This window comes from Macrotis lagotis, chromosome 3 (genome assembly GCF_037893015.1).
Source record: "Macrotis lagotis isolate mMagLag1 chromosome 3, bilby.v1.9.chrom.fasta, whole genome shotgun sequence".
Taxonomy (NCBI): domain Eukaryota; kingdom Metazoa; phylum Chordata; class Mammalia; order Peramelemorphia; family Peramelidae; genus Macrotis; species Macrotis lagotis.
The window spans coordinates 201910157-201982245 of record NC_133660.1 but is presented as its reverse complement, the minus strand read 5'-3'; the positions used below and the strand labels follow the sequence as shown (position 1 = coordinate 201982245).

Genomic DNA, 72089 nt, shown 5'->3' with positions numbered 1-72089 from the left:
TCGACACTAGCAGTATAACCCTGAGAAAGTCATTTAACTTCTGTCTACTTTAGTTTCCTCTTCTATAAAATGAGGATAATAATAGCACCACCTTACAGGATTGTTATGAGGATCAAAAGAGATTATATATATATATATATATATATATATATATATATATAGTACTAGCACAGATTAGATACTATATAAATATTAACTATTATCATTATTTTTATTAGAACCACTTAAGTGTTATATACTTCAGCTGCTCATCTGCAAAATGGGGATAATAAGACTCCAATTACCTAGCTCAGAGACTTGTTTGGAGGAAAACACTTTGTAAATTGGAAAGTTATATATCTATATATAATTATGAATTAACATTGTAATTATTAAGACTATAATATTTCATCCTTTGGGTCATAAGAATATTCTTTTGTAAAATGAACTAGATTAATTTTTTAGTGTGTCCTGTACCTCTTGGGCTATCTAGGGAATCTTGTTGACCCTTTTTCAGAATAAAGTTTTAAATGATTAAAATAAAACCCACAATTACAAAAGGAATCTATTATACTGAAGCAGTTATCAAAATATTTTTCTCATCCAGTAATTGAGCCTTCAAATTTATTCATGGACTCCAAGGGTTAAGAATCTCTGAATTACAAGATTGCTATAATTGTCTCTGATTTTTGATGATTCTTAAGTCAGTAGACAGGAGTAATCTGACATGTGACCTATGCATTGAAGTATGAGTAGGATTTGGCTACCAGAATGAAAGAAAAAAATGCATTTTAGGTTGGAAATGCATTATACAAAGACAGAGATGGAAAGATCAAGATGTGTTTATAGGGTGATATTCTTCCATTTCAATCTATCTTTTTGAAATTTTTTTGCTAAACAAATTATTTTTCCCAAAACATAGGTCTGACCATATCACTTTCCTAATGAAGAGACATCATATCTCCCTCTTTCCTCTAGGAAAAAAAATAATTTCTTATATTTGGCATTTAAAACCCTTCACAGTCTCATTCTGTCTTATAGTTACAGGCTAATTACATTTTACTCAGCTCACTCATTCTATATTCCAGTGAAAATTACCTACATGCTGCTCTTTATATATGGCATTCCATTTCCTATCTTCAGCGTTTTGAAAAGTCTATCCCATACCTGTGATGTTTCTCCTTCTCTCTAAGGTCTCTTTGCAATACTAATTATTTTCAAGGCTTAGTTCATGTGTCACTTACCAGAAGCAGACTTTCGTGTTTTTCTCATTTGTTAGTACTCTTCAGTCTTTCCTGGCTATTTAGTTTGTGTGTGTGTGTGTGTGTGGGGGTTTCCTATGGTAACTGTAAGTTTCTTGAGGACAGGAACTATTTCATTTTTGTCTTTATGTCTCCAATACATTATTGAGTTCTTTCTGCTCCTCAGTGGGTAGTTAATAAATTGAAATAATTTAAGTATCATAGAATGTCAATACTGTAAGAGACTGGAGATTTTCTCTTCACTATTTCCTTTCAATCTAGTGCTGCTTCTATCACATCATAATTTAGCTAGCTTTTCACTATTTATTTTGTTGCTTAGTAAATACTGCACTGATTGATTTTTCCTCTTTGCTTTTGCTCCTTTCTCCATTCCCATTACTTTCTTGGTTGTGGAAAAACAGCATTAGTCACCATTTTCCTTCTTGGAATACATAGAATTCATTGTCATTAGATTTGAAAAGTTTCAGGTGGGAAAACTATTTATGAGCCAACATGGAACTGGACTGCCATCAATATGAAAGAAGCAGGAATGTAACAGCTACTTTCTAAATTATGTACCAACTCAAAGCATCTTTGCAAAGTATAAACTGACTCTTTGGAAAACTTTTCTATTTTCTAATTGGTTAACTTATTACTATATTGATTTAGACTGAGACTATGTGTATCATGCCATGCTCATTTGGGGTAAAGGGTTGGAGATGAGTTTGTAGTGTGATGAAGAGAGCATACAGGTACCTGGAAAGACTACTAATTTGGAATCTCTTCCTTAGCCAGGTTTGAGACAACTCTACTTTGGATGCATGATGAAAGTCAGGTGTCATAAAAGCAATCTAATGTATTTCAATATTAAAATCCTCTTGAGTAAAGTATTCTCATGCAAAAAAATTCATGAATGATATTTTAACATGAAGCTTAGTGAATTCAATGAATTTTGTGCTGAGTGACTGTAGTATTCAGTATTTGTGAATACTGCAATGTACCATATGAATGTCAAATATTTATAAATATTTATGGCTAATAAAAATGATATAACTGGATAGTTTTGTAAACTTGGGAGAAAGCATTTTGTGCACCTCTCACTAAATCAATTTTGAGTAACTTGGCACTGTTATCTGCATCTTTAAGGTATCAATTTACACTTGTGTTATAATGCAATCTCACCCAAATTCTAGGATCTATAATTTGTTACAGTGCTTCAGAAGAATAAAAGGTGGAAAGAAAAGTCAAAAAGCAAAATGGAAGTTATGTCTCCATTTGAATATTCATCAGTGACTATTCATTAATATCTGCATTCTACCTAAGTGGACCAGATTCTTCAAAAATCCATCCAATGAATTTTCTTACAGGTATAAAGTGTGTTGTTTATGAAAGGGGTGATAAAAATAATTTAAAGAGAGAAAGAGGAAGAGAGGGAGGAAGAGAGAAAGAAAAAAGAGAAGAAAGGAAGAAAAGAAGAAAGAAAGATAAAGATGAAGAGAGAAAGAAAAAAGAAGCCAGAGTGGGTAGAGACTATTTTCAGAAACTACACATTTATTATTTTATGTTGCATCTTGTCAGCAAATCAATCTCATATAAATCAATTTATCTTTCTTTTGACTAGAAAGTCAGGGGCAGCTAGGTGGCACAGTGGATAGAGCACCAGCCCTGGTGTCAGGAGTACTTGAGTTCAAATCTGGCCTCAGACACTTAATAATTGTCTAGCTGTGTGGCCTTGGGAAGCCACTTAACCCCATTGCTTAAATAAAAAATTAAAAAAAAGAAAGTCAGAAACTGATCGATGACCAAGCCCCATTTTAGAAGTAGTAAAAGTACTTTTTAAAGTTGGTTCTTTAATGGCAATAAAATGAAGTGATATCGGTAACTGAAATCAGCAGATCATCTTCCACATTAAGTTGTTTTCATCAACTTACTCTCTAATACCTAGAAACCTATTTTGGCCTCTAATCAAGTAGACAGGAACACTATCAGCTATGATCTTAGCAGAAAGTTCGTCTCTTCCTGGATTGCTGTGGTCATGTCCTTGCCATGATTGTTACTCTCAGTTTTCAAGGTGGAAGGGACTCCCACAAGCTGAGGAAAGGTAATTTCCTAGACATCCATGACTAGGATCTCCTGACTTGCCATTTAGTCAGAGAGAGCCTCTTTAAGGGCCATGGGGACGACTCTAATTGCAGCAAGTACCTTATGCCCACAGCCTAACTACTCTCAGAGATCTCAATCTTTCACTTATCCTCTTTCACCAAGATTCTCTCCCACTAGCAATAGGATGGCAGATCCAAATGAACTTGATGGCCTATCAACTGGGAAGTGGAGAATAACTCCAAGGGCTGTGTTTAAGTGATTGTATATTATGTCAGTGGTCCTTTAACCACAGATGGTCCATTGGTAGATATGTAAAACAAACAAAAATAGAAATGCTTGTGTTTCTGGTAAAAATAGTCATTTATTTAAATATTTATTTAAATACATTGTTTTATTAACAGAATAACAAAAACAACATCTGACTTTATCTTACCTGGGAAGATGATTTTGTGCATATGCATATGAGTGATGAGAAGTGGGAGGGAGTGTGGTAATTGCTCCAGGAGGATCTTTGGTGGTAGCAAGTAGTCCACAGACTGATGAAGTGTGAGAACCACCAGATTAAATGGGTTTATTGGCTCTCTATCTGAAGCTATCCACAAGCTAGATAATGCTATAATAAGTGCATTTAATTCCCTCTTAATCAGACACATAGTACTCCGGGAAAGTGGGCAGGAGGTAATGTCTGCCAGAATCTGCCACAAGAGTGGACGAAGGGAAGAAGTTTTCCCTGAAGAAGTAATTAGGGAAGGCAAGTACCTAGTGCAGTAGAGCAGAAAGCCCTAATTTAAAAGTGAATGTTTTTACTGGGTTTGATGGTTCAGAAGTTTCATGGTTGACTGCAGGCAAGGTAGTTAAAATCTTACAGCCACTTGATTGAAATATCAGTTTTTGCTTTGAAATCTCAGAAAATGAGGAACTAAGATAAACATAAACTTAGAAAATGTTTTTAGGGGAATAGGGATGATTAAAGGAAATTCACAGCCCTTAACTTCAACATCACCCAATCAAATCTCAGCTTGCATGATTCACAGGATTTTATAGCTGAAAGGGACCTCAAAGATCATTTAGTTCAACATTCTCATTTTACAGATGAAGGAACTGAGGCCTGGATCAGTGAAGTGTGTCAAGGAAACAACCAGATATTTTTTAGAACTGGTTCTAGTACTTAAATTTATCTACACGTAATCTGGTGTTCTTTCTATTGCACTACAATGGTACTGATTTGAAATGTTCTTTTATGACTTCTATCTAACAAATGGATTTGTGACATAGTATTTACTTCAAGTGATTATTTTTGCCACAGTTTCTCTAATACTTGTCATCATTTCTAGATTATCCATTTATGGAAACTTGAACCCAAATAAAATCCAGTTTCCTAATAATCTTTTAAGAGTCTTGCTCAATGAAAGTTGAAATACAGCAGTGTTAGTTAAAAATAGTTTGATTTGCAGCTTTAGGTTATTTATGTAGATTAAACAAAACAGTTCTAATTTTCAAAACTTAGCTGACATGTTTAGATCATCTGATATTCAATAGGCACGAGTTAATTGCTCAGTTCCAGAATTATCAATGAAGAGAGGCAAAGTAGTGCAGAAAGAACACTAAGATTGTGCCACACTCATGGAAGATGGCAAACAACACAAGCTTTGAGAGTATAGATATGTTGTTACACTGGAGTTGATAAAGATGTGATAGCTTTGATAAGCAGTAAAAGTCAAAATAGAATGGCATTCAAGAACTCAGTCAAGTAAGGGCAGACCAAAGGTGAAACTTTTTCTTCATAAGAGTTTGTGGCAATAGTAGTTGCTAATCAGTAAATTGATAACCGCTGATACAAGCACATAGGGTATGTGTGTTGTTTTTCTTTGTTGCCATATAGATTATGTGCATCCACATTGGTCTGTTTGGATGTGGCTTGCAGGAAGGCATGAATGGATCATCATTAGTCCTCTCCCCACCCTTCTCCAAGGGAGACTTTGATTCCTCCCAGGAGGGGAAACAGGAGGTTGGTGCCCAAAGTTCTTCTCATAAAGGGGGAGAATTGGACTAGAATTATGTGTATCTATCCATCCCCCTCAATATTATTAGTGGAGGGGAAATAATTTTTATGTTCAAGTTGATTTTTCTCTTTTAATAGGGAAATAAGGTTTTTATCTATACAAGTCTTGATTCCCTGCCCAACAAATGCCAATGCTACGAAGAATTAAAAAAGTAAATAGCAAATTTATTCATGTATACAGATCAATAACAAAAAAGAAATCAGAGAAAGTATACAAAGAGGAATGAGAATATACCTGACTATAATACAGGGAGTGAATGAGTTTTCTTACTGGGAAAGAGATATATCAGAGCAGAGAGAGAGATGAGAGATGAGAGAGAGAGAGAGAGAGAGAGAGAGAGAGAGAGAGAGAGAGACATAGAGACAGATAGATAGACACAGAGAGAGATACTTCATTCCAGAGTCCTTTTCCCTTGGAAAATAGTTTGGAATTGACGCTTTCTCAAAGTTGGAAGTCAAAAGGTGAAAATTTCTTCTCTCAAAAGTTCTTGGCAACTTTCCTCCTGGTACAGGTAAATGACATTGAATAATCAATTTTTATCAATGAAGAGAGTCTTATACAAATAGGGAGTTTTGCTTTACACAGAAATTGATATTTGTTAGGTGTTTATTATTGTTGTTTGTCCTTTGTTCTCAAAGAAGATCATAATGTAAAGGAGATAATGCCAAGACAAGCTCATGAATTGGATTTAAGTGTTGGGGGGGATGTACTAATCACCAGTCTGACTTTCTCCTCCAGAACCATCTGGATCCAGTAGTCAGACAGGAATTACTCTGGTGTTGACTCTGGATGGGAGGCAGTCAGGCTTAAGTGATTTGCTCAGGGTCACACAGCTAGTAAGTATTCAATGTCTGAGGCAGGATTCAACTCAGCTCTGGTTTTAGAGTTGGTGTTCCATCTACTACATCACTTAGTTGCCTCAAAAGGTAATGCAAAAATCATAATCCTCTATATTGCTTATGAAGAAATTTAGGCTAGGAAATATGATTTGCCCATAGCTTGTTAGTATCCAAGGTATCTTAAATAAGGTATCTAGAAACCTCATACTCTCACTGCTGTATAATTATTTTTCAACAAAAATGAATTTATTTTCTTATTATATTTTCCTTATTATTGTCATTAGTATTATATTAAGAGCATTGCACCTGGAATTTTATGAGTAGCCTAGTTCTAACACTGTCTAACAGCACCATTCTGACTAATGGTACTATTAATGGCAGGGAAATATTAACCCTTACATTACATTCCTTGCTTTGAGTTCTGGAAAATATAATGCACTCTGTAAGTGTGAATTTTCTTGTTCAATTGTTTCAGTCTTTCTGACTCCATTTGGGTTTTTGACAGTTATATTAGAATGATTTGCCATTTCTTTCTCCTGCTTATTTTACAGAGGAAGAAACTGAGGCAAACAGGATTAAATGATTTACCCAGGACAGCACAACTAGTAAGTATCTGAGACTGGATTTGAACTCAGGAAGATGTCTTCCTGTCTCCAAGTCAAGTACTTTCTTCACTGCGCCACCAAGCTAATCACCTAAATATGAACTACAAAATACAAAAATAAATGAATGCAAATATCTCTTAAATGGATTCCCTCCATGTCAGCTTCATCCCAGAATCTCTTTTCCCCTTTAGGGACCTCTTCCTGACAAGAGTCTGGAACTGCATGTACAAAGTACAAAACAGACCCATCAAAATAAATTATAATGGCATATACATCAAAGGCTGACTAAAAAAATCTATTTAAATTTGGGTAGAAGAGACCTCAGTCCTCCTTATTTGCATTTATTGAACATTCCTATAATTTTGAGAATAAAGCAGATTCATACTTAGTTGGACCACCCCATGTCTGATAAATGAAAGTGCTTTCCAAACAAATATAAAAGACAGTCCCTGACCTCAAGGAGTTTACAATCTAATGGAAAAAGAGCATAAAAGGAAGCTGAAAAGGGAAAGAGAGCAAGGTCAAGTCAGTACTGAGTTCAACTTGGCTTGGAAGTTCTGGGAGAATCCATCCAATCAGAAGGAGAGACCATAAGGATAGAGGATACTTAGCTATGTAAATTCTAAGTCTAGAGAGATGCTTCAGGATGAAGTTGGAAAAGAGGTTAAATGACTTGTTCAGGGTCACGCAATTAGTAAGATTCTGAGGCAGGATTCAAGTTCAGATTTTTCTTACTCTTAGTTCATTAAATCCATTGTGTCACCCAAATGTCTCAGAGGCCTATAGAAAAGCACATGGGGATACAAAAAAGTGCTGATGTTGGAATGGGGGTTAGGGGACAGGGACATAAAAGACAAATATTGCTAACTTCTTAATTCTCTCTAGCCTGCTTTGCATTTAGCTTTGGTCATGGTCAAGGTCAAGCTGGGGAAGATCATGTTCTGTCTAGCACAAAAATCTACATCTTCCAGGAGAAAAAAATGTGCCTGTTTCTGTTCTTTTTTAATATATTTTATTTTCACTTCATCCTCTTTGTGTTCACTTGCTTGTTGCCATGACAGCTGTTGCAGACCTGCGCTACTCACCCTTGATCACCTGTTAACCCTGTAACGTTTTCTGGAGGTTTGTGCCCTTGATCACCAACCATACAGGCAATTAGTCCATGGAGGGTTGGTATCTTTGTCTTGTCTGAGCGTGAACTGGCCTGCTGTGTCCCGCCCTCCCTGACCTCTCATTATGTGTGTGGTTTCCTGTCAGGAGCAGAGGTCAATTAACTGAGAGAGATGTTAACTTGGCAAGCATAACCATATTGGTTTCATTCTGTGATGAATCAGTTAGATATAATTTTGAAGACCTTGTACAATATACACCAGGTATGATTGGAGGCTATAAAAGCTGGATATTATTTTATAGCTTTACCATCTTACTTAGGTATGGAGAGCAGAGTCTAGATTTGTATTAATAATAGAAAGGTTTAAGTCCTTGCTCTTCTACTTATTAGTTGGGTGATCATGGATAAGTCACTTCACTTCTCGGAACCTTGTTCCTTCATAAAATGGGAATAATAAGAATCTCACAAGGTTACTGGTAGGATGAAACAAGATAATGCAAGACAGCATTTGAATTTTCTAGCTTACCCCACTATTCATTTGTAGCACTGTTTGATTTCAACTCCATTGAAAAAAATGACCCTTCACCAGATAATCCTTGGTGTCTCTCCCCGTACCCACCAATCTTTCCAGCTTCCTTTTATGTGTTGTCTCATAGATTTTAAGATCCTTGAGGGCAAGGACTGCTTTTTTCATATAACATAATATCTGGAACATAACATAATTAGAGTTTGTTTAATGTTTGTTGAACCAAAAAGTACTATATAAACTTTGAGGATTATTGGCATTTTGTTTTGTTTTTGGTGAAGGAGAATCTAGATCTAAGATTTCATTGGTGTTAGGAACTATACATGAAGATTCTTTTTAGTAATGCAGCTTGGAAATTTTTCTATATAATTAGAGAATTCTTGGGATCCTGGTTGATTAAATGACCTTATTGTAATCTCTTAGTCAGTTTGGGTCAGAGGCAGGACTTCCATGGATTCCTCCGTGTTTTGTCTTTTAGCCACTATACCATACTATATCTATCTTCATCATTATCTTTCTGACAGAAAGGCAGCAGGGGGCAGTGGACAGAAGACTGATCTTTGTGAACCATTGAAAGGACTGGGTCCAAGTTCTGATTTGGACACATTCTGATTATTTTAGGTGTTCATAGATAATTTAGTTAACATTTTAATGTCCCCGGTGACTCATTCAGATTTTAAGTTGCAGATTAGTTGACAATTTGCATCAATGAGAGAGTTTCTACATAGAGAGTTGTCTAAAAATGGGTGAAATCCTAGATTTGGGTTATCTAGACAAAAATACAAACTGAAATATCAAAAACAGTTGACACCAGTAAATGGAAATTTCTGGTAAGTTCCACTAAACTTGAAAGGTTTCTCTCAAGTCCCATTCATAGATTGTTTCTGTAATTTGAAGATCAGACTCACAAGGCTCATGTCCGGGGAGATTAGCCATGATGTAATGAATATTTTGAGGGACTGAAACTCATGAAGACTCATAATATGAAGGATACTGGTAATCCGCAACCAGGAGGGAGTACTTTCACCAATGAAATTACAGATCCTTGAAGTGTTAAAGTGTGATCTTAAAAGAATTTCAAAGTAATTTCTTGTCTAATGACATAATGGTAATAAAAACTCAGATTCCTCTTTTCTATCATATCATCCCTGTTATCCATAATCTTCTAATTCATCAACTCCTTTGTCTCCAACTCATCATCAATATGATGCTTATTAAGTATCTGCTTTATTTTGGAAACTGAACTGGAAACAGTGATGCAAAGAGATATTAGAAATGGCCCCTGCCCTTTATGGGATTACTATCCAACTGTGAAGACAGGATGTCCCCAAAGAAAGATTAAAAATATAAACTAGTATTCCTGATATCATGGAGCCTAGACTCTGACCTCTCATTCTTCTTCTGCCTCCCCACCTCCTCCTCATCTAAACTTGAACTCCACCTGTAGGATGCTGTGTTCTGATGGTCTGCTTTCAGTTGCCTCTCCCACTTTCTTCTCCAGCTCTTCTTTATGGGATAGAATGCAAGCTCCTTGAGGGTAGGAACTGTCTTCTTTTTTCCTTATATTTGTACTCCCAGTGTTCAGCATAGTGTCTTACTTTTTACTTAATTTTTAAGTACTTAGGTTTTACTTAGTAAACATTCTATGGAGCTATGCATGCATGGCTATATGTATGTATGTATGTGTATATATGTATGTATGTGTGTATGTATCTATTTATATATCTAAGTGCCAAATGCATGCTACAGAAAATAAATGCTATAGACCTTCAGAAAAGGGGTTGATTATTTAATCTGGGAGTAATCAGGGAAAACTTCCTGGAGTTGGACAGAGGGAATTCAATGAGACTTTAACTTAGTATTATAACAAAGTGAGGAACTAGCTAAGCCAAATGAAAAAAAACTCACTTTCATACAAAACTAATGGTGGGAAGATGGGAGTAGGAATTCACTTAGCATGCTATGAGAGCAAAGAAAACTCTGATATGACAGGGACATATCTCTCTAAAGATAATAAAGATGGATTTAAGAACTTATCATTTACAGAGAATGATAGACTTTCAGAGTTTCAGTCATAGAGTATAACCTAAACTTGAGTAGGAAGCTCCTTTAAATTATCCTTGTCAAATAGCCATTTTCTTCTTGAAGACCTCCTGTGATGGAAACATATTCCTTCCTAAGGTAACTTGTTCCATTTCTGAATGATTGTAATTGTTGAAAAAATTTCCTTCTTACTATATTAAAACTATCCCTCTTTCCGATTCTAGCCAATTGTTCCTAGCCCTGTCTTCTGGGCCAAGGAAGGCCAATTCTTCTTCCATTTAACAATCCTTAAAATTCTTTATGTTAACTATCACAACACCTCCCTTCTCTACTCTCCCCATTCCCAACGCAGCTCTTCTCCAGATTAAACATCTCCAAGTAAGGTAATTCATGGGATCCTCCTATGGCATGTATTCAAGGTCAATCATCATCTAGTCATCATTGTAAAGGCCACCCTCTACAATAAGCCCTCTGCATTATTGCTTCTTATGTATTTTGAGTCTTTTCGTCTCAGGAGGAAAGAAGTATATGGACCTCTGATGATGCCCTGAGACTTGTGCCCAATGTCATACATTTGTGAGACAGAAGATTGGTACTTTGATAAACCCCCTGCAGCTAAGTAATGTAATGGATAGAGTAATTCAGGCACTTTCTAACCATGTGATCCTGAACAAATCACTTAATCCAGTTTGCCTCAGTTCCTCATCTGGAAAATTAACTGGAGCAAGCAAGAAAAAAATACTCCAGGATCTTTGCCAAGAAAATTCCAAATGGGGTCATGAAGAGTCAGACACAACTGGAACAACTTAAAAACAACAGCAAAATCCAGTATGGCCACAGTTTAGGTAAGAATTGAACCTAGTATTTGAACTATAATTTGCCACAGTAGTCATCATTGTTAAACTCACTGTGATGATTACAATAACAGCAGCTAACATTTCTATATAATTCTAAAAGGTTTACAAACTGCATTCCTCATTATTCTTGTCTGTATCCAATTCATGCAACTCTGGTAATTTGAGCTCAGAATTGAAATAAAGTGAGATGCTTAAACACCATTTAATATCTAACAAAGAAAGCTTAATCAACAATCTTGCCTAAGAGACTTACTAGTTGTGATCCAGGGCATGTCACATAACCACTCCCTTTCCATCTCATTTTCCTTTGTAAAATAAAGATGTAATAATAATACCCACCCTATAGAGTTGTTGTGATGATCACTTTAATTAACATATGTGCAGAGTGCTTTGGATACCTTAAAGCACTATTTAAATAATAGTACTACTACTACTACTACTTTGCCATCCTCCTCCTCCACCTACCATTCCTTTTACTCATATGTAAAGCAAATTCAGTAATTTTGTCATCAACATCTTTGGCACTGTCAAATGGTTCAATATCATAACTGATATGATTTTATCACTGGAAAATATGCTCAAGAAAAGGTGGCAAAAGTTACTTTATTGCCACATCTAATAAAGAATCATGAGATTTTTCCACTTGACTTTTGGCTGAAAATCTTCCATATGTTCTATCTCATTAGAATGTAAACTCTTATGCACAAAGGGCAATAAAACCATGTGTACCTTTTGACCCAACAATACCATTACTAGGTCTTTATTCCAGAGAGATAAAAAACAAAAAGGAAAAGGGCCTCTAATACAAAGCATAGAAAGCTTTTTTAGAGGTAAGAAAGAATTGGAATTGAAGAGGTGTCCATCAATTGGAGAATGACTGACCAAGTTGCGGTATGATTGTGATGGAATACATATTTTGCTATAAGAATACTTCTTATGCTATAAGAAATTTTGAGCAGGATGCTCTTGGAAAAAATCTGGAAAGGTTTACATGAACTGATGGAAAGTAAAGTGAAAAGAGCCAAGAAAACAATATACATAGTAATGGCAACATTGTGTGATGATCAACTATAATAACCTTAAATCTTTTAAGCAATAGAGTGTTTCAAGACAATTTCCAAGGATGAGAAATGCTATCCAGCTCCAAAGAAAGAACTGATAGAGTCTGAAGATAGAGGCATTCTTTTTTTCCACTTATTTTTTATTTTTGTCTGTTTTTCACAACATGACTGACATGGAAATATGTTTCAATGATTCCATATGTATGACATGGGTAAAATTGTTTCTCTTTTCAATGAGGAGGTAGGGGAGCAAGAGAGGGAGAGAATTAGAACTTAAAATTTTAAGAAATAAATGTGAAAATTTATTTTTGCATATAATATGAGAAAAAACCATATATTTAAAAATGAGCTTGTTGAAAGCAGAGATTGTCTTCTTTCTTTGATCCTCAGTGTTTACTCTTTCCATTGATTCAGCAAGGATAAGCATTGATTTAGTAGGATATGGTGCCTGCCCCCCCTCCCTGTTTCTTATCCTCCTCTCCCTCACTTTTATATATTACAATCTCATTTCTCATTTGGATGTATCACATAAGAAGATTGTGTTGAAACACAGGGCAGGAGTGAGTTATTCAGGGGACTTTTAAGCCTTCAGTGTTTGGAAATTCAGTCATCAGTGGTTTAAATCTTAGTCCCCTGAACCAATTTTCTTAAAACAACAATACCCATTTTTTCCAAATCAGTAGCAAAATTAAAGTTAGTATAAAGATGCATAAATGAATATGTATCAGACAATACAGAATGAAGGAGTTCTTCCACTGGGAGCTAGGTAACTTGGCTCAACCAAGAGAGATTAGAGATCCTAGACCTCATCGAAAGGAAAAGCCCTTAGTTTCTAGTTTAATAATCTGAGGAAAGAAGAGTCATTATCTTCTGAAAGAAACAGGACACCTGTGCTATGATATCTATGCTATTTGTCACAATTTCATAGTACATTTTATCCAGTCAGTAATAGGGTTGCCCTACTATATTCATAATAATTCTGCAAATCAAGCAATGCAAGTATTATTATACCCATTTTACATATGAATATGAGGTTCAGTGGCTTGTTCCTATTCCTGTAACTGTTAGTAACAGAGAGTGAATTTTTGATCTTTTGGAGAAGAATCTCTTCACTACATCCTGTTGCCACTTTCCCTTAAATGGTAGATCTAGGTATCCTAATTTGGCAGAGAAAGCAGGTTGAAGAGACGTATCAGGATGCAAATCCAGTTATATTTTTATTTTTCTAGTTTATACATGATAACTAAATGCATTTATACAAGGGAAATTTCTATAAGGACAGTGTGATGTAGAGGAAAGAATTTGAAACTTGATGTTTGGAGACTTATGTTGTAGTTCTGACTTTGCCAGTTGCAATCCATATCAGTAATTCAATCAATTAACATTTATTAAATGCCCACCATGTATTCTGCTTAGTACTGAAGATACAAAGAAAGGAAAATATAGACCATTTTCTTCAATAACTCATAAACTGAAGGGGGAAGGCAACCCTTAAAAGAAGTTGAAAAGGAGCAGGGAGGGAGGGTACCCAGTTGTAGAAATGATCCTGGTCCTGAGGTGGGAAAAGATGAATTGACTGCCCTATCTCTTACCCTTTTAAATGGATGATGTGGGAAGAGCTCACTAATGTCTGTCTTAGTGAGAGTGGCTAGCACTTGCCATGTTTACCTTATCAAATTACTTAAAAAGATCTATAAAATAATTGAGGTATCTATTTGATGAATGAATCTGTTCAATTCTCTTAATTTCTCTGTCTCAGTTTCTTCATCTGTAAACTGAGAACAAAAACTGTGCCAACTTTATGTTGTGAGAATCAGAAAATGTATAAAGGATCTCTAAAACTTAAAGCTTAAAACTGCCCTTAGACTTTTAGGACATCTTATATGTGAAGAGCTTTGAAAATCTTAAAGGGCTATATAAATGTTATTTAGTATAATTAATACAAAACTATACAATAGAGCTCTAAGCTGGCACACACATGCCAAGTTTGAGTCTCAGGTTTTTGCGGTGTTGGGTCACTCCATCACTGTTTCCTACCAGAAAGCAACAAGCTGTATGGATCACTGCATACAGAAATCACTTAGGTTAAGCTCAATGCAAGTGTCCACATTTTTTAAGTCTCTACATTTCACCCTCCCTCCTCCAAAAAGCGTTTTTACTCTCTTGATTTAGCATATGCTTTTGTGGTTGCTAGAGATTCAACTTATTGCTGCACTCAATTTGCCCTCACACTGTTATTTTTATCCTGCAGATTATAGTACATGTTAATTATTACGCTTCAGGTTAGAGTACCATGTAAAATACAGTGTGATTATTGTTCATCTGTATTTTTCCCTTAATGCTTAATACTATATTTTTACTGGGCACCAATAATCATCTAATTGCTGTGTGGTTGTTGAAATAAGATACAAAGTCCTAATAAAGATTACCCTAATTACAGAGAAAGGTTATTGGATCCTCTGTCTGTCCAGATTTAAGACTACAGAATTTTTAAACAAGGCAAATGAATGAGTAGGTACTGAATTCTAAATGAAACCTATAGATAGGGATCCTAGGATTCAGAGGTTTAGTATTTGCATGTATTCCTGGAATTTTCAAGTACTACAGTGGGTGTGTTCACCTCTTCTTAGTTTTTCCTTCCTGGCCATGCTCATTGGTTTGAGAGGAAGCATTCAAAAGGAAAAAAAAATCTGATAGGAAAGAACTTTGAAGAAACTATTTGTTCCCTTTGATAGAGAAGACATCTCCAATGTGGAAGAAGCAGTGGTGAGAATATTTTCACTCTTTCTTTAATGAGTTTTGTACATTTTCATGAGAAAATTCCTAAATTTTGAGGGCATTTTGTTTGGTGAAATTTTATTGATAGTGAGGATAGCAATCAATTTACATATGAAGAAGTTTGAATGTATCTTTCCCTCAATAGGCTATATAATTGTGGCCAGAATAATTCATTTGAACATAGGGAAAAGATTTCAGGAAAGATTCTATGGATAGGTAAAGTATATCAAGATCAGTGTTAAAATGTATCATTAGGCCATATCAATTAACTATTGAAAGAAAGGACGACTTAGTGACTAGAGAGTGAATCTTGGAGCCAAGAACACCTGTGTACAAATATTAGCTCTAATACATATTGGCTGATTGATTCTGATCAAGTCGTTTAACTTTAGGTTATTTTTTCTAACCTCTATGTTTCACAATAAGCATTTATTCACAATGGTAGGGAGAACTTCTTTGCTATCATTTCCTTATGCCAATGAAATTGCAGGCATGGAAAGAGAGAGGAGGGAGAGGGAGAAATAGAGGGAAAGAAGAAGAGGAGAGAGAGAGAGAGAGAGAGAGAGAGAGAGAGAGAGAGAGGTGAACCCAACTCCTTCTCCAAAATGATGGCATAATGATAAGTATACTGAACTTGGAATCAGAAAATACATTTGGCATTTAGTACCTGTGTGCTAATGGGTAAATTATTTAATAGTTTCAAGGAATTTATAATCTTATAGCTTTGAGATTGGGAAGGATAGAACATGGAAAAAATATCTAATATCTATGTTATGAAAAAGTGCATGATAAGTCTCGTGAGTGGTACACTTTAACTACCAATACCAAAGAGGAAGGAATGATTTTCAGCTCACTAGATCAGGGAAAGAGTACTTTAGGAAATAACTTTTGAGTTGGGTTATGGATCATCGAAGGACTAGGAAATTGATGGGTAAAGATAAAGGCATTTCAGGGAGAGGGAATATATAAGCAAGAAAGAATAAGTCAATCAATAAACATTTTATTAAGCCCCTGAAAACAAGCCAGGGTTCAGGCTAAGCAGGAAACAATGTCCAGGAAGCAATAAGTTTTTAGTGAGAGAAGTATGAGATAAGACTAGAAAGGGAGGTAAGGGCAAGATTGTCACAGTCTTGGAAGGCCAAGTTAAGAAGTTAAGGCATTATTTGATTGGCTCTATATTTTTTGAGTGGGGAAGTGATGGATTAAAAATTGAGTTCATTTTAATAAGCAAGACACTGTATTCAGGTCAATAGATGAGAATGAATAAAAATAGTATAATTTGGTGGTATAAACTTTCATAGAGGATCTTTGCTAAGCAATGATGATGGAACAAGGCTTTAAATTGATATTGGGTTGGCAATAATTGACTGATTCTACCTCTTCTAATGACTTAGGCATAATGCTAGCCTCCAAACCAAATCAACCTTTTGTCTGGCTCCCATGTAGGCCTTTGGGGATAGGAAAATAAGCAATTTCACTTGGAAAGTCATGAAAGGCTTTCTTGAATATTCCATTGGGGATTACAAAGCAAGGGTCCATAGAATACAAGGACTGGAAAAAGAACTAGGTTTGGTCACAGAAGACCTCTATTTGAATTCCAGTTCTGCTATTTACTATCTTTGAGGGAAATAAGTTCTTTCCTTCTCTGGATCTTGGTTTCCTCATACCTAAAATGAAAGGTTTGGTTTTTAACCTCTAAGATTCATTCCAGCTTGAAAAACCATGATCTTTCAAGACAAAGTAGAACTTCAAGGACTCAGAAAGGGGCCACACATGGTTCTATGGGGTCTCCCAAACCAGAACTATATCCATTAGTCAAATGTTGTACTCTTTTCTAACTTTATGATTGATTTTTAAATTTAAGTTTTCAAATTTCTAATTTAATTATCTGTTTTTCTCACAGTCACTTATGAAAGAAGATTGCTTAAGAATTAATGCTCTGTTTCCCCCCTCCCTATGATTTGGGGGAGTATGCTCCTGCCTGAAATTTCCATTTCAATTGGATGAGACCCAAAAAACACAATGGTGACCACTCCTGGTGATTAAAACTCCCATGATGGTTTTCAGAAGAGTAGTTCAGTGCTTTTAGTCTTAGTGCCTTTGCCACAATGTAGGGAATGTGATTCTCCAACTTCCTTAAAATTCCTCTTGCAGTCATAAACAGACATGACCTTCTTTTCCTGCTACAGAGACTATAGAGTGTTTCCTTTTAAGAGTGGCTGCATTTGAGGAGTACGTTAAGTGATTCCTGTATATATAATTTATGAGGCACTCAGAGCATTTTGCATGAAAGCACAATAGAAAAGTAAAATTGTTAATTATATTATTATTATTATTATTTTCTCCTGCTCTGCCTCAACTCATTAATTTCCTAGCGAAGACTACAGAGAACTATTTTACATGGAGATGAGAGGAAGAAGAGAAAAAAATGTGCAATGATATTGTCTCCTGAGTGACAGACTGAGGAAGTACAGGTGATCAGTTTAAAAAAACACAGCACACCCAAATCAGGAGAAGGCTGACAATTTATGCGTGAAGTTCTCTTTTCCTTAAGAAAACTATTTAATTCTTGTTATATCTACATGCACCAAACCCTCAGATTCTATGATAGAATGCATATCTTGACAGTGATGATTTGTTTTACAAAAAATAAACCTCCACAAATCACTTTAAGCATTTCTATAATTATTAACAGTAATAGGTTAAATTTATATAGCATTTTATTCTTGTAGAGCACTTTATATGCATTATCTCATTTTATCTTTACAACAATGTGGAAGGTAGATAAAGTAGCTATTATTAAGATCCTTCCCCACTTTTCTTTCCTTTTATCCTCCTCTCCTTCTCTCTTCTCCCTTTTCTTTAATTTAATTGGCATTTATTAAGCATCTTCTGTATGCTAAGCAGTGAGGACCCAACGACAGAAGAGCTAAATAGTTCCTTCCCCTAACAGCTTGCATTCTATTGGACTCAACCTTTTGAACTTGCCAAATTATAGCACTGAGAGATTCATAATGATGCAAAGATTCAAGTGTCTTTATTTTTTCCAGAAAAAAAGGTTAGAATATCTACATTCTCTTTATGAAAATTATACTAACTCTCCTAGGAATTTTAAATATGTAGGTCTACACATCCACACACATCTATGTACCATATATATATATATAAATATATATATGATATGTATGTATCACATATATAGTAATTTAATTACATTTTGCACTATGAGTGGTGTTTGATGTTCACTTCATTTCACTCCAAACACCTATATCAAGTAGTTATGACCTTAACACATTTAATTCCAGTTGAATTTATTGAGATAAAGATGGCAGTATGAATTATTATTATTAAGTATACTAAATTAGGAGTCTAACATGGGTTCTAGGACTAGCTATACCATTGACTTTTGGTGTGACCTTGAACAAATTACTTCATCTCTCGAGGCCTCAGTTTCCTCATCTATAAAAAGAGCTGGTTGGTCTGGATCACACTTAAAGTTTTCAAATCCTATGCTTTATGTCCAAAGATGAATAGTTTTAAAAAGCAATTTGCATATAAACTAAAGGTATAGGGATCCAGCTGGTTCTTTTACAGTTGTGATATTTGTGACTGTTTATGAGAGAAACATCTTGGTTGAAGTTGAAATGATAAAGTGACTGAAGGTGAGATGTAATTGCCCTCTACCCTATGAGAGGTCACCCTCTCATCCTATAGAGCAGCTGGTTCTCCTATCAGTGTTGCTCCCATTAGTGTTGTGTAACTAAATCCTTTTCAAAGAGACCTATAACCTGGTAAAATTGGAATCTGGCCTCTTAAGAATGCAACTTAATAGATTCTATGGCAACTTCTAAAGCCCAGGAATATTAGTCCTGGTGTTCTTATGTGATTGTAATAAAGGTAACTGCAGTTCTATTTGTCTGTTTTGATTCCCTATTCCCTTTCAATTGGTTATGGTATCTTCCTCCTGTGGCATCACCAAGTGCCACAGTATCCCAGGATTATTTTCTGTTATTCAAACATTCTCCCTACACTGGGGAAGTGATTAAACGATGGGATGCCACTTTTGGAGAGGAACACTCAAGAAAATATCTTAATGAAAGATATCAAAAAGAAGGTAACATTAGAAGTATGTTTTGCCTTTTACCTCAATACTAATTTAACAACCTTTGAAAAAACAATTGCCACCACAACTGTGTGAACAAGTGACTTCCCAAAAGACCCACATATACAAAAATATTTATAGCAATTCTTTTTGTATGGCAGAAAATGGAAAATGATGGCATGTTCATCAATTGGAGAAAGACTGAATGTATTATAGTATTTTAATGTAATGGAGTACTATCATTCTGTAAAAAATCATGAGTGGCTGGAATTTGAAAAAGTCTGGAAAGACTTGCATGAATTGATGCTGAGTGAAGTGAGCAGGACTGGGAGAACATGACACATGTTAATAGCAACACTGTGTGATAATCAACTACGGTGGACTTAACTCTTCTCAGTAGTTCAGTGACCAAGGACAAAATCACTTTTTGTGATGCAGTGGGGTTAAATGACTTGCCTAAGATCACAAAGCTAATAGGTATCAAGTGTCTGAGACCAAATTTGACCTCAGGTCCTTCTGACTCCAAGGCCAGTACTGGTACTCTATCTACTATACCATCTAGTTTGCTCTACCCAATAATAATTCTAAAAAAGTTATGATGGAAAATGATAACCAAATCCAGAGAAAAATCTATGGAGTCTGAATGCAGACTAAAACAAACTATTTTCAATTTTTAAAATTTGTTTTTTTTCCTTTTCTCATGTTTTTCCCCTTTAGTTCAGATTCTTCTTTCACAACATAATGTTAAACATAATGGCCTCTACCATATGAGAGGTCACCACATATATAACCTATATCAGATTCCTTGCTGTCATGGGGAGAGAGCATGGAAGGAAGGGAGGTAGAAAAATGTGAAATCAAAAAAACTTACAAAAAATATGAATGTTGAAAACTATGTCTGCATGTAATTGAAAAAAAAATTAAAAAAGAGAAGTGTCTTCCCACTGAACTTCTCTTTCATTTAGATTGGTTAGCTTTAATAATAATTTCTTTTAGAATCTGACAATATCAATTTCTTTCTTATCTTAGTCGTTACACTACTTTCAACCTATGACAATTTTTAACTATAATGTTTCAGGTTAAATACTTTCGAATGCTTGAATGTTAGAATGTTAGAAATACTTTTAAGTCCCTTGTATGTAGGTGATGGTAGTTGTGGTGGGGGTGATAATAGTAGTAATAGTAGTAGTAGTAGTAGTAGTAGTAGTAGTAGTAAAAATAGATGTAGTAATATTTGTAGTTATATTAATAATAGTAGTAGAAGTAGTTTCAGCAGCAGAAACAGTAGTAGTAGTAATAATAGTGGTAGTAGTCAGAGCTAGCATTTTTCTAGTGCTTGACAGTTTGCAAAGCACTTTACCTATATTATCTTGTGTGATCTTCTCAACAACCATAGGAAGTTGGTGTTATTTTTATCATCATTTTACCGATGAGGAAACTGTGGCTAAGAATTTATAGTGACTTTCCCAGTAAGTCTTTGAGGCAGGTTTTAAATTTAGGATTATCTGACTTTTAAGTTCTGGTACTTTATTCATTTGCTACTCAGCTGCCTCTAACAAGTCACTAAATATTTGTTGAACTGAAAACAAAAATTGGAAATCAACTTCCTTTTTAGGACAGGGGAAAGCTTGAATAGAATTTTGTCTCCCCTTGATACTTTCTCCTTTCCCCCTTCCCTTTGCCCTTAGATAACCATCATCTTGTATCTCCTAGAATTTCTGAATGGATAATTTTTCACATGGAGTAGAGGACTGGTACCAAAGCTTTTTAGAAGTAGGATCTGCTAGGAGCCTTCTCAGGGCACATGATGCTTCCCAAAGGCAAAAATATAGTCTTCAAAAATAACCATCTGACATGATTTAGCACCCACAGACAAAGCTTGGATTCTTCCCACAGAAATATAATTCTTTCCCTTCCTTCAGGCTTGGAGATAATTCCTTCAGTGCTCCTGCCGATCAAACAGACATGCTTCTCTCTGGCCTGGGTCAGGGATCCAACTGGTCACTATAGCTAATAGAGTTTGTGTTAGATGACACAGGGTGGAACAGGAGGGTGTTGATTGAGGGGGCTATTTGAGCCCTATTCCCCCTCCTTTCTTGACACCCCAGAGAGAGTGGTGGTGATTACTTTGGCTAGGTGGACTGTTGGCTGATTTCTGCTGAGAAGTCCTGATGAATGACGTCATCTACCCTTGACTTGGGAGCTGAGCTCAAGGCAGATGCTAACTGCTTTTTCGGGTAGCCAATGGATGACCTGCCTGGTTACTAAGAAACCATTTACCTGACTGGTTACTAAGAAAAGGAGGCAAAGAGACACAAAAATGAAAACCTCCTTCTTTCTCTTCCCCTCCTCCATTAATTTCAAGATACTCTTAGATTTTAACATAAAATTAACCCAGGCTGATAATAAAAGTGGCTTCTGTAAAATGCAAGAATTCCTCATAATGTAAATAAAATGTCTTAAGCAGTTTTGTGGAATTGATATGCAAATTCCTAATTTACTTAAAACACACTGTCATGCATTATAATAAAGTCTAATACATGCTTCCATGTAATTATGCATAATAACTAGTGATCAGTGTGAGGGGGAGGGGAGGAAAGGGAATTGTGTACCCAGCTGGCCCTCTGCACCTGCAAATAGCAGACATCTCTTTTCACTGTGGAGGAAACAAGATAATGACAGTATGATATTAAATACAAACATTAATTCTTGGGAACAAAACATAAGGAAGAGGTCTATCAATTAAGATGTGTTATTGTGAACAACTTAAATTATGTTTCATGCCATCTTAGAGACAAATAAGAACCCAGTGGAATGAAAACCTTAATTTGCTATTTATTGCAATGCTTTGAAAGTCATTAGGATTATTTTCTAAAAAAGATTGATTTGAGTTATCCAAACTTTATGCCAGTCTGAAAGATGACTTGATTCTGGGATGAAATCCTAATGAAATCAGCTGTCTGGTTGCTTTAATGGTCCTTTTCACAATGGACAAAGTCAGCTTCTAGGGTGAAAATAGTTACAGTTAGATCTCATTCTGTGCCATAAATATGTTTCCTGCCAAGAGAGTTTCTCTAAATGGAATGATGTGCCTTTTATACACAATACAGCAAACATTTATTAAGCTCCAAATGCAAGCAGGGCAGTATTTGTGGAGGAAATACAAACTTGAGATAATAAACAGTCCATTTTCAAAGAGCTTACAATCACAGGATCAAAGGTAACAAAGCTAGATGGAGCTTAGAGGTTATCTAGTCCAGTTGCTTCCTTTCACACACACACACACACACACACACACACACACATATTATATATGTATATATTATATATATAGTCAATAGCTAGCAAACAGTATTTAAACCCATGTATCTTGTATAGAATCATATACAGTCATAGCCTATAATATATGAATAAGAGAGTTACAAAGCAAAGTGATGAGTGCAATGTGAGAAGAAAGGTTGCTACTCATGGGGAATCAGAAAAAGATTTTGTAGAAGGCAAAGCACTTGGATCGGACTTAGAAAAAATGAATATGAATTTATATTATCATAGATTTAGGGTCACATGGCACCTCAGAGATGGTTTAGTCCAACCCCCTCATTTTATAGATAGAAAGCTGTGACTCAGGGAAGTTGTGACTAATATAGGATTATATAGTTAATAAGTGCCAAATATCTTGTTCTGTAATCTGTTCTCCTTCCACAGCACATAGTATATATTCTCCAGGCATTGGTAACAGTGTGAACAGAAGTTTGTCCTTTATTTTCAAAGAAGACCACAATATCAGGGAAATGATGACATGATAAGCATGTGAATTGGCTTTGAGTGTGGAGGTGCTGTGCCAAGTCACCAGCCTCACTTCCTCCTCACTGGGTCCAGGGGCCAGACATGAATCAGGACAACTGGAGATGGCCCTGGATGTGAGGCAATCATGGTTAAGTGACTTGCCCAAGGTCACACAGCTAGTAAGTGTCAGAGGCTGAATTTTAATTCCCTTCCTAATGATTCCAAGATCAGTGCTCTACCCACTGTGCCACCTAGCTGCCCTGTGAGCTGGAATAGAACTGAGGTGGTATTGGGTGTTTTAGGAGCAGAGTTGGAGCATAGAATACACAGAAGAAAATAATATGAGATAAAGGTAGAAAGATAGATTGTGGGAGACCTTGAATACCATGTAGATAAATTTGAACTCTATTCAATAACCAACTGAAATCATTGAAGGCTTTGGCAAAGGAGATAACATGGTGGGAAAGTGTCTAGCTATTATGAAATCAAGGTTAATAAAGATTGGAAAAAGGAAGTCATTGGTGATCTTGGGAAAAGTGACTTCAGTAGAGTGAGAATGAATGGAAATCACATTGGAAAGAATTTAGAAATTGACTTCTGAGAAATAAGAGGAAGATGGTGTGGACCACTTTTTCAAGAATTTTGACTGTGAAAGGGAGCAGAAAGATGGAATGGTGGTTGGATAGGAATTTTCAAATTAGGGAATAGCTGAGAAAAATCAAAGGATAAGGGAACAATGAATAAGGAAATATGGAGGTTGATGGAGCCAAGTTACAGAAGCGAGAGGTGGTGATATTAGGGATAGCAACAGAACTTGGAATTTTTGAAGTTGGAACAAGTAATACAAAGTTCATGCAAGGCAAGCAGCATGAAAGATGCTCTCAGGCACAAGAAATGTCGACCAAGAGTCATTCCAAGATACTCCAAGACTGCTGGTGAGTTTCCTTTCAAATTCTTATCTCCAAAAACTAGGCTATATGGTAACTTTCCACTTAAACTAATCACTGAATACTGGATGCTAAAATTAGACATAGTATCTTTACATAAGATATCCAAAAAACCCATTTCTGAGAGGTAGGTAGTGGGCAAAAATGGAATGAGCAATGTAATTGTAATCCTTTTTTTTTTTTGTCAAGGCAAACAGGGTTAAGTGGCTTGCCTAAGGCCACACAGCTAGGTAATTATTAAGTGTCTGAGACCGGATTTGAACCCAGGTACTCCTGACTCCAGGGCCAGTGCTTTATCCACTATTCCACCTAGCTGCCCCTTGTAATTGTAATCCTTACAGAGAATCATGCTTTTGGGGAAGGCCGTAGAGTTAACCATAGTCCCTCATAAAACAAAACACAACTTGTGATAGTAGAGCTAGAAATTATCTACTATGGATAATATATCATGTTGATTTTACAGAGGAAACTGAAATTCCCAGGAAGGAAAAGGAACCTGCCCAAGGTCACAGAGAAAAGCTTATTTAATTATTACTAAAACTGAGTTTGAAATGAGGTGAAGTAAACTGCATATATGTATTTTTATGGCAACATGGTGTAATGCGTAGAAACAGCCTCAAACACAGAAAGACTTGCCCTGCCTCAGACACATATTAGCTAGGAGACCTTGAGTAAGTCACCTATACCAATGAAATATCAGATCCAGTCCCTATCTCTATATTTGAAATGTTTTATTAAAAATTTAACACAACATCAATAGAAGCATCTTAACTTGCTTAGAAATTATTTACATGCATAAAATATCAGGATATTATTTCAATCACTTCAAGTTCTTTGAGAATTCCCCCTCCATTCATTCTCATTTACCTTTTCTTATTAAGTCAGAGTTACCATGTGCAGAGTTAGCTCAATGAAAGTGAGCTATGCTTATTTAAAGATACACAAGTCAGAAGGTCATAATAGAGAGTTCTGACAAAAGATGATCCACTGGAGAAGGAAGTGGCAAGCCACTTCAGTATCTTTGCTGAAAACTTCATGGACAGTGGTCAGATATGAATCAGGACAACTGGAGATGGCCCTGGATATTAAAAGAGATGACACTGAAAGATGAGCTTCATAGATTACAATGTGTACAACAAGCTATTAGGAAGAGTGAAGGACAACTTTAAGTAGCTCTAGGATTAATGAAGTAACTGGACCAAAGTCAAAGGAAGCTCAATTGTGGATTTGTCTGATGGAAAAGGAATGTTCAGTGCTTTAAAGATCAATACTACAAAGGAATCTGGAATTGCCTTGAATCAAGGCAACCTGGATGTGTTTAAATAGAAGATGGAAAGATTAAACATTGACATCTTGGGTGTCAGTGAACTTAAATGTATGGGAATGGATTAATGATCATTACATATACTATTATGGGCAAGAATTCCTTAGAAGAAATGAAGTACCCCTCATAGTCAATAAAAAGAATGAGAATAGCAGAGCCAGGGTATAATCTCAAAAATGATTGAAGGATATGTTTGAATCCAAGATAAACTGTTCATATCATAGCACAAGTCTGTACTCCAACCACCAGTGACCAAGAAGCCAAAAATGATCCATTATATTAATATGAATCTGTTACATTAAGACAACATATAGAAATAAAAAGTCATCATAGGAGATTGGAATACTAACGTAGGGAATTGAAAGATAATTGGAATAACGTGCAAGTTTGACCTTTAAATACAAAAATGAAAAAGTGCAGAGACTAATAGAGTTTTTATCAAGATAACTCTTTGGTCATAAAAAACATTCTTTTTCAAGACACAAAACTACCAGAATCTATAGACATCATCAGATAGTCAACACTAAAATCAGATTGATTAAATACTTTTCAACCAAAGGTGGAGCAGCTCCATATAGTCAATTAAAATAAGACCTAGAAATGACTGTGGATAACAACATGAACTTCTTATTGTAAAATTCAGACAAATTAAAAACTATCAGACCATATAGGTAAGAATTTATGAATTTTTATGAAAATGGAGTATAAGTATTGAATAGATTTAGGGTTAGATCTGGCAGGTAAAGTCTCTGAAGAACTATGGATAGAGTCTCATAATTTTATACAGGAGGCAGCAACAAAAATTACAAAGAAAAAAGAAAACAAAATAAATGGCTATCTGATGAGACTTTACAAATAGTTAAAGAAAGAAGGAAGATTAAAGAAAAGATATAGTCAACTGAATGCAGAATTCCAGAGAGTAACAAGGAGAGGTAAGGTTTCTTATATGAACAATGCAAAGAAATAGAAAAAAAAATAGAATGGGAAAGAAGAGATTGCTTCAAGAAAATTATAGATATCAAGGCAACGTTTTATGCAAAAATGCTCATGATAGAGGATAAAAAGGATAAAAATCAGAACAAAAATAAGAAGAAATAGCAAGAATACAAGGCACAGGACTATTCAAGAAAGATTTTAATATCACTGGTAACTAAGATAGTGTGATTACTGATCTAGAAACAGACATCCTGGAGAATGAAATCAAGTAGAGCTTGTGAAGCATTGCTAACAATAAGATGAGTGGAGATGACAAAATTTCAGCTATGCTATTTAAAATACTAAAAGATGATGCTATGTTCCACTCAACATACCAACAAATTTGTAAATATCAACAGTGACTACTGTATTGGAAAAGATCGTTTTGCATCCCAGTCCTCAAGGAGGATAAAAAATATTAAAATGACCAAACAGTTGCACTCATTTCATATGCAAAGGTTATGCTTATGATTTCTGTGAGCTGCACTTCAGCAATATATGAACCAAGAATTACCAGAGGTGCAAGTTGCTTTTTAAAGAGTCAGAGGAACTAGAGACCAAATTGCCATCATTTGCTGGGTTATAGAGAAAGCAGGGGAATTATAGGAAATGCTCCCCACAAAAACCAAAACCCCCAAACTACTTCTGCTTCATTGACTACATTGACATCTTTGACAGGGTGGATCACAACAAAATGTGACAAGTCCTCAAAGGGAGGTACCTCAATGGGAGTACCAAATCATCTTACTTATCTCCTGAAGAACCTGTATGCAAACAAAGAGGCAACAGTTAGAAATAAACATGGAACAATTGGTGCTCAAGAAGATTTTTCATAGTATTTTGGACATTAAAGAGATAAAATCAGTCAATACTTAAAAATTAATTCAAATTATCCTCTGGAAGGTCAAAACTGAAGGTAAAGTTTAAATAATTTGGGTCATAATGAAAAGATGGGACTAATTGGAAAAGGCTATGATGTTAGGAAAGACTGAAGGCAAAATGAAAAGGTAATGTAAGAAGACGAGATGAATATAGTGTCATGGAAACAATAAACTTGGATAGATTTTGGGAGACAGTACACTATGGTCCATTAGATCATGAAGAGTAAGCTATGATTGAACAATTGAACATCTACAAACGTGTGTTCTACATTATCCTTCTGCTTTATTTGCTTTGCATTATTTCATAAAGGTCTTTCATGATTTATTCATTGTCCTTGTCCTTTTTGACATTGATTGTGTTAAGAGTATTTCATTCCATTAATGAACCATAATTTAGTTAAATCCATCCACTATTTTTAGATATTTAAGTTATTTTCAGTTGCATATCATATTTCTATTTAAAAATTTTGTACAGTTAGCTTTTAAAATTTTTAACATTTTCTAAATATATTCTCAACAGTGAAATGATTGGGAATGATTATTTTTGTATTCTTTACTGGGTATTGCCAAATGATCCTATAGATCTGCAATTAGGAAGAGTCCAATGGAGGCAGATGGGATGTTCAGAAACAGAAAGGTAGAGGTTCAGGTTTTGCCTTTGATTATAGGAGATAGGAAAAGTCCATTTAATATTTATGTACTTAAAAACTATATATTGCAGAGAAGGGGATAGTTTGTATTAGTAGAGGGAGTTTCCTCATCTAGGAAGAGTGAAATGAGTATAACCACTGTATACAGTAATAACAATATTATTTTAAGAACATTGAGCAAAGAAGTTATTTTTACTATTACACATTCCCAAATTAACTACAAAGGACTTATGAAGGAAGATACTTTCTGCATCCAGATAAAGAACTGATAAATAGAAATATTTATAGAATAATTTTAATTTAGATAGAGACAGGCAGACAGACAGATAGATAGATGGACAGACAAACAGAGATGGTAGGGCAAGGGGATGGAAAGGGAGAAAAAGACAAAATAGGAATTTATATGATAATTTTGTACTCTATTTTAAAGGGTAGTAAGTTGTGCACAATAGATTTGCCATTTCATGTAGTCATCTTTTTATTATACTTTGTTAGAGAAATGCTTGTTTTATTCCATAAATTAAAAATAAATAAAGAAAAAATAGAGACCATGGTGAACCCTCTATGTGACTCTTACAGGGTAGGACAGTCAACAATATGTATTCTGCATATTGTAAGGAACTCCCAATTATTAAGTTTCTGAGATCAGATTTGAACCCAGGTACTCTTAATTCCAGGGCTGGTGCTTTATCCACTGCACCACCTAGCTGCCTCTAGGAGGTTATTTTATGTAAAAACTGGAAAGTTAGAAGCTGAAGCTTGTAAGAGGAAAAGGATCATATAGTTCTGAATGTGACCAGGAATATTCAGTAAAAAACAAAAGGGAAGAAGTTCAGAAAAATATTCATGAATTTGTGCATCTTTTTATTAATGCAGATATAAGAAATATTAATGATCTAGCTTACATTTATATAATGCTGTGGGGTAACAAAGCATTTCACATAAATTATCACAGCTGGTTCTCACAATAACCATTAGAAGTACAAATATAATTTCCTCGTTTTACAGATGAGGAAACTGATAGTCACAGAGGTTAAATTACTTCCCCAAGGTCACTTAGTTTGTTGCCAAATGTCTCAATAAAAGGAAACCCATTATCTCCCAGGGCAACTCAGTCTGTCTTTTCTTGTTAGGGTGTTTCTCAATTTGCTTCTTTGCAATTTTCATCAGTTGCTTCTTTCTGGTTTCTTAGATTAAGTAAGCTAGCTCTATTACTTGTTACATCCTATCATGAGCCCTCATTACTAACAACCTAAAATATTTGAATATCCTTTTACATAGATGTTAATAATTCTACATTCTATTTCTAATTTGTCCTTATAGCTGTTAGAGTAAGCTTTCTGATATGCATCTCCTCATATCACTTCTCAGAACCATTTACTATCTTCCTATTATCCTTTGAATAAAGTTTAAACTCCTCTCCTTAACAATCTAGCACACACTTTTCCTTCTTTTGGGACAACTGAAAAATACAGTGGATAGAGCATCAGGTCTAGAGAAAGGAAGACTCATCTTGAGTTCAAATCTGATCTTAGATACTTACCAACCCTGAGAACCCAGGCAAGTCACTTAACCCTGTTTTCCTCAGTTTCCTTATTTTTAAAATGAGATGGAGGAGAAAATGGTAAACTATCTTTGCCAAGAAATTCTTAAATGGATTCACTAAGAGACATACAACTGGAAAGTAAGAAGCCTTTTTAGCTTTATTTCATAATATTTTCCTTTGTGTGCTATATGATTTAAACAAACTGTACTTCTCTCTGTCCTCAAAACATCTCTCCTGCTTTTTGTCCTTAGTTCAAAGTGTTTTTTATATAAGAAATGTTTTCCCTTCCCCTCTTCATATGTTGATGAGTACCACATTTTAGGGGAGTAAATTGATAAGTTGGAGAGTATCCAGGGGAAGGTAAACAGAATGGTGAAGTCCCTGAGATCCTGCCAAATGAAAGCTAGCTGAAGGAATGGGGGATATTGAACCTGGAGTAAAGATAACTAAGGGGAGACTTAATAATTGTCTTTAAGTATCTGGAGGATTTTTTAATTTTTTTAATTTTTTATTTTTTTATGGTAACTAATTTTTCCATTTCACTTTTATTTGCACTCTAATGTCATATTTACTCTCATGCCATAAGCTTTTGTTTCTTCAGTTTCTTCTGGGATATCTTTTTCTTTTGAGCAACTTCTTCTTCTGGTTTAGGAACAATTTGTTCCTTTTCAGTAAGTATCATCTCAATATGGCAAGGAGAACTCATGTATGGGTTGATTCGGCCATGAGCCCTGTAAGTATGCCGTCTCATTTTGGGAGCCTTGTTAACCTGGATATGCTCAATGACAAGAGAATCCACATCCAAACCCTTTAATTCAGCGTTGCTCTCTGCATTTTTAAGCATATGCAGCAAGAACTCAGCACTCTTTTTTGGCCAACAACCCTGTGTCCAACCCCATTGCTTAGCCTGGGCACACCTGTCAACGTCACCATTATATCGATGGAATGGAGCACATTGTTTCTTCAATGTGACATCTTTCAAATACTTGGTAGCTTTTCGGATGTGCATGCCCTTGATGGCTTGAGCTGTTTCACGGGTGTTCTTGAAGTGGACCTGGAGATTTGAACCCCTTGACTTGCATGATTTTGTGGGGGTCTCTGGATCAAGAGAATACCTCACCATTTTAAATGATTACCTAGGACGGCTCAAGGGGATTTTTTATTTTTAAAAATTTTCATTGATATCTTGTTTTCATATGGTCAGCATCTAGCAAGCAATCTATTTCCCCACCCATTTTCTACCAGAGAGCTGTCTCTCACAATAAAGGATTTTTAAAAAGAGGGGAAGAAAAGACAGTTTAGCAAAACTAACACAACAGTACAGTGTGGCATCAAGGGTAACCTTTCACAGTCCTGACACCCCAATCCCATCACAGGCAAAAAGAGGGAGAATCAATGATCTGAGTCATATACCTGGGTAACTACCTTATTTCCAGTCCTTTGCTATCTCCAAGAAAGGCAACTGTAAATAATTTCATGTATTTGAGACTTTTAAAAAATTAACTTCTTTGTGACATCTTGACTATAAAATATTTCACTGGGTGTGTGAAGCTGGTTGGTGCTAAGTCTGAAGTCAAGATGATCCAAGTTCAAATCCATGCACAGATATCGACTACTAGCTTTGTGATTCTGGATAAGTAATTTAACCTTTCTGCCTGCCTCAGCTGCTTCAATTATAAAATGGAGATAATACCAACACCTCCCTCCCTTGGTTTTTGTACTTAGAATAGTTCTGGGAACATAGTAGGCAATTAAGAAATATTTGTTTTCTCCTGTTACCCCCATACTCCTATTTAAGTATAAACTCCTTGAAGGAACTGTAGTGTTATTTATATTTACAGACCCAGTAAGTCCTCAATGAATGGTTTTTCATTCATTCATTCATTCATCTACTCATTGGAATTTCTTGGCCAAAGGATGTGGACATTTTAGTGACTCTCTTGGGTTTATGCCAAATTGCTTTCCAGAATATTTGTACCAACACTGTTTGTAGAATTTTAGACAAAGAAAATGAGGCATTTTCCCAGATTACAAAGCAAGTTGGGAGTAATGCCAGGATTGGAATTCTCTATGCCTCTGCATGCCACTGGAGTTCTTTCTATTGCTTCCTTAAAGTTTGCAGACATATCCTCCTTAAGGTCATTTCTGAAGCTTCAAAAAAATGAAATAAAACAGAAAAACAAACTAAGGAACCCTCAAGCAGCATGTTGAAATCAGCAAAGACCAGTTGTGACACATTCTACTGACAACCTTTGGATTAATTTTCTGCTTCCTTAGGACCCTTAATTAAATTAACACAGGGTGTAGCAATCTTTGCCTACATGTTTTGTGTGCTAACAAACAGGCCACAGATTCCAGTGGCTGCAGTTGCAGGGCTGATATTTAGAGCCTGAATAAGCCAGAAGATGTCCAGAATGGGTCCCCATTGTGGTTTTGGACTGATTCATTTAGTAGTAAAACTAAGTGAGGATATCAGACAGATAATGTTTGGATTGGTGTTCTCAGTTAATTTTTATTCTTTCTCTGCTTTTCCCCCAACATGATGGGTTTTCCCCTCTGCAATGGATTAGGCTCATTGCTAATCAAATAGCTCCATCCCAAACTTGCTTTGTTCCTTTAGTTCTTGAATATAAAATTTATACCACTTTTCCTTTTAATTGATTTCTGATTGTTCTGTGTATCTATTTCTCTTTTCTAGTTTGGGGCTTGATCTTTTCTATCTTTTGAATTCTCAACATAGCATCTTATATGTATAGTGCTCTGTATAGAGTAGATACCAAATAAATACTAGTTAAAAAAAATAGCCCAACACTGAATAGAATTGTTGGTACTTTTTGCACTTACTAAGACTATAGATAAAATTCTTATAGAAAGGTATGCTCTTTAAAATACTTTATGAAAACAATATGCAATCATTGCTATGGTAACAGTCCATAGCATTGTGTTGGTTGATCCACAGAGATATGAAAGCATTGTCTTATATTGGACAAAAGCTATCAAAAATATATATAGATTTTTATGTAAAACATTTTTATACTAGACATTTTGTACAGGAAGCCTAGAATAAAGTAAAAAACAGAAAGTGAAAAATGACTTGCTTCAAAAGTCTATATTCTGTCAATATCTGTTCTTTGCCTAGAGGCAGACAGTATGTTTTATTGCTAGTTCTTTGGATCCTTATATTGAGGAGAATAGCTAAGTCATTCATGGTTTATCACTGAACAATATTGTGTCATATACAACATTTTCCTGTTTCTGTTTATTTCACTATGCATCAGTTTATGTAAGTCTTTCCAGGTTTTTCTGAAAATTTTCTGTCATTTATAATAGCATTATAACATCCCATTGCAATTATATACCACAGCTTATTTAGCAATTCCCTAATTAATGGGCTTTCCTTTGATTTATAATTTTTAGCTACCACAGAAAAAAGCTACTATAAATATTTTTATACAAATAACTCCTTTTGCCCTTTTAAAAATGCCTTTGGGATATAAACTCAGCAGTGGTATTGCTGGATCAAAAGGTGTGCACACTTTTATAGCACTTTGGGCATAATTCCAAATTGCTCTCTAGAAAGGTTGGATAAGTTCACAACTCCACCAACAGTGCATTTATATTCTAGTTTTCCCATATCCCCTCCCCACATCCAACATTTTCTTTTTTGTCAATTTAACCAGTCTGATAGGTGTGAAGTTATGCTCCAGAATTGTTTTAGTTTACATTTCTCTAATCAATAGTGATTTGGAACATTTTTTCATATAACTAAATAGTTTTGATTTCTTTGCCTATAAACTACCTGTCCATATTCTTTGACCATTTATCAACTGGGGAAATGACTTGTATTTTTATAATTTGACTCAGTTCTCTATATATTTTGAGAAATGAAACCTTTATCAGAGATAATTATTGCAAATATTTTGTTTAGGTTTTTGCAAGGCAAATGGGGTTAAGTGGTTTGCCCAAGGCCACGCAGCTAGGTAATTATTAAGTGTCTGAGACCAGATTTGAACCCAGGCACTCCTGACTCCAGGGCCGGTACTTTATTCACTGCACCACCTAGCCGCCCTTATTGCAAATATTTCCCCAATTTTCTGTTTTCCTTCTAATTTTGGTTGCATTGGTTTTATTTGTGTAAAATATTTTTTAATTTTATATAATCAAAACTATTTATTTTACATTTTATATTGTCTCTATATCTCCTTTAGTCCTAAATTCTTCCTATTAATCTGACAGATAAACTAATCCATGTTCTTTTAGTTTGTAAATAATGTAAATATTATTTATATTAAATAATGTTCACATGTTTTTTATCTTGCTATACAATATAAGATATTGGTCTTTACCTAGTTTCTGCCATATTGTTTTCTAGTTTTCCCAGCAGTTTTTGTCACATAATGAGTTTTTAATTCCAAAAGGTTGGATCTTTGAATTTATTATATACTAGATTACTGTGGTCATTTATTATGATGTAATTTATAGCTAATCTATTCCATCGATTCACCTCTCTGTTTCTTAGCCAGTCCAGATTGCTCTGGTAATTGCCACTTTATAATACCATTTGAGATTTGCTATGGCTAGACCACCTTGTTTTACATTTTTTCTATTGATTCTATTGATATCCTTGGATTTTTATTCTTCCAGATGAATTTTGCTATTTTTTTCTAGTTCTATTAAATGATTTGTTATAACTCAAATTGTATGGCATTAAAAATAGATTAATTTAGATAGAATTATCATTTTTTATTATATTGATCTGGTCTTCCCATGAGTAATTAATATTTTTCCAAGTTTTTAGATCTAGCTTTATTTGTGTGAAAATTGTTTTATAGTTTTGTTAATAAAGTTCCTCTGTTTTTGGCAGATGAACCCCTAAATATTTTATACTGTCTACAGTTATTTTAAATGAAATTTCTCTTTCTTTTGTAGCTGAACTTTGTTCATATTATATAGAAATGCTGATGATTTGTATTGATTTATTTTGTATCCTGCAATTTTACTAAAGTTGTGTATATAATTTCAAGTAGTTTCTAATTGATTCTCTAGGATTTTCTAAGTATAGCATCAAATCACCTGCAAAGAATGATAGCTTTATTTCCTCATTGCCTATTCTAATTCCTTTAACTTATTTTTCTTCTTTTATTGGTATAGCTAACTTTATAGTCCAATATTAAATAATAGAGGTGATAATGGGCATAATTACTTCACCCTTGTTTGTATTAAGAAGGCTTCTAGCTTATTCCCATTAAAGATAACATTTGCTGATGGTTTTTTTTATTGTTATTTTTCAGATTTTGCAAGGCAATGGGGTTAAGTGGCTTGCCCAAGGCCACACAGCTAGGTAATCATTAAATGTTTGAGGCTGAATTTGAACTCAGGTACTCCTGACTCCAGGGCTGGTGCTCTATCCACTGTGCCACCTAGCTGCCCCTTGCTGATGGTTTTAAATGAAAATTACTTATAATTTTCAGGTAAGCTCCATTTGTTCCTGTGTTCTCCCGTGTTTTTAATAGGCATGGTTGCTATATTTTGTCAAAAAGTTTTTTTTTCTGTATTTATTGAGACATTTATGATTTCTGTTGTTTTTTTATTGATACAGTAAATTATGCTAATGGTTTTCCTAATATTGAATGCACCCTGCATTCTTGGTATAAATTCCACCTGGTCATAGTGTATGATCCTGACATTCTTAAAACAGTAGATAGGTTGTTGAGAGATTATAAAATGATTTTCAATTGTCATCTTTAAGAATAGGACAGATGTATATGTCTATGGCTTAGGTTAGGTACAATCCTGCTTGGAATTAGGGGGTTGATAATATGTCTTATCCAGGTTCCCCTCAATGGTGTCATTTTATAATCCTACTTCTATAAATTGAGGGATAAAATTATCCCTCATCTTATGTTAATCCTTGCTAAATAAATATATCAAAACCAATAACTGATTCCAAAGTCAACTTGTCTGTTAAAGAGGACAACTATGACCTTTTAGAACTTTTCTGTGAGGGACCATCAGAGGCAGACTAGTAAAGAGGGAATAAAGCACAGTTTCAATCTAGTGCGGTAATTATTAGCTTCATAGAATTTAGAAGTGAAAAAAACCCTCAAAGATCATCTAGGTCAAACTATTTTTATTTTATAGATGAGATAATTGAAGATCAGAAAGGAGAAATGATTACCCATATCAGACAACTGGATTATAGCAAATCTATGAAGAGAATGGAGGTCTTTTTGCTCTATACCTAGCACTCTTCTCAAAATGCTCCTAAATCCTGGGACATTGAAACCTTTGATAAAGCAAAAGATAATTCAGAGTTCAGGAACTAGATTATATTAGAGGCAGTATGTTGCCAAATTTATCCGTTTAAATTTATTTAGGGCAATAATTGTGTAATTAAAAAAATCACCCTTTTTGCCCATCTCCACCCTTTCCCCAACCTTCCTCAATCTGCTCTCCTTGCGCAGAAAAGTAACTTAATAAATCTTGATTGAATTGATTAACTGAATTGTCTAAAGGATGGTGGAATAAGGACTCAAACTCATCTCTACTGAGACCAAGTTCAATGTACATTCCCTTACATCAGGGGTTCTTATCCTAGGATCCATGAATTTTCAAGGAGACTGAAGTTCAAGAACTGAATGGGAAAAATACATCTTTATTTTTCCTAATTTAAAACTGAAATTTAGAATTTCTTCAGTTATTTAAAAACATTATTCTGAGAAGAGATTCTCAGAAGGGTCTATTACACACCAAAAGATCAAGAACCCCTGACTTATGCCAAGGTTTCTCTCAATCCAATTCCCAAAACCTAAAGCTCTCTATAGATAATGGGGGGAATAAAGCCAAAATCATCTTTCCAATACAGCCTAAGAAAGCATCTTTGACACTGATGAAATTGTTAATGGTCTGCCTCATTGAAATGCCAGATATGCTACTTTGGGAAATGAGTCTTGTGTAAGCCTTGCACAAAGTAATCTCATACTAATGTACTGAATTGAAGCTTCACAATCAGTGTCTTTGACTAAAAATAACTTGATAGACATTATTCTGGTTAACAATCATGTTGAACTACTCAGGGTTACACATGGTGTTTCAAACAGAGAAGGAATATGTTTAGGGAGACTTTGTGAATTATGCATTCAAGAGAACACACTATTCTATAAAGAGCTGTGAGACTTTCTTTTTTATACTTGGAAAATACTGTATAAGAACCTTCATCCTACAGAATTATCCTATTCCTTTATATATCAGCCTTGTTTTTGGTGCAGTTGATAAACAGGATTAAATAATGGAAAGAGGACAGAACAGAAAGTCAGAAAATCTGAGTTGTAATCCTCAAAATGCCATGAATTAATTGTGTGATTTGGGATGAATTACTTAATATCACTGGTCCTTTGTTGATCTCTAAGGAACTTTAGAAGAGCTAACATTTTATGTCTCTGTGTGTTCCTAAAAGATTGTATGTGAATCAAGTCTTTGTAAAATGAAGTTACTTCTTCAGTGAGTTTTTGGAATTTACAGTTAAAAAATTCATGACAGTATAATTCCAAGAATCCCTTAGGATTGTGAGTATTTAACTTCTTTATTAGGTAAATTGATTAATATGTGTAATGGATCACTCACATACAAGTACTCGCCCTCATTCACATTCCTTCACTGGGTATGTTTGTGTTTTTCCTAGGGATCTTCTTTTATTTTTAGAGATTTGGGAATACTGAGACAAATGGTATGAGATGCTCAATCAGTAGTTTTTTTTAATCAATTTATATTGTTACACAGGATGTCACCAGAATCCAAAGTCCTCAAACTGGTCCTCTTCTTATAGACTTAGTGGAGGACAGGTGCCTACAAGTCTTATTATGCCCTTTCTTTTGAGTGATTTTTTTATTATGACATTAACCATCAACTTTGTTTCTAGGATTTTTTCCCCTATCATAGTAAGAACTGCCATGAATTTTCTTCATTTAAATGTACATATACACACATGCATATACACATGTGTATGTATATTTATGTGTATGTATATTTATATACCCCACATGTGCAGTGCATATACATATATTTTATGTATTAATATGTATGTTTATATAATTTTTGTTGTTACTTAGACTTCTCATCACTTCTTTGAGGTTTTTTTTTAGCAAAGTACTGGAGTGATTTGCCATTTCCTTCTCCAACTTATTTTAGAATAAGGAAAAACTGATTATATACCTAATAATAGGATTTCTAGCTCAAAAGGTATGAACAATTAAATGGTTTTTCTTCCAAAGTTTTAAATTGATAGGACCAATTCACTGCTCCACCAACAGTGGATTTAGGTACTTGTCTTCTCACATCAATGTCTTCAGCATTGACACTTGCTATTTTAAACTATTAATTAAAAAATTATTAAGTTGTGCAAGTTAAAATATTGTCAGTGACATGGTACAATATTTCATGTGGTCATTGATCATTTGTTTTTATTTTGAAAATGTTTTCTTCATATCCTTTGTCACCCATCAAGAAATAACTCTTTGCTTACAAATTTATATCAATTCCCTATACATTCTGCATATTAGATTTTTTATCAGAGATGTTTCATACAAATATATTTCCTATTAGTTTCTCTTGTTATACTTTTATTGATTTTATTTTTGTAATTTTAAAAATAATAAGATTTCATATTTTATGTCACATCAAGATTAATCAATTAAAAACATTTATTAAACAATTTTGCTTATGTTAGGCATTATATGAGAAGAGTCAAATAAAAAAGAATCATACCATTCCTACACTCAAGAGAGTTACATTCTGATAGCTAAGTATTAACTCCTTGCTTCAAATTTTTAAAAATAAATTACAAATTGGATATATTAATATGGATGATATCTAATTAAGGCAGAAAACAGTATCAGCATCATCTTCCTCAATTTACTATAGGTCTGTTAAAATTACATATTATCTATCACAATAGCACTTTTGTCATTTTGTAATTTTGATTGTCATTGAATTTGTAGATCATAAAAATCCTAAAGGCTTTCCTCATATGAAATGACTTTTACCTGTGTATCTCTTTTTTTCCCTCCTTTCTCCATCATGGACTTATGATTTTTTGAACCCAAGTGCAACATTTTACATTTATCCCTTACAAATCTTATTTGTTACCTCCTTATCTTCTCTTCCAGCTTGTCAAGCTCATTTTGGAGTCTGATTCTGATTCTATCACTCATTGGATTATTAATCATGCCTAACAAATGCAATGGCTTCTTTCACCTCAGTGAATACTTTTTTCTTATTTTTTTTTCTGATTTTAGTGGGAATGATGGAATTTTGAGGAACATTTCTGATTATACTGTCTAGGAGCTCTAATTGGAGATTTGCATTATAGTGTAGTCTACTAAGTGCTTTGGAGAGGTTAATTATAAGTCATGTTCCCATTATAATTAAGGACAATATTATTTTATAATTAATCTGTAATAATCATTTATCCATCTGACATTTCAATTCACACAATTGATATATGTAATTAGAGCTTCAGTAACTGGAGTAAAGCTTTCTCATTGAATGGGCCCCCCAAAAATACTTGTCAAACTGTAACTCATCGAGTATAAGATTAAGTGCCTGTAAATGTTACACCACACAGCCAATTTAATAGCCATTCTACGAGTGAGGATGGAAACCAATAAAGCCACACAATACATAATCTTTATAGAGCCATAAAAGAAGACATTTCCGAGATTGGGGGAAGAATGCTGGGGGGTTTTGAGGGCAACTTCCTGAGAGCATTTCTGTTTGTTCCATATATATATATATATATATGATGCTGCACATGAGCATGGGAGCACAATGGCAATGGTAGCTGGGTCTGAGCAGGTCTGAATGGAAAGCTAATCAACATTAAACAATATTTTAATGGATCCCTGACCTAATCTATGTGGATACTCTCTCCAGTGGTACAAATCACCACCTATTCACACCTCTTCATTCTTTTCTTTTTCTTCTCATAGACACTAAGCGAGCAATAATCAAATAATTCAAAAAATAAATGAAATTTTATTTACAAATTTAGTTTTAGAAGGGACCTGAGAGAGCATCAAGTTCAGTCCCTTCATTTTTTTTTTATGGATCAGGAAAACAAAGACCTAGTTAAGTGACTAATTCCTGGTCACGTAGCCAATTAGGCAGAATTTGATCCCAGGTCTTTTAGATTCTATGTTTAGCACTGTATTTATATCAATGAAGTGATTTGTACTACAGCACCCATATGTAAGTACTTCGGGGGGGGGGAAGCAGAGGATAAGTAATGAGTTATAGAAGATTTATGAGAGGAATTGTTACTTGAAGAAAAGTTAGGATTAGAAAAGGTGGCAAAGTGTGAGAAAGGCTTTCCAGGCATAGGAATACAACATAAGCATATGTGTGAAAGTAAGGACATGAGTTGAGTAGAAGATTTATAATGCTTAAGTATAAAACATATATTATTTTTTGGGGGGAGGATGCAGTTCTGTGATTTCAGAAGTGTAGGAGAATTCTCAGAGTGGAAATTACTTTTTTAGAAAGATTTAATTTATGTTGGGTTTTACAATTCTCCTCCCCCATCATTGCTTCCCTCCCCCCGACTCTGCACAGAAGGCAGTCTGTTAGTCTTTACATTGTTTCTAAGGTATACATTGATCTCATTTGAATGTGATGAGAGAGAAATCATGTCCTTAAGGAAGAAAAATAAAGTTTAAGAGATAGCAAAATTACATAATAAGATAACCATTTTTTCCTAAATCGAAGATAATATTTTTGGTCTTTGTTCAAACTCCACAATACTATCTCTGGATACAGGTTCTATTCTCCATTGCAGACAGCCTCAAATTGTCCCTGATTGTTGCACTGATGGAGTGACCAAGTCCATCAGCCCCATGTTGCTGTTAGGGTGTACAATGTTTTTCTGGTCTGCTCATCTCACTCAGCATCAGTTCATGCAAATCCCTCCAGGTTTCTTTGAATTCCCATCCCTCCTGGTTTCTAATATAACAATAGTGTTCCATGACATACATATACCACAGTTTGTTAAGCCATTCCTCAGTTGAAGGAAATTCACTTAATTTATAATTCTTTGCCACCACACACAAGGCTTCTATGAATATTTTTACTCCAGTGTTGTTTTTACCCTTTTTCATCATCTCTTCAGGGTATAGACCCAGTAGTGGTATTGCTGGATCAAAGGGTATGCATATTTTTGTTTCCCTTTGGGCATAATTCCAAGCTATTCTCCAGAAAGGTTGGATACGTTCACAGCTCCACTAACAATGTATTAGTATCCCAGTTTTCCCACATCCCTTCCAACATTGATCATTGTCCTTTCTGGTCATATTGGCCAGTCTGAGAGGTGTGAGATGGTATCTCAGAGATGCTTTAATTTGCATTTATCTAATAAGTAATGATTTAGAGCAATTTTTCATATGACTATGGATCACTTTGATTTCCTCAGCTGTAAATTGTCTTTGCATATCCTTTGACCACTTGCCAATTGGGGAATTGGATTGTTTTTTTGAAAATTTGACTCAGTTCTCTATATATTTTAGAAACGAGTCCTTTGTCAGAAAAAACTAGTTGTAAAAATTGTTTCCTAGTTTACTACATTTCTTTTGATCTTGGTTACAGTGATTTTGTCTGTGCAAAAGTCTTTTAAATTAATGAAATCAAAATTATCTAGTTTGTTTTTTTACTGATGTTCTCTATCTCTTCCTTGATCATAAACTGCTCCCCTTTCCACAGATCTGACAGGTAAACTACTCATTGATCTTCTGGTTTGCTTATGATGTTGATTTTTATGTCTAAATCCTGTATCCAATTGGATCTTATCTTGGTATAGGGTATGAGGTGTTGGTCTAATCTAAGGTTCTTCCATACCAACTTCCAATTTTCTCAATAGTTTTTATTGAAGAGAGAGGTTTTATCCCAATAGCTGGACTCTTTGGGTTTATCAAATAGCAGATTACTATTCTATTGCACCTAGTCTATTCCACTCATCCACTACTCTGTTTCTTAGCCAATACCAGACAGTTTTGATGACTGATGCTTTATAATATAATTTTAGATTTGGTAAGGCTAAGCCACCTTCTTTCGCATTTTTTCATTGAATCCCTGGAAATTCTTGACTTTTTATTTTTCCATATGAATTTACTTACATTTTTTTGTACCTCAAAGTAATTTTTTGGAATTTTGATTCATAGAGCACTAAACAGTAGTTTAGTTTTGGTAGAATTGTCATTTTTATTATATTAGCTCAGTTTTATCCATGAGCAGTTGATGTTTGCCCAGTTATTTAAATGTGATTTTATTTGTGTGAGAAGTGTTTTGTAATTGTTTTCAAAAAGTTGTTGAGTTTGCCTTGGTAGGTAGACTCCCAGGTATTTTATATCATCTGAGGTTACTTTGAATGGTAACTCTCTTTCTAGCTCTTTCTGCTGTATCTTGCTAGTTATATATAGAAATGTTGAGGATTTATGAGGGTTTATTTTATATCCTGATACTTTGCTAAAGTTACTAATTATTTCTAGTAGTTTTTTAGATGACTTTTTGGGATTCTCTAGGTATACCATCATGTCATCTGCAAAGAGTGAGAGTTTTATCTCTTCCTTCCCAATTCTAATTCCTTCAACTTCTTTTTCTTCTCTTATTGCTGAAGCTAACATTTCTTTTTTTAGGTTTTTTGCAAGGCAATGGGGTTAAATGGCTTGCTCAAGGCCCCACAGCTAGGTAATTATTAAGTGTCTGAGGCCAGATTTGAATTCAGGTACTACTGACTCCAGGGCTGGTGCTCTATCCACTGTGCCACCTAGCTGCCCCTGAAGCTAACGTTTCTAATACAATATTGAATAGTAATGGTGATAATGGGCACCCTTGTTTCACCCCTGATCTTACTGGGAATGCCTCTAGCCTATCCCCATTGAATATAATGCTTGTTGATGGTTTCAGATAGATGCTGCTTATTATTCTGAGGAACAAACCATTTATTCCTATAGTCTCTGGTGTTTTTAGTAGGAATGGGTGCTGTATTTTGTCAAAAACTTTTTCAGCATCTATTGATATGATCATATGATTTCTGATGGAATTGTTATTGATATAATTGATTATACTAACAGTTTTCCTAATATTGAACCAACCCTGCATTCCTGGGATAAATCCTACTTGATTGTAATGTATTATCCTAGTGATAACTTGTTGTAAACACTTTGCTAAGATTTTATTTATAATTTTTGCATCTAAATTCATCAGGGAGATAGGTCTATAATTTTCTTTCTCTGTTTTAACTCTTCCTGGTTTAGGTATCAGCACCATATTGGTGTCATAGCAGGAGTTAGGCAGAGTTCCATCTTCACTTATTTTTCCAAAGAGTTTATATAGAATTGGAACCAATGTTTTTCCTTAAATGTTTGGTAGAATTCACATGTGAATCCATCTGGCCCTGGAGAATTTTTCTTAGGGAGATCAATAATGTCTTGTTGAATTTCTTTTTTCTGAGATAAGGTTATTTAGATTTTTAATTTCCTCTTCATTTAATCTGGGCAATTTCTATTTTCAGAGTGGAAATTTCTTCCACAAATTCAAACTGACAACTCTTTTTCAATACATAGTGTTTATTTATAGAATTGTTTCAACTATATGAGCAGTCAAATCATTTGCCCAAGTTAAGACAGCTAGGATAGCATTTTATTTTTGTTTTTTTTTTCAAGGGTTTAAAAGTGACTTGCCCAAGGCCATACAGCTAGGTAATCATTAAGTGTCTGAGGTCAGATTTGAACTCGGGTCCACCTGACTCCAGGGCCAGTGTTCTATCCACTGCACCACCTAGTAGCCCCCGAGGATAGCATTTTCATATGAATCTTGGATCATACTGTATTGAATAGAATAGTTAAGTCTTTTACAGTTGAAAATCTTTACAATGTTCTTATTATGGTGTAAGATATTCTCCTGGTTTTTCTGAAACTCATTGAACGTTATTCTAAAGGCAGCAGAGAACAAATAATAAATTTTGAGTCAGGAAGTAATATTTGAGTTGTTTTCATCTGTATTATATCACCTTGCGAGACCATAAGCTTTAGGAGTCTAGGGACTATTTCTTAACTAAACATTTATTTTTTGCTTAGCAAACCCTAAACAGAATAAATACTTAATGCATCCTTATTGAACTGATGATATTTTAGGCAGATTAATTTGACAGAGGTGTGCAGGATAGTTGAAAGGAGAAACATGACAAGGAGGCCATTTATACTCTTTCTGCAATGTTATGGGTGTGTTACAAGAAGGTCCTGAGATTACTGTGGTATCAGTAGAAGTAGAAAGGAAGATATGAAATATCAATTAGAAATAATTAATCAGACTAATGTTGATTGACTGGAATTGAAGGATAGAAGAAAATGAGGAGCGAAAATGACTCTATGATTTTAAACCTAAGCAGTTAGAAGTTCCAAGGGAAATAGTACTCTTTTTCCTTCCGAAAATCAGTCTCTTGCTTTGGCTCTTGATCTCATTTCCTCTCATTTACATTAGGATCTTTCCTCTTCAATTAGCTTTTCTTTATTTCTGATCTTTATTGCCTCCATATCTGCTACCTGCTTCCCTATTGCTTACAAACATTTCCGGATCTTGCCCTTCTTGATGAAACCTTCACTTGACTTTACCATAACATCAATCATCCCATACTTTCTCCATTTCAAAGCAGCTTTCTAGAAAAAGCTGTCTATATTTGTTGCCTCCTCCCTTTTTTACTTCCACTAATTTCTCAATTTGGTTTTATCTCAACCTTTAACTAAAATTGCTATTTCTAACACTGATCTTGTTACCCTTGTTTGTGTCAATGAGCCTTTTTGATAAGTCTGGTGAGATCAAGGACCCTTCTCATAATATCTTTTTAAAGTATACAAAACAAAGTACATAAGATTGCAAAAGAAACCAGTTATATTGAAATGCTCTTATCAAAATATTTTTAGTATAAAGTTCATGTCAGTTTCAATATGAACTTTTTGCTTAATTTCTTTTAATTGTCATAGGTAATGGCATTTTCCTAGTCTTCATCAAACCTTCCTTCAAGGTTTGATATTGCTGCTTACCCTTTCCTTCCCCTGAATTCCCTCCCCTGACTCCAAACTGGGTTTTCTTTATACTAGTCTCTCCTAGCTGTCCTCCTATCCGGGTGACTATTGCTTCTTGGAGTATCATCCAGACTCTATCTTCCTCTTGTCCTTAAAGGCTGTCATTGTAGGACTCATAAGCAGTAAAACAATATTAAGTTCCTACTATATTCCAGAAACTGTGATAAGCACTGATGATACAAATGCAAATAGAAACAAAGACAGTCTTGGTCCTCAAAGAGCTTTCAATCTAAAGGGGGAAAAGACAACACACCAAAAGAAACCAAAAGAAGAAATAGGGACTTTAAGATTATGGGGAGAAAGTATGGAAAGTTCCACAGAAGTAGGAGAAAAACTGCCCAATCCCCTCTTTAAATAAAGATCCTCCAGCACATGGCTCTGCCCTCCAGTCAAAAAAATCCAACTAGAGGGGCAGAGGTTGCTAATGAAATTTGAATGCTAGGCAGATTTGACTTTACTCCCCATGATAAGTTTTCTGAAAAAGGAAGGTATGATGGAGAAATACAAAGAAGTTCAAAAGTAGGACCTGGGTTTCCATGTCTTTCATTAGATGGAAGCTGCCAAACTGCAACTCCCATCTGGCATTGGAAAGGGGTTTGTGGCAGGAAGAATCAAAATACTATCAAGACAGAGTTTTATTTTTCTGCTAATCCATGTGGTCTTTGTTCCTATCTGGTGTTAAGGGAAAGCCTGGCTTTGTCTAAAGTTGTGGGACTCTGGTTCCCTTTTCTGTCCCTAGTTGGAAGTTTCTGAAAAGTAGGGTCACTTTTTAACTAGATTTCTAATAACCACAACCTTTTTGATCATCGTTATTAAATCTAAAATCAGTGGGAAAAAGTGTCTAATCATTCAAATATACCTATTGTCCTAAAGGTCTCTCAGCATCCAAATACTCCTGATGCCCTCAAGTCCTACAATATTTCTTGGGAAGGTCCTGAGAAACTTATTGCCTTTTATTTTATAAATGATTTTCAACAGCTTTGGTTATCTGTTTTCCTGGCCAATGGTGCAGATTAGAAGCAGCTAACAAGAAGGAGATTGTATGTGAGGGGGTGGGTTTCTTAGAGACTGTAAGAGTATTAATAGGAAATGTGACAACTGACAGACTGATTTTCCAGGAAAAGAATCAAAAAATTAAAGAGCAAGCACAGGATTTTACTTTCTCAGAGAACAATAATGAATGGGTCAAAGAAAGAAAAACATATATTTTTTTAAGAGATCAAAGAAACATTTAAAATATGTCATAAAGACGTCTAACAAATAAGTTTTGGTTCTTGAAGTGAGTAACCACTTACCTAGACAAATCATTTTGTGTAACCTCATTCTTAGACAAATGAAAGATTAGAACAAATTGTAAATCACTTCACTTTGCTGTTTTTATTATTACCTCCTGTGGACCAGGATTTGCTTAAAATTAAGTTCAAAGAATTTAATAATCCTATTCTGAATGAATTTCTAGTGGAGAAAATAATATCTGTCTATCTCTCTATCTATCTACCTACATATTTCATATATATATATATATAGTGAATAAATCAAATGAGCACAAAATATTAACTTCAGGGAATTTTGAGAGGGAGGTTAATGCTTAGAAACTTAGAAGTATACACCCTAAAAAGAAAAAAAAAGTATTTAAAGTGATATTCAGTATTTAGGAGTGTGCATTCCTTTAAATGATTCTCCTGTGTTGTGGAGGATATCCTGCTTAGAGTACAAACAAGAGAAGAATTTCCTGTTTATGACATTTGCCAAGTGTGCATATTATTAGATTGCTTTTGTATTGGTCATACTGACTTCTGGAACACTATAGAGACCATTCATTGCAAGTCATAGTCATTCAAAAGAGGTCATTCAGATTCAATTATAAATCCAAGGTAATTTTGAAGGAAAGACAAATTTGAAATTAAAGTAGAAGAATTTGAGCTGCTGATAGGACATGAAGACGTCCAGCAGGCAGTTGGTTATTCGGGAATCGAGTTCTTGACAGATGACGGCTATAAATATGTAATCATTGGCATAAAGATGATAATTTAAGCAATAAGTAGGAAAGGGCTCACCAAAAAATAGACTTTATTGAGAGAAGAGGGTTTAAAATAGAATCTTGGTGAACGCAAGTACTCACATATCAGGAAATGGATGGCAAATCAGCAAAGGAAGACTGAGATTAAGTGAGATAGCAGGAAAGCAATGAGAGAATACTAACGAAGAAGTGAATGGAAGAGAGTGTTTCTATTAGAAGGCTATAGTTACTAGAGTCAAAAATTTCAGAGAAGTAAATTAAAGAAGTCAGTGACAGAGAAGAATATATTGGATTTATTAGCAGCCTTGAGAGAACAATTTTAATTTAGTGGTGGAATTGGAAGCTAGATTTTGAAGGGGATAAGGGGAAAATGAATGGGTGATAAAAAGTTGAGGTAGACAGTATGCATTTTTTCCTAGGAATTTGGTGATGAAAGGAAGTAAAGTTATGGAATGATAGGGATTGGGAATCATAAGTTCATGTGAACTTATGGGTCAAGTGGAAAATGTTGACAATGAAAAAAAGAGAGAGTGTTTTGACTATGTTTATAGGCAGCTGGAGAACTGGAGAAAAGTCTAAATATCAATAGCCAAGCATGTATAAAATGTCTGCTTTATGACTGCTATACTAATAGGCATTGTGAATCCAAGTACAAAGAATGAAACAGTCTCTACTTGAAAAGAACTCACATTATACTTAGAGAGACATTAAGCCATAGCAAAGCATATACAAAATCAATAAAAAATGAAAAATGCATATAAATATATTTAAATAGAAGGTATTTTGGAAGAAAGGATAATGCTGATCTTTGGAGATCCAAAAAGCAAGATAAAATAAATATATATATTACATAATTATAATTTCAAATTGTGTGAATTTGGATATTTTGAGGGGATTTATTATTTGAGCTAATTGAGAACTAGATATTTTAGGGAGAAATATTCACCCAAAGTATTTGCCAATCTCATGGCAGGTATCCTATTCAGAATCCCAAAGGAATAGAATTTCCTATTATGAATTATTATTTTTAATATTACAAATGTAAGAAATATTAGTCATACTTAAATATCAATATTCTTCTGGTGGTGACATATGTCTATGAATCATAGAACACAAGAAGAATCAAAATCAGAAGAAAAACCAAGAATCAGTGGAAAGACAAACAAGTGATTGTAAACAGGTTGCATAATTTTGCCAAAGATGCCTTATGCCTAGAATGACATCTTCAAATAGACATCTTCAAAGTCAAGTATAACTAGAGAAGAAGACCATAAAAGTAGGGAAATAGCTATTGAAAAGCCACATGCTAAAATCTTAAAAGAACCAGAGGAAGGTCTCCAGTAAATTGAGGGACATTTATGGTAGGACATAAACAAAAATCTCACAAGATGAAAAAAATGTTGATGGAGTTATGATATTTCTGATGAAAGGAGTACCACATATTTCAGGGACTCGTTGAGGTATTATGTAGGTACATTTGCATAAACAGCTAACAAAAATTATATATTAACAATTTCTAACAATTAACATTGCCTTTAGTGATATAATGAAAATATCATTACACTTGTCATTAAAAGATGGAGGCTCAAGTCTTGACTCTGCCACCTAACCAGATGTTTTACCAAATTTGGGAGAGGTATTTAACCATCTTGAAACTCAGTTTCTTCTTCATCTATAAAATGGAAAGATAGTACATATCTCAGCTAACTCACCATTTTTTGACATCAGATGAGATCAAATAATTGCAGTAATATATAGGATTAGATTCAGTTTGTAATGAATCTGTAAAGTATAATGAAAACAAAGATTTTATTAATTTAAATGCCCAGCAAAGGTCCAATTCTCTTGTTTCTTCTAGTTATTGAAAGATTAAAAGAAGCCTATAACTCCAGACTCAGATCTTCTGGCTGTTAAAATCTATATCTCTTCCTTTCAAGAACCAAACATTAGGTCAAAATATTTCAAATTGATTACTTCCTTTCAGTGATAGATACATAAACTCAAGGAACAAACAAACCGACCATTTTTGTTGCAAGGCAAATGGGGTTAAGTGGCTTGCCCAAGGCCACACAGCTAGGTAATTATTAAGTGTCTGAGACCGGATTTGAACCCAGGTACTCCTGACTCCAGGGTCGGTACTTTATCCACTGTACCACCTAGCCACCCCCAAACCAACCATTTTAAGATGGGCTCTCTTTATTTCTGTCTCTGTCTCTGTCTCTCTCAGTATGTCTTCCCCCCCACCCCCCACACACACCAAAAAACCTCGCTATCCACCTATCTCTTTTGTCACAGGACCCTAATTCTTTGGGTAAAGACAATTAGGGCATAAGTATTAAAAAAAGAAAAGAAAAAAGTTGATTCATTGCCCACAATATAGAAATGAATATAGCAATACTATTCTAGGATAATTTTATACACACATTGTTTTTCAGTTTTAAAATGATTTGCCTGGGATCTTTCATGTCAGTGGTACCTGTGTGTGTGGGTGGTGGTGGAAAGGAGGAGGGTTATTATTCAGGGTCTATGGCACTTGTTAGCACCATGCTTCACTAACAGGGACTTCAATTCTTTTCAATGAAATGTGACTTTCTAATTATTCTTCTTGAAGATAAAGCACAGCTGTATTTACTAGAATAAAAAATCTGTTACCAAGATGCACCACAGCTCATGATAGTATAATTCCCTCCCCTTGGGCAGAAGTAATAGTTAAGGATTTCTGATGCAAAGGTCATAAAATACATACACAATAGCTTTGGACTAGACCCCTTTCCTATATCTGCATCTAAGGGAGCCTGGAGGTGCTATCGTCAGTTTGGACATTATTCCATCAACCCCACTCTCAGATTACTGAAAATCCTGCAATCCCAACAGCCAAGAGAGAGAATGAGTTTTTCCCAATTGTTGCCTTCTTTTCCTTTTTTTCTTCTTTTATAAACTCAAAACATACATATTCTGATGGGACTGCATTTGTTAGAGGGAAAACATTATTAGTTCTCAAAATTCTCTGCATATCTTCCTGAATGATCTGGGAATTTTCAAATTAATGTTTCCTGGAAATATTTGACAGGTGACTTTAAAATTTTTGACACTGCAACTGAGCAGAAACCTGGAATATGAGTACAGTAGATTCACTGTTAACTTGCATATATCTTGTATTGATTTATCTGACCTTCTTTTCATTTAGCCTGCCTTTCTCCATCTACTTAGTCTTTAAATAGAGCTTGGGTCAATCAACTGCCCCAAGTCTCCTAGACTCAGGGGGCCAATCATAACTCTAGGAGACTATAAGGAAAGTCATAATAGTTTTGTATTTTGTATTCTTCTTAAGGCAGACAACATCTGGAATATGGTCCTCAGTTATGAGAACCACATTTTTGGAAGGACAATGACAAACTGGAGTACTTCCAGAGGATTGCAATTAGGATGGTTAGAGAACTGTAGACCTTATCATATAAAAAGCAGTTGAAGATCTGAGTCTAAAATCCTTCTGTAGACTCTGGAAGTACTCCAGATAGATTAATTAACCTTTCTATGTCTCAGTTTCCTGATCTGAAAAATGTTTTGTAGTATAACAAGATTTTTTTTAGGTTTTTTTTTTGCAAGACAGATGGGGTTAAGTGGCTTGCCCAAGGTCACACAGCTAGGTAATTATTAAGTGTCTGAGACTGCATTTGAACCCAGGTACTTCTGACTCCAGGGTTGGTGCTTTATCCACTGTGCCACCTAGCTGCCCCAAGGTTTTTTTTTTAATAGATAAAGAATTCTTACTGTATAATAATAGCACCTACCTCATAGGGATTTTGTAGTGAAAAAAGTGAAAATTTAAACACATATATACATACATATTTAAATTCATATTCATTTATGTATAAATGATGTACATCATTGTTGTGTTCCTCACTGTTAGTTTTCAAAGAGGACCAATGGCATCATGAGTAAAGTCTTGATGTGTACATAAATTGGAATCAAATGAGGTAGAACAGCACAAAGTCATCAGCCTCTGTCTTCCTGTATCATAGAATTTCAGTAGCAGGACATGCCCTGGGATACAGTGGAAGATTTTGGTGGCTATAATATCTAATCTAGCTCTTAGTGCTTCAAAGTATGTGCTTCAGCCACTTTCATGATATTGGATCAAATTGTTCTCTTCCACTCATTCCACCAAGGCAAGTCTCATTCTTGGAATAGGCATCCCCTTAACTCACTGGCAGGTTTGAGACCTGTTGGTTTCCCTCAATTTTATTTATTCATTTGTATTTATTTATTAATTTGTTTTTCCAACTACATGCTGCAGTGGTTTTAAGCAAACATTTTTTGCAAGGTTTTTGGTTTTACATTATTCTCCCTCTCTCCCTTCCCGCCTCTTCCCCTGTCAGAAGGCAATCTAATATAGGCTGTACATGATCTTGTTGTGAGAGAAGAGCCAAATCTGAAAGGAAGAAAGAAAACATTAGGGGAAAATGACATAATACATAAGACAACTTTTAAAAAATTGAAGATAATAAACTTTGGTCTTCATTTAAACTCCATATTTCCTTCTCTGGATATGAATGGTATTTTCCATCACAAGTCTTTTATTATTGTCTTTGATTTTTCTACTGCTGAAATGAACAAGTCCATCATAGTTGGTCACCCTATGCTATTGTTTGTGTGTATAATGTTCTTATGATTCTACTCATTTCACTATCAATTCATAAAAATCTTCCTAGATTTTTCTGAAATCTTATCCCCAATGATTTCTTATAGAAATTTGCTCAGCCATTCCGCAATTGATAGGCATCCCCTTAATTTCCAATTTTTTATCACTACAAAAAAGAGCTTCTATGAATATTTTTGTATATGTGAGTTTTTAACCCTTTCTTTGATCTCTTAAGGATACAGATCAAGTAGTGATATTACTGGATTACTGGATTACTGGATCAAAGGGTATGCACAATTTTATTGCCCATTGGGAATAATTCCAAATTGCTCTCCAGAACTGTTGGCTCAGTTCACAACTCCACCAACAATGCATTAGTGTGTCAGTTTTCCCACATCCCCTCCAACACTGATCATTTTTCTTTATAGTCAATCTGATAGGTGCGAGGCAGTACCTCATAGATGTTTTAATTTTCATTTCTCTAACGAATAATGATTTAGAGCAGTTTTTCATATGACTTTAGATAGCTTTGATTTCTTCATCTGAGAATTGCCTTTCTCTATCGTTTGACCATTTATCAATTGGAGCTGAGTCAATTTTGCTGAGACATGACCACTGTGCATGCTATAGTTTCTTAAAATTACAGGTGAGAATTGAGTGAATCAGGTGGACACTAAACATGAACAGCCCTGAAAAGGGTTTGCAAACCCTCACACCAGAGGTCCTGTCTTCCTAGAACATTCTTGAACACGTAGGATATCCAATCTAGAAAAGAGAGAACTTAGGAAAGACATGGTAATTGTAGCTGTCTTTAAAACATTTGAAAAACCAACATGTCTAAGAGGCATTTAGCTTTCAGTTGTATTCTATTCTCCTTGCCTTCACACACTCCACAGCCCAGTCCAAAGACCCTTGTTGTTGATTCTCATATATGACCCTCCACTTGTCATTTTGATGTTTGTGCTGACTTTCCCCCATACTTGAAGGTTCTCCCATATTTGCTTTACATATCTTAGAATAGCTTTCCTTGTGAGGTTTAGCACAAGTTCTGCCTTCTACATGAGACCATCGCCATCCTGCCATGTCCCTCTGTACATTACCTATACACGGACTTGTAGTCTTCTGCAGCAGAATGAAAGTTCTTCAGAATGAAGGCTCTATTTCTCTTTTGTTTTTCTATTCCTAGTGTCTGTATAGTGCCTGGCACTTGACTTGTTTGGCTATATTTCACTGGGTAGTGAATTGGTGTAGTAAATTCCTGAACCCCTCCAGATGCAAATCAGTGCCTATTCTATAATTTTTAGCCATTGAGAGTTGCCTGGGGACACTGAGAGTTTAAGTGACTTATCCAGAGTCCCCAAAACAGAATATGTGTGCAAGAGTCAGGGCTTACACCCTGGTCTTGTCGAGCCTGAGGTTGGCTTTATAGTATAGTGCCCTAGCATATTTTAGGTATTTGATAAATATTTATTGATTAATTTATTGATTTGTTTCATTTAATCCTGGAGATTAGAACTAGGAACAAAAAATAAAAGTTGCAGAAATAGATTTTGGTTCAATATAAGAGGTGAGGTAGAACCTTTAAAATTATAAAAATGGAATCACTTATTCTAGTAGATAGTATATTCTTTTTTACTTGTAGTCTTCAAACAGAAGGTCAGTTCGTGGGCATGGTGGAGGGATGGAGTGTTATACTTTTTAGGTACCAATAGCATTAGATGTCCAGCTCTGAAATACTTTGATTCTATAACTTTGGGGAACTCATTGATCTGTTTTAATTTGGTCTTCAGTTCAATTCAAAAATATTAGTTAAAAACCTGCACAAAGAAGGTTTGGCACAGTGCCAGTCCAACTCTGATCACAGTCCTCCAATTTTCAAGCACCTGAGAGCCTGCTTTAATCCTTACTCACTGTGAAGCTGCCCACTCCTTAGCAACAGATTTCCCACCTAGCTCTTTCAGGAACAGGATTCTCTGTCTGTCCTCCCACCTTAACAGCTGGCTTCCTACCTCTGAACTGTGGTATATTCACAATGGAGTGCCCATATATCTGGTGCCTGATTACCCTGATGACAACCACCTGCTTGGTTCTCTATTGATTCTTGTACTTCCACTGATTATCAGCTTCACTGCATTTATGCAGATACTTTGGAACAGAAAATCCCAGAATCTCTCAGAGTTGCAATGGACCTCCCTCCCTTGATCCAGCACATGCTCAACTGGACTATTTTGCTAATCCTTTACTACCACAGGTCTATCTGAATTCTTCCCATGCACTAATTTATATATTCTAGGTAAGATGTTCTATATAGACCCACAAAATACGAAACCTGTTAAAGACCTTAGAAAGAGAGCATAGAGGCATGTGAGACCTGGAGTCAGTAAGTATGACCTAGACTCTTCTACTTATTATAAATTTGACTTTGACTTAGTCTAATTTGGTCCTCAGTTTCCTCATCTTTAAATGAGGGGATTCAACTAGATGATTTTTTGGTCACTTTTGTTGTTGCTCAGTCACATCCAACTCTTCATGTCCATATCTGGGATTTTCTTGGTAAAATGGTTTGCCATTTCCTTCTTCAGTGAATTAAAAATAAATGGAGGGTAAATGACTCTGACAACCAGAATCATTCAGCTAATGAGTGAGGCCAGATTTAAACTCAGATCTTCCTGTTTCCAAGGCTCTATCCACTGAGCCATCTAACTGCCTAGGGTACTACCTGTTGTAAATCTATGATCCCATGTATGTCAACTGATAGGGCCTAGTATCTCTAGCTTTTAAATCATAGTTAAGTTCTTTTTGTACTGCCATATTAATTCAATGTATATTTATATTTATGATATTCATTTAAATTCATCTATGAACATTCATTATGGCATTAATTCCTATAGTTTTGAAGGCTATGCCACTAGTCTCAGCTCTGGGAGGTTCTTACAAAATGGAAAGGTTTGGAAATCATACTTGGTAATGAATTGTGTCCATCTTCCCTACACCTGCCCTTTTAAATTTTCAAAGGCTCATTATCAGAAAGCTGTCACCATGGCATGAAATTGTGTGATCTCTGCAAAACATGAAACTTCCACAGGGGTGGAAGGTCTATGATCTGCTTCGCTGGATAAGCCTTCATAGCCTGGATCCAGTCTAGCTTCTAGGATTATTTGCTTATAACTCTTCTTCAAGCACCCTCAGGTACAGTTGAATGGACCTTTTTACTATTCTGTTGAAGACACTCTGTCTCCCATTCCCATGCCTTTGCTTAGGCTGCCTCTCCACACCATATAACTATAATATACTCTCATTTCACCTTTGCCTTATAATGCCTGGTTTCTTTTTTATCTTAATATTTTATTTTTTCAATTACATTTAAAGATAGTTTTTTCTAAAATTCTGAGTTTCAAATTTCTCTTCTCCCTTTTTTCGCCCCACCTCAAAGTACAAGCAATCTGATATGGGCTATACATATACAACCATGTTAAACATATTTCCATATGTCATTTTGTGAAAGATGAATCAGAACAATAAGGAAAACCTGGAGAATAAACCCCCCCCCAAAAAAAATTTTAAAAAGTAAAAATTGTATGCTTTGATCTGCATTCAGACTCCATAGTTCTTTCTCTACATGTGGAGGGTATTTTCTATCAAAAGTCATTTAGAATTGCCTTTGATCACTATATTGCTGAGAAGAGCTATGTTTATCATAGTCGATCAATGTTACTATTGATGTGTACAATGTTCTCTTTGTCCTGCTCATTTCATTAATCATTAGTCCATGTAAATCTTTCCAGATTTTTTTTGAAATCCACCTCTTCATCATTATTTATAGAGCAATAGAATCCCATTACATTAATATGTCAGAACTTGTTTAGCCATTCCCTACTGATGGGCATCCACTCAACTTCCACAATTTCCACATATAAATATTTTTTGTACAGGTGGTTCCTTTTCCCTTTTCTATGATCTCTTCAGACTATTTTCTTTCAAAATTAAGTTCAATCATTACCTAAGTTAGGCATTTCCTGATAACCTCAGCTGCTAAAGCCTTAAACCATATGAGTAGTTTGCATTTATTTTGTATACATTTTTATGTTCACATGTTTATTAGAACAAATAAAAATGAATGAATGAATGAATAGACATTTATCAAGCTCTACATTTCTATCTGTGGATACTAATAAAAAAGTGAGATAGAGTCCCTATTCTCTAGACCCTCACATTCTTATTAGGTAAGATGATTTAGAAAAGAAAGCTCAGCAGCAGGGTAGATGGAAAACCCTCCAAGTGCTATGGCTGCAGCTTTGGAATATATAATAAGGTCCATGGATCACTGTAGAAATTGATGCAGATGTTGGGGATAGGGTGAACTTCAGGGTAGGAAGGAACAACAGATAGTAAGGCCTAGAGGACCTTTGGAGGCAGTGGTATGGAAGATGATGTAACCAGTGGTCTTTTACATTGTCAGAAAGATTAGAGCTGTTAAATTATATCTCATCCAAGCAGTGAAAACTGTCAAGTAGCTAAGGATAAGGCATCCAATGCCAAGGGGAATGGGAATTCAGCTAGTTAGGTGGCACAATCAATGCTATGCTGGTCGTGGAATCAGGAAAACATGAGATCAACTTCTTCCTCAGACACTTGCCAAATCTGTGAACCCAGGCAAGTGACTATTTCTCTGTTTTCTCAGTTATAAAAGAAGATAATACTAGCCCCTACCTCATGGGACCTTTGGAAAGATCAAGGGAGAGAAAACATAAGATTCTTTACATACTTAAATTGTTTTATATACTTCTAATAATAATAATTAGTAATAGTTGTAGCAGTAGTAGCAGCAGTAGTAGTAATAGTAGTAGTAATAGTAGTAGTGGTAGTAGTGGTAGTGGTAGTGATAGTGATAGTGGTAGTGAGTGGTAGTAGTAACAGTAGCAGCGGCAACAGTAGTATTATTAGTAGTAATAGTAATAGTGGTAGTAAGTGATAGTAGTAGTAGTAGTAGTAGTAGTAGTAGTGGTAGTAGTCGTAGTAGTAGTAGTAGTAACGGTAGTGGTAGCAGCGGCAGCAGCAGCAGTAGTAGCAGTAGTAGTAGTAATAGTAGTAGTATATTAAATAACTACTTGTTGATTAATGCATTTATAAGAATTATTGAACTAGATATGGTTCTTTCCTCTTGTTACATATATATGATGAATTGAAGAAAAGATTTCTTTGCTGTTGCTACGATTTATTTTTTCCATTCAGGGGTAGTGGTATTGGTGAAATCATTGCAGGCTAATTGGTACATACTACTTCCAAGATCCAGGACCTTGAATCTTTATTCATTGACTCCAAACTTTCTCAATGTCCCCTATTCTCTAACTCACATTAGAGTTCTTTATTATGGCTCTTAATCCTTATCTATTTTCTCATTTAATTCCTAGACTGTTACATCATTTGTTAACATACTGCATTATCTGTTACAAAGACAGTAGTGATGAAAATAAAGGAGATCCAATTATTTCCCTGATATTGTAGTTGATCAGAGAAATATTAAGGGATCCTACATATGTACTTTGTAAACAGAGTATTCAAAGTATTAAGGATTCCTAAGCACACACACACACACACACACACACACACACACATGAACATAAACAGATAATGACTTGCTTGGGACTGTGAATTAAGGGAACTATGATATCCCTAGAAAGGGAGCAGAGGAGACCATTGAGAATAATATTAGAAGGTAGGAGGTTATAATGTTAGGAAAAATAAAAGAAGCTAGAATAATCTAACCTAAAGTCAGTTGTCCAAGTTTTAACTGGAGGTTAAGGCATGACAATTTTAAAATACTTGATGACCATCAGTCCATCTCCATCATGTACCCGAGGAGAGGAAATAGGTTTATTTAGAGACAGATGCATTCATAAGGGATCCAAGAAAGAATTTCTTGGCAGATTATTAAATATACAATGGGTTACTATGAGCAAGTGACCAAGATTCTCTTTCAGGAAGTCTCTAAGAATATAATGGAGAACAGTTTGGACTGAGAGGCAAGAGAATATACTCAGTGATTACTGAGATTCATTTTTTATCTCTAACAAGTTTCAGTTTTTGTAGAAATGCTGGAATTAAGCATCTTTAATTATCTTCCTCAGTTTCCAGAGTTTAGCCCTGTTTTATTTAAAAGTGCTAATGATATACGTAACAAGGCTAGGGAAAATACTAAGTTTTAACAACACACGGCCCCTTTTGTCATGGACAATCCATCTATAATCTTTATTTTGAAAATTAAAAAAAAGGTTTATGATTTACTTTTTTAGAAATAACAGATTTTTAACTTTAAATACTGACAGTTTCTGTCTTGTCTTCTTTGCCAATTTTCTGGGTGTGAACTGAAATCTTAGAATTGTTTTAATTTGCATTTTTTATTACTAGTGATTTGGGACATCCTTTAACATAGTGATTAATGGTCTTAATGTGTATTTGGGGTATTCATGAAGGACTCTACCTTTGGTATGAGGACTTGCCAAGCTGCTCATCCATCTTTGGTGTCCACCTGATCCACCCAGCTCTCAATTGTAACTCCAGAAGCTAGCATTCAAAGTGGTCACACTTCAGGAAACTGCGTTCAGCAGATGGGCTAAAACAGGGGTAACTGATGGGCTAAAATAGGGGTAACTGATAGGCTCAAACCTGTCAGGGAATTAAAGGAGATATCTTCCCCATGTATGTGAAGATTTCCTATGATGGAATGGGCATATGAAAAAAATTTGTTCCAACGGCCATGAAACTGGTGGAAGTATGCACTGTGGAACACAGAGAGCTCAGTCAGATATTAAAGACATCAAAGTCATTCACTGCACCCAAGGCCATGGTCAGTAGTCATCCTGACTTTTGTCCTGCCACTTGTAGAACTTTGGAAGACAGAGTGAGGTTGAAGACTTTGTGCAGCTCTGTCTCACTTAATTCCAATTCATGCACAAGCCAAGACATCACCCATGATATTATTGTTCCCCTATGAAAACGAAGGACAAACAACAATGGAATTCATTTTCTTTATTGACACTGTACCTTCAGAGCCACTTTAACCACTTATCTACCATTTATCCAGGTTGTTAAGTGGTTAAGGGGAAAGTTACTAATTCCTCCTTTCCATCATGAAGAACAATTCATATTCAGGAGTCTTTAAACGATCATTCACCACAAGACTGACCTGTTGCTGAAATTCATGAATTTCAACTGTCTATATACAGGCCCAGAGATTTATGAGATTAAGTAAATAATAAGACACACCGTTGATGTGGTGTTATATGTCTTCATTCAATGATTGAAGTACTTAACTCCTCCCACATTTATTAAGAATTTGCTTGTCTCCTTTATTTACTAAGTTGATTGATTAAATCAATTTTCCTGGTCTTTTGCAATTACATTAATTGACATGAGTTTAAACATTTCACCTTTATATAATCAAAACACTATTTTTATCTTTTTTAGATCTTTCAATACTCAAATCTCAAAAGTGTCTTTCTCTTTGTCTCTCTCTGTCTCTGTCTCTCTCTCACACTCACACACACATATGCATACATACATATATACATACACACATACATACACAATTTAAGAGAGTTCATGTCTACCCCGTGTTTAGGTGAGAATTCTCTCCAAGGGGCAACTAGATGACACAGTGGATGGAGCACTAGCTCTGGAGTCATGCAGACCTGAGTTCAAATCCAACCTCATACTCTTAATAATTACCTAGCTGGGTTATCCTGAGCAAGTCACTTAACCCCATTGCCTTGCAACCCCCCCCCCCCCAAAACAAAAAAAAGAATTCTTCCCAAGTCAAAGCTGTATAATATATTTCTTTCATTTCTCCTAATTTTCAAAAATTATGTGAGCTTTTAGAAGTCATATATCTAACTGTAGTATATTGTGGCATATGTTATAAATTGTTGATCTAAATGTAATTTCTGCCAAACTACTTTTCAGTTTGCCCAGGAATTTTTTCAAGGATAGAGTCCTTACCTCAGTATTATTGATATTTTGGGGTTTATCTAACACTATTCTACTATGTTCACTTGCTTCTGGATCATGTGTATGTTAATATGCTATATTGATTAAACTTTCTCTTTGCTAAACTAATATCAAATAGTTCTAAAATTATTACTGCTTTTTAGTATGTTGCTCTTTCAAAGTTTGATAGAATTCACCATCTGGACCAACAATTTTCAGAAATGTGCCCAAGTTAGGAATGAAATAATGGCATTTAACTCTTTGCTTTCCAGGCAGACGTTCTATGAACAATTATATCAATGTTCTGTATGGAGAGAAGAGTAAAAGTCAAATCACTTGCAGGTTCAACTGACAATCATTCCTAAAGAGTAATAATTACTTTCACTAATTAGATTGTAGAATAGCACTGTGATTAGTATTGGTCTTGGAGTTAGAAAGTCTTAAATTCAGATCTTAAATTTGAAAATTGCTAACCCTATGACCATTGAGAAATCATTCAATTTTTCTAAGCCTCGACTTCTTCATCTATCAAATAGAGATTATTTACAATTATACTACTACTAATGATAATGTAATAATAAGCATAATATGATCTTTTCCCCAAAATGAAAGCCTCTATTCATGTTTCTAAGTCTCTTTCCTCTCCCAGTTGAATTGTTTCAGAGGTCATCCAGGACCTGCAATTCCTTTAGAAGTCTCATATCTCTTTAAATGTAGCCCATTAAAAAATAATCAATAGGAAGCCCATTATTTTCTTTTAGTTTTTTTTTTTTTGCAAGGCAATGGGGTTAAGTGGCTTGCCCAAGGCCACACAGCTATGTAATTATTAAGTGTCTGAGGCCAGATTTGAACTCAGGTATTCCCGAGTCCAGGGCCGGTGCTCTATCCACTGCACCACCTAGCTGCCCCTAGGAAGCTCATTACTGATGAATGTACAATAAACTATGACCAAAGAGGAACAAACACATAGTGTTCAGTGAAATAGAAGAGCTGTATCCTTCAAGATAATCCTTCTGTTGAGTTACTACAATTGCAAACTAACCAATTTAACATGTAGAATTCAGAGACAGAGCAGGTTTCCTTGAGGAATGAATGAAAGAATAAAAAAAATTATTTATTAAACACTATGTACGAAACCCTGTGCTTAACCTTGAAAATATTAATAGAAAAAGCAAAATAGTTTCTAATATCAAGGAGTTTACATTCAAAATGGGGGAGAAAACACATTAAAAAGTGTTGCTTAAGGATACATGGGAAGGTCTAGGAATGCTAAGTGTCTTCTTATTGTTGGTGTATATAGAAAAGTCAGGGGTTGCTAAGTTACATAAGTTAATCATTTGTCATTCTGACCAGGTGTATTGCAGTATGTAGAGTCAGGGCATATGAGAGGTCTGGAGGACTTTAGGAATCGATGCCAGGGCAGGCAATAACACCTGTTGGTCCTCCATGTCAGTGTAAAGAATAGAACTATTGACCCATATCATCCAACTCATTGAGCAGGTGGTGGTAATTTTTCTCTCCCTGTCATCCCATATGGGAACAGAGAAGACTAAGATGTAGCTGTAACTGTTAAAAGTTTCTGCAAAAAAGATATGGTGGTTCTAAAGTCAGAGATTAGCCTTCATAGATTCACAGTCTGAGAATGACTCCTAGTAATGTCTTTATATTATAAGGCACATGGTCATATCTGAATAACAATACTATTGAGAGCATCATCTCAGAATCATATGACAGGCTGAAATAATGAGTCGTACTATAAGGTTTTGTCTGTCTTCATGGACAAGCTTTTAATGAAGTAAGATTATTTCTAGTTTGTTTTATGAAGCATAATAATTAGCTGAAGTAAGTCCTATACTTTGATGAGACTGTCAATATGTGAAATTCTCAAATGAGTTAATTTTTGTTAAAGCTTCACAAATTTAGGCACATTGTATTTTCCAGATAGGCACTAAAAAAAAACACCTATTCAAAAAAAATAATTGATGTTAGTGCTCTGCTGATCCCATTTTCTGATAGTTCCCCACTTATATTAACCTATCCTCTCATCTGTAGTAATAATGTAAATATAATACTTTAATTCTTCAAGGATTGTGTTTTTTTATTGAAGTGGTTATGTCCTTCATCAATACACATCACAAGCTCCTCCACTCTTAGAAGATGGTCTTTGTGAGAAGCAACAGCTAAAGCTATCCATTACCTGGTGGCCAACATGTTACTGATGAACTCTTTTGATTCTTTGATAATATATTGCTGGGTTTAACTTAAAACTTCTGTACCTTTTAGAATTTGGGCTCTTTTAATAATTTTCAAAAATTTAGGTTCCCTATTCCTGTAAGGCATCAGAGTAGGAATTTAGTGGAAGTATGTAATAATGAAGCAAATGATATTGATGATAACAGCAGTAATGAAGTTCTCCCTCAATAAAGTCTTCTCCCATTATAGAATGGAGATGGCCCTGGGTTCTCAAATGCTATGTCAGAGAATCAAATACTATGTCAGAAAATCAAATGTTTAGAAATGTTTGAGCATCACCTGGATAGACCCCAGCAACCGCCCACCTTAGATCCATCATCTGAAAACCATCCAATAACATCAGGGCAAAGTCATTAATAGGTTGCCTATGGGCTGATGAATTTATTTAGCCATAATTGTTCTCAAGGACTCTCTCTTAAAGGGACTTTTAATCTATCTGTCATGAAACCCTTTGGCAATCTGATTGAAACCCATGAACCTCCTCTTCTTGGAATTAAGTTTTTTTAAATAAAATACAATTAATTGCAAAGGAAACCAATTCTATCAAAACATTTTTAAAATAAGTTCATGGACTCAAGTAAGTATATAGAGATTGTGTTTTGTGTAAGTGAAAGGCATGCTCACCCAGAGTTTTGGAATATTAAAAGTTTACTTTTATATAGAGCTTTAATTCCATTTCTCTCAGTAAGCCTATGAGGTAGATAAATGGCATAAGACATTACTACCCATGTGAGGAAACTATCCATTAAGAGAGATAGACAATCTATTAAAAAGTGCTCAACTATGACTTGCCCAAGTCAAATGAGCCCTGTTTACCCATCAGCCGTTTATCCAGTATAATCAACTTGGCCTTATGTATAGATAGAATAGTGATTTCTTATATGGTAGATTTGGGGTCACTAGAAAGATCCTGTGCCTTGGCACTGTCTGCTGCTAAAATCCTTAGGAGATAAAGTAATTTGAAAGTTGTTGGTTGAAATGTAGGGTATGTTCAAAGAAAACTAGTTCCTCTGGTATGAGGGTTGCCAAGCCTTTTTTTTAATCTGCTTTCCACTTTTGGTGTCTACCTGATCCATGAAACTCTCTCCTATGGCTCCAAGAAATTGTATCTAGCATAGCAACTACAAACCGGTAAATCATTTGGCAGAGGGTAACCGAGGGGTCTTGGTTATTAATTATTATCACTAATTATTAGTACAACTCTTCATTGTCTTAGGGGGAATTGTCTATCCTGAGTATGTGAAGACTTCCCCTGGTTGAATGGGTAAATGAGAAGAATTTGTTCCAAAGGTCATGAACCTGGATGAAGCAGGCATGTTGGAACACTTAGAGCTTGCTTCGACATCAAAGACACCAAAGTCATTCACTGCATCCTGGGTTATCACCAGTCATCTTGACTTTGTCCTGCCTGCCACTAGATTATAATGGCTCTGCAAGGGAGGGTGAATTCAATGACTTTGTGCAATTCTGCCTCTCTTAAATTCAGTTTATATACAAATCAAGAGACATAGATCATACCATTATGTATGTATCTCAAAGTCCTGTGGCCACAGGCAAGTGACTAAGCAGCAGATGGAGAAACACTGGGAGCTATAGTCACAACTTGGTTCACAGGGCTATTAATACTTCAGTATAAATGAGAGCAGGTTTTACTCTGAGGGATCAGGATGAAGATCCTAAAGGGCATTAAGTATTTTGAGAGCAAAGAGATGGCAAAAGCAAATGAAAAGGTAAAGAGGAAGAGCCCTAAGAATAAATTTTGTTTACTTGACCATCTGCCTGTCAAAGTACATTTACTAATAGTTCTTATTTAGGCATTTCAGAGAATTAGGGGCTGGGCATTAACAAAGGAGAGTTTGTCAGACTCCTTTTATCATCTGTCTCAACAAGTTAGAGCTGCTATCAGTTGACCTGCAATCTGTTTCCCTGTGGGGCATTTTGCCAAATATTCATTTCCCCCCTCCTAAACTAATCTACTCCAAAAGAAAATTCAAATGCTAATACTGACTTTTTAAATGACTTTCTAAAAATTAAAGTTTAAGATATTTTGCAAATCTGAAAATAAGGTTTATGTTTGTTGTCCCCACACCCCCCCCCAACCAACAATAGCAGTAAAAGACTATAGAGTAGAGGATTCTCCCCATATAGAAATGGACCTGAATTCACAACTTCCTCTCCAATCTAAGGAGCTAGGACTACTGAGTAAGAACTGGGTGCAAGAACTGTCATTTTGGTTCCTAAAGCAGAATATTTCTTATAAAGCAGGCAAAATCCTTTAGCTTAAATAAAAAGAGAGTGAGGATGGGATAGGTGGTTAGATAGAGGGACAGGATTGAAATCAGGAAGACGAATCTTCTTGAGTTCAAAATTGATTTTAGCTACTTACTAGTGACCCTGAGTAAGTTAGAAGAAAGTAAGAAGAAAATGAACTGGAGAAGGAAATGGCAAATTGCCCTGGTGTCCTTGCCAAGAAAACTCCAAATGTGGTAAGGAAGAATCAGAAATAACTGAAAATGACTAAACCACATGAATGTTTCTTATAAAGCAGGTGACCTTTTAGCTTTTGTCAAACCCCCCCTTTTTATCTATGTATGAATTTTGGGATTACCTGATGTAAGAGTGTGTGTACGTGCCCATGTGAATGAAGTTGTATGCATTTATGGCTATGATTATGACTGTAAATGTTTCCCTGAAGTTATGGTTTGTTCTTTAGTATTTTTTTATTACACCCACATTTTATAGCAGATTGCTCTAGGACAGATGTTCTTAACCTCTTTTTTTTTTCCTTTTTTTGAAGTATCACCAACTTGTTTGAGGCTGGAACCCATGAATGTCTCTCAGAATATAATGTTATTGATTGCATAGAATTAAGAAAGAAACCAATTATATAAAATATATTTAACAAAATAGTTTTAAAATAACATTTTATAGTTTAAAATATTTTTTTATTCTAGAGTTAACTAGTTATCTTAATTAGGCCTAAGTAAAGATCAGTGCCAAAGAATTACTATCTTTGTCACAAAATCATAGGCTATTAGAACAGGAAGAGACAGAAGAAATTATCTCATTCAACTCCCTTATGTTTTAGAGGAGGAAGCTGAATCTCAGAGTGATGAAGTAATCACCTAAGGTCACTTAGCTAATAAGTGGCAGAGTTAGGATTAGAACATAGGTTTCTGAATTTAAACTTTGTATTCTTCATTATAAATGAAATTTTGGGGGATTCTTTTTTCATTGTTCTTTTAAAGACATGGCTATTTCTTGTGATTTTCTGTTGTTCTCTGTGAATTGTTGTTCTCTGTGATCTTTATTTGGGGTTTCTTGGCAGGAATATTGGTTTGCTTTTTCCTTCTCCAACTCATTTTGCAAATGAGGAAACTGAGGCAACCATGGTTAAGTGATTTTAAGTGACTCACCCAGGTTCATACAACTCATAAGTGACTGAGGCTGAATTTGAACTTGAGAAATTTTCCTGACTCCAGCCCTGGCACTCTGTTCACTGACCCTCCTAGCTGATAAGAAATGATTAATGTCCATTTAGATAAAAGGAACTGATTTAATGCAAGTTGCATGATGTATTTTTGGAAAAGGCTATGAAAATGATCTTAATTAGTCCTTTTCCTTCTTTAAGTTGCAAACATGATTCTTTCCAAAATATGAAATTACTGATGGTTTTACATATTTCTAGAAAGAAGATCTAAATCAGGGAAGGAGAAGATGCTCCTTAGTAAAGTTTTTAGTAGAACAAGTGAATTGTAGAATCCAACATTATTATAGATGCAATACATTTATTGGACACTTCTTTGTGTGGAAAGTCCTGGGAGGTGAGATATCAGGTAAGACATGATTCCTACCCTCAAGGAGGTATAGCATGATAGAATGTGAAAATATTGCATCTGAATTTCCTTTGACATGGAAAAGAAAATCTATTGACCATCATAATCAGTTAAAAAATGTAAAAGAAAAGGTGTAGATAGTGAGTGAAGACAGAGGTGCTAATGGCAATTCTTCAGGATCATAGATTTGTTAGCTAGATTGTTAATGCATTGTATCTGACTTTCCTTTGACATGAAGCATATTGACCATCATAATCAGTTGAAAACTCCAAAATTAAGGTGTACATTGTGAGTTCTATCATAGAAGCTAAATGTGATTCTTTAGCATTATAGATTTGTAAGATGCCAAGGTTTGAGAAGTTAACCAATATATTTACTTTATTTGATGATTAAACTGAGGGTCAGAGATGTTAAATGATTTATTTCACACAAATAGTTAAAGAGCCAAAATTTGCATGTTTTCTGATTCCAAATCCAAGACAATTTAGACCTCTAATCAAATATTCATTTTAAGGGTGAGAACACTGGATGGACATTAAAGGGCTTACCAAGGGCTTTACAATAAGTCAATGAAAGAAGGTTGGGAGAGCAACCTTCAGTCTCTGATAATGTGTCCTTTCCTCTATACAAGTAGGGAATAATATGGGCTCTTTCAAATTGCCTCACAAAAGCTTCCCATAGGTTGGTTGTTTTGTGGATTTGTTTTTTCTTGATTAGAAATGAGAGTCTAACCTTCTATAACCATTGTTGGGTTACAGTGGACCCAGGACCATGTTTTTTCTTTTTGTTTTCAGGCTGGGAAATAAGTGTTTCCATACCCTCCTGTCTAGAAGAACTGATTCTTTTCAGCCACATTGAAACCCCTCCTGGTAGGATCAAAAAAGAGAGGGCAGGTCCTGGATGGACTACCCTGTTGGAATTGGAAGATCATAAGGAACAGTAGTAGATTGGAACAGCCAGCCCAATCCTCAACTCCATGAAATAGGTTGATTATCAGGAATTTAGAAAAAGTGCTATCAGTTTTGTAAGAAGCATTGTTGTTTGTCCATCACAGGCTTAAGTCTTGAATTACTCATGGATTTAAGCTAGGCAGAGTTGAGCAAAAAGTCTTGAACCTCATACTCTTTTCCGGAGTCTTTGAAGTCCACTAGCATGACAAAAGTGGAAATGATTGACGATGTCTGGGTGCAATGGATGACTTTGATGTTTTAAGTGCTCCTTGAGGTCTGCTTCAGCCACCTACATGGACATCAGAACCAGTTTCCTCATGCACCCTTTCTTCCAGGGAAGTCTTTACTTGCCTGGGGTAAACATCTCTCTAAACATCTCTAACTCACTGATGGGTCTGGGGTTTCTTGGTTATACTCAATCCATCTATGTAGAGAGTCTGACTGGTGATGTGGTTACTACACATAATACAACTTGTAAGAGGTATTACTGTCTCTTACATAAATTAGATAGTAATATAAGTCCCCTGAGGACAGAGACTATTACATACTCCCTATACTTTGAATAGTATTTAAATTATTTATATTAATTTACATTATTAAATATTTCTTGAATTAAACAATTGAACCAGATATCATTTTCCTCATCTGTAGGATGTTCTCATAGGTATTTTTAATTCTAACATTCTAAGAGTCTCCAAGACACCTTTATTTACTGGGGTAATCCACCTATAAGATGTGATGACCAGTACTGTAGGTAACACACTACCATATGAGATAGACTTACTTTTTCTTTTTTCTTTTTTTGAAAAGGCAATGGGGTTAAGTGACTTATCCAAGGTCACATAGCTAGGTAATTATTAAGTGTCTGAGACTGAATTTGACCTCAGGTCCTCCTGACTCCAGGGCTGGTGCTCTATGCACTGTGCTACCTAGCCACCACAGACTTTCTTTTTCTTAAAGGTGACCTAAATATGTGTCCTAATGAGTGATATGCTATTTTTATTATAATGGGCACAAAACATACTTTTAAGTTAATTCTCAATTATTAACATTTTCTTCATCACTTTTTAAAATGCTAAACTATAAACTAAGCAATAAATGAGATCATCATTTTTAGCATTTGTTGATTTCCAAAGTGTAAATGCTAATGCTGAAAATTTAATAATTTTCTCTTGCAAGCCAATACAAACTGAGTGACTCTGGTCAGTTGGTCAGTGTTGCTACAATTCTCAGGTTCATCCTATGAGCAGGATATGGTGAGGGGAACAATTTATTCACTCCAATCCCCAAATCAGTAGTAGGATGTCTCCATTAAAGGGGAGGAGGGATTAGGTGAGTTAATTGGCGAGCCAAGAGAAGTTGGCTTCATTCTAGTGAGATAGACAATATCAAGAATGAAGGAAATGGTAAGGTCTTTTCAACCCAGTGAAGGATACTGAATCTAGTACAAAGTGAGCAGGTATCATTTGAGAGATGGACAGAGTACTTACTGAAGAAAATGATTTGGAGAATATGTGAATTAATGGTGAAAGTAAGGAGGACAAAGATCAAGCTTCAGCAGTCTAGCTTTAAGATGGGGTCCTGATCACATCTAAGAAGTCTACTGGCATTATATCTATATCTATATCTATATCTATATCTATATCTATATCTATATCTATATCTATATCTATATCTATATCTATATCTATATCTATATCTATATCTATATCTATATCTATATCTATATCTATATCTATATCTATATCTATATCATCTATATCATCTATATCTATATCATCTATATCTATCTCTATCTCTATATCTATATCATCTATCTATCTATATCTATATGTATATACATATATGTATATATATACATGTAAATATAAATGATATACCCATAGAGAAGATAATAAATCCAAGCTGATGAAAGCTGCATTGTAATATGGGAATCATAAGATTTAGCAGGTGGAAAGTCAGTATCCACATTTTATAGCCAAAGAAACCAAAGATTAGAAAAGTGAAATAACTGAATCAAATAGGAAGTAGAACAGACCCAGGACTTGAACTCAGGTCCACTGATTCAAAACTCAATACACTCTCTGCTACATTGTTACTTCCCCCGCAGGTAAGTGGCAAAGAAATGATGGTAAATAAAAACTACTCTCTCCCCAAAAGAGGTATGCAGTGATATTGACATTGGCTCCCTAAATGGATTTCTCTGTTTTGGTGATTTCTTCTTCAACTGTGAGTCGTATTTGGAGTTGTTTGGATTCTGTGTGATGTTTTGTTGTTGTTTTCTGCTCATTTTAGTCAGTTATCATATGTGATGAGGTTATGTCTTGTGAAAAAAAACCTTATTAAATTCCAGGAAAAAATACTGTTTATACCCAGCTGACAATTTTTCAAAGTTCTGTTTCCAAATTTCTTTTTCCAAAATAACTCTTACAGTGAGTCCTATTACAGGCAAACATACTGCCTGCAAAATTTGGTTTTTATAAAATAACACGTTTTTGAATTAATGTGAAAGCCTAATGGTGGGAACCACAAACTTGAAGCCCAAATTCCATTTATGAGTTTTTAAAATTGAGCCAACTTGGACAATTTCAACTCAAACCTTCAATGGTTGATTGGTGCTGGTTGTAACATAGCACTGTGCTAGATGTAGTGAGAATGATAATTCACATTCACATAGCACTTTCCAGTTTTCAAAATACTTTCTTCATGATAGCCCTATGAGGAAGGCAAGATTACAATCTCTAATTTATAGGCAAGATGAGAACATTAGATTGGAGGCAGAAGAAATGCTCAAACCAAGTTCAGCAATTGAGAGGAAACTCAGAAGACAGGTCCACCGGGTCAGGAGAGGCAAAACCAAGGTGAGGGTAGAAGCACAATCCATATGGGAGCATTTGAATGAGTATTAGTAAGTGTTATATTTTGTGGCACTAACAATTTTTCCAGAATGTTTTTCTCATAATAACTCTAGTATAATTATTATCCCCACTCTACAGATCAAGAAGACTCATGGTGAGTAAATGGTTTTTCTGAGGTCACAGTTGAAGGGGAAAATAATGCTGTTGGAGCCAGACTTTAATCTGAGTCTGCTGGTTTAAAGGTTCTCCACTAACCCAAAATGTACAACCAGTTATGATCCTTAGATAGTTTTGTTTTAATGTTGAGTTAGGTTATACCAGTCATGCTGCCCTTGATCTATAAAGGAATTGATATGTCAGAAGTGGAATTTGAACAGTGTATTTTTTTTGGTGAGCGAAAGGATGGTGTTATGGGTATGAGAAATAAAGAAAGGCCCTTAGTACATTGATTATACCCCCTTGGCAAACTTTTGGGGAGTCCTGGAAAAAGTTGCATAGTATGAACAGGTATGAATAAGTTGTGATCTTTACTCTTGGAAGGAATTCTTTTATCATTGTAATCAAAGATTCATTTGAATGTTTGAATATTGAGAATAGATGGAAGCAGAAAGGAAAAAGAGGAGATTGCTATGGGGCTAGGAGAAAGAAGAAAAGGAGGGAGAATAAGGAATGTCATTAATGTTTGTATTCCCTTATGGTAGAGGAGATTACTGCTTGAAGGGTTGTACTGCATAGAACTAGCAGGGCTATCTCTGCTCATGCCCTAAATCTGAGATCTTCCTGACTGATCCAAAAATATTTTTATTCTTTTCCAAACCCTTAATTTCACAAAGGGACAAGTGACACTTCAGGAATCAAGACAGTAGGATAAATACTGGAAACTCCAGATAGTACATACTGCCCCAAAGTTTTAGAGGACAAAGAATGTGCTTCTATGAAATACAGATGGAAGAGCTTTTTGTTGATTCCATGTAGAATTCCTGAATGGATTGTGAGCACATAGAAAGAGAAGCAGTAATCACTAGGGACAGTAAAGACAGAACAAGCATGAAGAATCTCTTATGCCAGACTAAATTCATTCCCCTCACCTCCTTTTTTCCAACTGTGTTATTAGACTGTGTTATTAGATCAGAGAATTCTATAGATATATAATATGCCTCAATTTCAATCAGGGCTTTGATCAAATTTCTAATAACACCTTCGAGGATAGGAATGAAAAATAGTAACACAGTTAGATATATTTGGAACTAGTAGAATGACAAAAGTCAAATGAAGTGGAATCTCGTAGGGTTCTGTTTTTGGTCCTGTAGTGATTGTCACTTTTATGACTTAGCAGGCACATAAAGTACAATCAATCAAGCTTGAAGATGACACAAGGATTCAAGGGATATAATGAGGATCTCAAAATATCTCAGTAGGTTTAAATGATGGACTAGCTCCAAGAAAAAAAAATTAAACAATTAGCTAGAAGTTCTGTAAGGAGGCTCAAGAAATCAATTGCACAAGTACAGTATGGGTAAGAAATCACTAGAATGCAATTCATCTGAAAAATACTGGTGGTTTTGGTTGACTGTAAGCTCAGTGTGAGTGAATATTATTTTGACCGTTGAAAAAAAGCTTATACTCCACTAATCAAAGGAGAGTGTCCAGAGGGATAGAAGTGATAGAACTACTCTTCTTTGCTGAGTCATTGTTCTTCAATGATCAGTGCTTCAAACATGGTCATAGACTGTTACATTAGGTTGGGTGAAGTAGTAGAAATAGCAGTAGAACTCTTGCTACTGCTCAAAACACCTGTCATCCTAACTGTGTGTCTCTTTTTGTTCATCCAGATCTTCTGCCAAGCCTCTCACCTTCAGAATTATGCTTTAAGCCTCTTCACCCACATCCTGGTTCCCAAAAAATTTCTTTTCTAAATTGAAGAGAACATAATGCTGCCTTTTACAACACAATTCCATTTAAACTCATTGGTTATTATAAGCTGAAGGATTTCTATCCTGACCAGCAGAATTTCATTTTCATCATGTATTTCTCCAGTAGAAAAATTTGAGGCTACAGAGGCTACAGAGATATGGCAAACAACTTGTGCAGAGATATAGAGGCAGTAGATGGAAATTTCAAATATATAGGGAGTGGCAAGTAGGTAGATTTGTCAGGAATATAAAGTCTGTGAGAATGAATACTTAAATGATAGAGAACTTCTAGAGCTTCTTGAATAGACAGGTGACATGGGCAGTTTTGTGTTTTAGGAACATCAATGTGTTATCCATGTGGAAGATGGATTAGAGATGAAAGAAATTGGAGATAAGAAGACCAAGAAATGTTGAAAGCCTGAACCAGGATGGTGGTCTCTCAGTAGACAAAAAGGTGATAGATATGAGATGTTGTATGGATAGACTCAATAAAACTTGACATTGATTGGATGTAAATGGTGAAGATTACTCTTCCTAAATTGTGGTTATGCTATCCAAATTTGTCTTCTGATCCTGATCCTAGCAACTATCATCTATAAACTCCCAGGACTTTCTCCTTTCTTTAATGAGAGGGAGAAGAGAAGAGGACCATTGTACTATATTTCTGATAAGATTCCATTATCAAAGTCTCTCTTCAATGTAACCTATTCTGCCAGAGTGAGTTTCCTAATGCTCAGGGCTGATCAGGTAACCCCCATTCATTAAGCTTCACTGGCTCATTATTACCTTCGAGATCAAATTTAAAACTCACTGCTATTAAAAAACCCTTCAAGACCTGGTCTTTTTCTACATTTCTGTATTTACACTTTATAACTTTGTGTATTCTCTGATCATATTGGTCTACCCCCACTTCCTCATTAACATTCTATATCCTGACTGCATATTTACACTAGCTAGCCCCTATTCCTGAGATGGTTTCCTTCTTTCTCTGATACCTAGTTTCCTTGACTTTCTATAAGACTTTGTTCAAATAACACCTAACTCAATGGTCCTTTCCTGGTTCCTTTTCTCACCCATCTCCCTTCC

At 35.1% G+C, this 72089-nt stretch overlaps 1 protein-coding gene across 1 annotated transcript; it reads right to left on the bottom strand.

Annotated features, from left to right (window-relative positions):
- Positions 1-29991: 29991 nt before the first annotated feature.
- On the bottom strand, positions 29992-30546 carry LOC141516383 (large ribosomal subunit protein uL22-like). The gene has a single exon (XM_074227486.1). It carries the CDS (start codon positions 30538-30540, stop codon positions 29992-29994), a length of 549 nt encoding a protein of 182 aa, XP_074083587.1. The 5' UTR covers positions 30541-30546.
- Between the last annotated feature and the right edge of the window lie 41543 nt (positions 30547-72089).

What these genes read in the sequence shown, in the direction of transcription:
- LOC141516383 (XM_074227486.1), bottom strand. Translation starts at nt 30,540, where the DNA reads ATGGTGAGGTATTCTCTTGATCCAGAGACCCCCACAAAATCATGCAAG.